Source organism: Cetorhinus maximus, chromosome 6, assembly GCF_964194155.1.
Source record: "Cetorhinus maximus chromosome 6, sCetMax3.hap1.1, whole genome shotgun sequence".
Lineage (NCBI taxonomy): Eukaryota > Metazoa > Chordata > Chondrichthyes > Lamniformes > Cetorhinidae > Cetorhinus > Cetorhinus maximus.
In genome coordinates this window covers 3,857,105-3,929,193 of record NC_135884.1, presented here as the reverse complement: position 1 = coordinate 3,929,193, position 72,089 = coordinate 3,857,105, and the positions used below count along the sequence as shown (strand labels likewise).

The following is a 72,089-nucleotide window of genomic DNA, read 5'->3' as shown; positions in this document are numbered from 1 at the left end:
TAATCCTGGGTGGGTTTGAAACAAGAGGGATGGAATTTCAGTTGAAATCCACGTGGGGTAAGTCAGAGACGGAGACAGTCACTGAGAAAGGAAATATGGCTGTGAAAGCGAGTTTTAGTAAACACCTTGTCAAACACCAGGAGAGAAATGGAAAGCAATGAAGGTGAACAAGGCAGAAGAGAGATACGGAAATCCTGTCGGAGAGCAGAGCAGTACTTCTTCAAGGTAGGCATTTCTTGAAGAGGAGTGGCAGTCAATTAAACACAGAGATAAAAACAAAAAAAAAATGTTTGTGTGGGACTGGAGAGAGATTTGGTCCTGTTCAGGTAAGGACAGCAGGTTTCATCCCTGAAGGGACATGAATCAATCAGCTGGGCTTTTAAACAACAATCGGACAGTTTTAAACAACAATTGGTCCAGTTTTATGGTCACTTCAAGTGACACTAGCTTTGTAATAAAACTAAACTAAAATGATCAAAGTCTGATTTGACTTCACATTCTCCAGAGTTGCAGATTTCTGGCCCATAATGATTAGACAGGAAATGATAAGTCAGTTGGATAAATTGACTAAATGATAGATCATTCATTGTAACGTGCTGAGATTAAAAAACTGACTGTTTGAAAATTCCTGGAGGTCACTGAGATAGGGTTTGAACTTTAATATCAGGCTGCTGAGCAAGAAAGAGAAACAAAGCAAAGAGCAGTTTCTTCTCTCTGGAGATAATAGTGACCTTGAGGCAGCTTCATAGGCAACATGATGTAAGATTCTGTAACCAGCAACAGACTGCACAAGTCAGGAACTCAGAGATAAAGTGAACATGAGGTTACAATTGCTCTGATGTGTTGCTAAGAGTTTGAATAAAGAAAGACAGACTTGCATCTTTATTATCAGATCTCCAGCATCAGCAGTATTTTGCTTTTATATTATTGCATTTCTATAGCGCCTTTCACACATTTGCACAAAGCAAACACCCACAAATAGCAATTAAAATAAAAATCAGATAATCTATTTCAATGATGTTGGCTGAGGATAAATATTAACCAGAAAGTTGGAGAATTCCCCTGCTCTTCTCTCAAGTAGCAGCCGTGGGAGCTTTTACCTTCAACTGAGTGAACAAGCTGGACTTTAGCTTGATGTCTCATCTGAAAGATGGCACCTCTGACATTGCAGTGCTCCTTCAGTACTGCCCCTTAGACAGTGCATTGCTTCCTCGGTACTGATCCTCCGACAGTGCAGCGCTCCCTCAGTACTGACCCTCTGATAGTGCAGCGCTCCCTCAGTGCTGACCCTCTGACAGTGCAGCACTCCCTCAGTACTGACCCTCTGACAGTGTAGCACTCCCTCAGTACTGACCCTCTGACAGTGTAGCGCTCCCTCAGTACTGACCCTCTGACAGTGCAGCACTCCCTTAGTACTGACCCTTCTAGAGTGAAGTGCTCCCTCAGGACAGATCCTCTGACAGTGCAGCGCTTCATCCGTACTGACCCTCTGACAATGTAGCGCTCCCTCAGTATTGCCCCTTCAACACCACAGCACTCCCTGAATACTGAAGTTCCAACAGCGCAGCACTCCCTCAGTACTGACCCTCCGACAGTGCAGTGCTCCCTTAGTAGTGACCCTCCGACAGTGCAGCACTCCCTCAATATTGACCTTCCAACAGTGCAGCACTCCCTCAGTACTGACCCTCCGACAGTGCAGTGCTCCCTTAGTAGTGACCCTCCGACAGTGCAGCACTCCCTCAATATTGACCTTCCAACAGTGCAGCACTCCCTCGGTACTGACCCTCCGGCAATGCAGCGCTTCCTCAGTTCTGACCCTCCTATTCTTTGGTGTTTAGAAGATTGAGGGATGAACTTTTGAAACATTTAAGATTTTAAGGTGGCTCAACAAGGTAAATGCTGAGAGGATGTTTCCCCTCCTGGGGGAATCTAGAACTGGAGGGCACAGTTTCAAAATAAGGGATCTCCCATTTAAGATAGAGGTGAGGAGGAATGTCTTCTCATGGAGGGTCCTCACTCTTGGGTATTCCCTTCCCCAGAGAGCAGTGGAGGCTGGGTCACTTAATATATTCAAAGCTGAGTTGGACAGATTTTTAATAGGGAAGGCAGTCAAGGGTTATGGGGAACAGGCAGGAAAGTGGAGTTAAGGCCACAATCAGATCAGCCATGATTTTATTGAATAATGTAGCAGGCTTGACGGACTGAATGGCCTACTGCTGTTCCTATATCTTATTATCTTATAGTGCAGTGCTCCCTTAGTATTGACCCTCTGACAATGCAACACTCCTTCAGTACTTTTTTTATTCTTTCACGGGATGTGGGTGACTGGCGAGGCCAGAATTTGTTGTCCGTTCCTGTAGTATAATAGTATCTGGAATAGCAAGATTTAATATAGGACTGGGAAACAGTACCACCCACAGTATGATGTAAAGAGGCACAACTAGGGTCAGTTGTGGACTGGATAGAGACCTGTGTAGAAGCAAGCATGGAGTTAGCTCATAGTTTGGGCTATACCTTGTTTATATGTGTACATAGTTATGTGTTATCAATAAACATTTAATGTTCCACCACACAAGACTCAGAACCTCTTCATGAGACCTAGAACATACAACACACAGCAATCCCTAATTGTCCTTGAGAAGGTGGGGGTGAGCTGCCTTCTTGAACCGCTGCAGTCCCTGTGGTGTAGGTACACCCACAGTGCTGTTACAGAGGGAGTTCCAGGATTTTGACTCATCGACAGTGAAGGAACGGTGATATATTTCCAAGTCAGGATGGTGAGTGGCTTGGAGCGTTACTTCCAGGCGGTGGTGTTCCCATCAATCTGCTGCCCTGCCCTGTCCTTGTAGATGGTCGAGGTCGCGGGTTTGGAAGGTGCTGTCGAAAGAGCCTTGGTGAGTTGCTTGTAGATGGTACACACACTGCTGTCACTGTGCGTCGGTGGTGGAGGGAGTGAATTTTGAAAGTGGTGGATGGGGTGTCGATCAAGCGGGCTGCTTTGTCCCAACCCTCCGACAATGCAACACTGCCTCCGTGTTGATTCTCTGAGGATCCAACACTCCTTTGGTACTGACCCTCTGACAGTGCAGCACTCCCTCAGTGCTGACCCTCTGACAGTGCAGCACTCCCTCAGTACTGACCCTCTGACAGTGCAGCACTCCCTCAGTGCTGACCCTCTGACAGTGCAGCACTCCCTCAGTGCTGACCCGCTGACAGTGCAGCACTCCCTCAGTGCTGACCCTCTGACAGTGCAGCATTCCCTCAGTACTGACCCTCTGACAGTGCAGCATTCCCTCAGTACTGACCCTCTGACAGTGCAGCATTCCCTCAGTACTGACCCTCTGACAGTGCAGCACTCCCTCAGTACTGACCCTCTGACAGTGCAGCATTCCCTCAGTACTGACCCTCTGACAGTGCAGCATTCCCTCAGTACTGACCCTCTGACAATGCAGCACTCCCTCAGTACTGACCCTCTGACAGTGCAGCACTCCCTCAGTGCTGACCCTCCGATGGTGCAGCACTCCCTCAGCGCTGACCCCTCTGATGGTGCAGCACTCCCTCAGCACTGACCCCTCCGATGGTGCAGCACTCCCTCAGCGCTGACCCCTCCGATGGTGCAGCACTCCCTCAGCGCTGACCCCTCCGATGGTGCAGCACTCCCTCAGTGCTGTGGTGGGAGTGTCAGCCTGAATAATAACAAAAAGAACCACTTGCATTCATATGGCAACTCCAAAGATGCTTTACAGGGATGATTATCAAACCAAATTTGACACTAAACTGCTGGAGGAGCTATTTGAGCAATGTGCTCTGAAATAAAAACAGAAAATGATGAAAATCTATGTTACTGTTTCTGGTCGATGACTTATCGTCAGGGCTGTAAAAGTTGGAGATGTAACAGATTTCAAGCAATAACAGTGGCAGGGGAAGGAGGCAGATTAGTGTAAGAAGAAAAAGCTCTCCGGGAGAGAATTCCAGAGATTAGGGCTCGTGCAGCTGAAGGCACGGCCACCAATAGCGGAGCGGAGCAAGTCAGGGATTCTTAACAGGCCAGAATTAGGAGACTGCAGAGATCTCGGAGGATTGTGGGGCTGGAGGTAGTTTCAGAGATAGGAAAAGACGAGACTATGGAAGGAAAGGTTGGACAGCTTGGGTCTGAATCCATCGGAGTTTTGAAGAATGAGAGGCGATCTTATCAAAACATATAACATCCTGAGAGGACTTGACAGGGTGGAGGCTGAAAGGATGTTTCCCCTTGTGGGAGAGACTAGAAATAGGGGGACACAGTTTAAAAATAAGGGGTCTCCCATTTAAGACTGAGATGAGGAGAAGTTCGTTCTCTCAGAGGGTTGGGAGTCTGTGGAATTCTCTCCCCCAGAGAGCGGTGGAACCAAGGTTATTGAATATTTTTAAGGCAGAGGTAGATAAATTCTTGACCAACAAGGGAGTCAAAGGTTATGGGGGTAGGCGGAATGTGGAGTTGAGGCCATGATATTATTGAATGGTGGAGCAGGCTCGAGGGGCAGAGTGGCCTCCTCCTGCTCCTAATTCACATGTTCGTGTGATTTGAAAACAAGGATGTGAATTTTAAAATTGAAGTGTTGTCAAGTGTCCGGCAGTGAATGTCAGCTAGCAAGCACAGGGGTTAGACTCTTTTTAAAAAGGCTAAAGCTATGTCTGTCTATGACCCTGGAACAATAAGAGCTAATAGGGCACTTTCCTAGAAACTGATGTCTTGTTATCTCTGAAGAGACCCTGATGACCCCCCACCGTGGGCTGCAAAGACCAAATTCAAAGGGGACTATGCAAACGGCATCTACATTTCATAAGCCAGGCCTGGCCAACTGGAGATGATTTGTCTGCTATGACAAAGAACCAAGCAACCTCCCTTTAAGACTTAATAGTTGGAACATTAACAATCTCAGGGACCCAGACAAGGGGATACACACTTTTTGTCAAAGCCAGAGTGGAGAGGCGGGGGTCATGTGACAGGAATTCCTAGCTGGTAAAACCAGAAATATTGCCGTGTGGTGCTGCAAAGCTCAGTCTGCTATTTTTTCATGTAACAAGCAGCAGCGCAGAAAAGGGGCTCTCTCCAGGTTTGATGACTGGCCCCATCTACATTGTTTTGGCTGTAACTTCTTTATTAGAGCCTACAAGACTGATTCATCTCTGCCTGCCTATCTCACTGTGGAAGTCAACTCTACTAGAAAAGTGAATTATCCAGCATCAGTTCAGCCCGCCGATCTCTGTGAAGGAATATCCCAACACTCTCCTCACTACACCATTGGGCATTGATCCTAGACTCTGGACACATGTGAAACAATTATTCTTTTCTCCATGGTTTTTTCCCTGTAAATCTTTCTTTCTCTATCTCTCTTTTACTGTATAAGTGCACAGGGGCTATGTAGTGACACCCCTCCCATGTTTTGAGTGTGTGCGAATAAACTAACCCCCATAGTTCATCCTATCTTGGGTTTGTTGTGGGATTATTTATAGAAAATTGGATTGTAGCAAAACTGAGGGGTTGGGAAACACGCCACCACTTATAAAGGGGGAAGCAAATCAAAACACCTTTCTGTTTACAGACAGTTAGTGAGGGGAGAAATCAGAGCTGTTTAGATTAACCGCCCCCCTCCTGTCCATAACAATGACTTCAAGATTATGGAGGGTAGCATGTGTGAGGCTAGTCGGGAGGGTGTTGGAATACTCAAGTCTAGAGTAATAAAGCCATGGATGAGCAGATGAGCTGAGGCAGGGGTGATGCTATGGAGGTGGAAATAGGCGGTCTTAATGATGGTGCAGATATAAAGTTGAAAGTTCATCTTGGGGTCAAATATGACACCAACTTGTGAGCAGTCTGGTTCAGCCTGAGACAGTTGCCAGGGAGATGGTTGGAGTGGTGACTAGGGAGCTTGTGGTGAGGGTTGAAGACAATGGCTTTGGGGGTTTGCAAAATTTAATTGGAGAAAACATCTAGTCATCTAGCGAAAGGACATTGGACAAGCAGTGCGAGAAATCAGAGAGAGCGAAGGGGTCGAGGGAAGTGGTGGTGAGGTAGATCCGGCTATTGAAGGCATACATGTGAAACCTGGGGCTGAATTTTGACCCCCGTCCGGGAGGGGGGGTGGGTGCAGGGGCAGGCGGGAATGAGTGTGAACCCGTTCGAGCGCATGCCGCCATTTTACATGGGCGGGCTGTGCGGGCGGAGGGGGGCGGTGTGGGATTCCCTGAGTCAGGAGTGTGCTCTTTTGCAAATGCACAGAAGTGCCTCAGGGAGATTTGTTTAAAGTTTAAAATGTCTAAATAAAGTATTTGAAAACTTTTAAAACATGTCCCCTCATGTGACAGAAACATTTTAATTGAATTTTTAAACACTTCATGAAACCTCATCCCGCCCGTGGATGAGGTTCCATGAAAAATGCGAAGGTCGCCTGTGCTCTTTGCCTGCCCCCCGCCAATCTTAAGGTTGGACGGGCAGCTCAGTTAATTGTTTAAATTAGTTTTTAACAGGCCTCAATAGGCCTTTGACAGTTTGGCAGGGGTGCAGCTGACTTGGCTGTGCACCCACCGAACTGAAAATCTAAATGACACGCGGTGGTGTTGGGACGCCCGCCCGATGTCACCGCGCGTCATTTTATGCGTCGGTGAGCGGGCTCCACCCCTGCTCGCCAACTGGAGAATTCAGCCCCTGATGTGCTGTGGATGATATCGCTGAGGGGGCGGCGTGTGGATGAGAAATAGGAGAGAAGGTCAAGGATGGATCCTTGGGGTCACCAGAAATAATAGTGCAAGAACAGGAAGTAGCCATTGCAGGTGTTTTTCTGACCAAGACCACTCAAATCTTTGTACAGGGAGTTGAACTCACAACCTGCTAACTCAGAGGTGAAAATGCTCCCTACTGAGGTATAGCCAACACAACAAAGGGGAAGGGGCTGGACGGGACAGGGGATCGATGCCCATCTTCTCCCCTCAAAAGGGGCAACAATCTCTCTTCCCATAACTTCATCAGGGTCTGTGGAAGTGGTGACATAAGTGGAAGGCCAAGAAATGGGCCCCAACCTCCCCCCACCCCGTCATCAGTTACGGCAGGTAAGGGAGGGATAAAGGGGTATTGGTTGTCTCTGAGGGAGAGTGGTTGGGGTGGTGAAAAATGGGAATTAAGGACAAGATGGAGAACTGTCCTGAGAATTAAAGCCTAGAGACAGTACAGCAAAGAGGCATGAGGCCGATCCGGAGTGGAGAGACTCAGAACTGCAGAGCCTTAAAGGAGATCATTATCAGGGCTCTTATTAAAGGTATTTTAGTTAGTAACTAGTACAGAAAAGGTAAATCTGGAATAATATTTCAAGCTAACCCTTGGGATTGAGCTGTAGCTCAGTTGGTATCGCTCCTCTTACCTATAAGTCATGAAGGTTGTGGGTACAAGGCCCACTCAAAAGGAAAAGGGAGGTTTGCATTTATATAGCACCTTTCACAATCACAGCGTGTCTCAACATACTTTATAGCCAGTGAACAACTTTTGAAGCGTAGTCACTATTATAATTTAGGAATTGGGGCAGCCAATTTGCACATAGCAATCTCCCACAAACAGTAACTTGACAATGACCAGATCATCTATCTTTGGGATGCTGATTAGGGATGAATGTTGGCCAGGGTAACTTTCCTGTTCTTCTCTGAAATAGAGCCTGGGGACACAGGTGGGGCTTGGCTTTTAAACTTCTCAACTGAAAGAATGCAACAATTCATTCATATATTAGCTCTAATGTAGAAAAAAATCCCCAAGGCTGAAAATCGTAAACTTGATGAACTGGGAGCTGATAAGAACATAAGAAATAGGAGCAGTAGGCCATTCAGCCCCTCAAGCCTGCCCCGCAATTCAATAAGATCACAGCTCACCTGCCCCAGGACTCAATTCCTCTTTTGTGCCAGCTCCTCATAGCCCTCAACTCCCCAATATTTCAAAAACCTATCTACCTCCTCTTTAAATAGAGGATTCAGCTTATATTTCACCCCTCTCCTAACTTTACTCAGTTCTGCTGAAGGGTCATGAGGACTCGAAACGTCAACTCTTTTCTTCTCCGCCGATGCTGCCAGACTTGCTGAGTTTTTCCAGGTAATTCTGTTTTTGTCCTCTTTAAATACTTTCATTGATTTAGCCTCCCACAGCTCTCTGGGGTAGAGAATTCCAGACATTCACTGCCCTCAGAGAAGAAGTTCCTTTGCATCTCAGTTTTAAATGAGTGTCCCCTTATTCTGTAACAACGTCCCTTAGTTCGAGATTCCCCCACTAGTGGAAACATCTTCTCAACATCTACCCTGTCAAGCCCCTTCAGAATCTTGTACGTTTCAATAAGATCACCCCTCATTCTTCTAAAGTCTAATGAATAAAGGCCTAACCTGTTTAGCCGTTCTTGCTAAGTCAACCCCTTCATCCCAGGAATCCCTGGTGCCAGGGTCTGGGATGTCACTGAACGGCTGCAGGGCATCCTGAAGGTGATAAGGCAGAGGTCATGGTACATGTTGGTATCAATGACATAGGTAGAAAGAGGGATGAGGTCTTGCATCAAGAATTCAGGGAGTTAGGCAGTTGACTAAAAAGCAGGACCTCTTGGGTTGTAATCTCCCAGTGCCACGTGCTAGCGAGCACAGAAATAGGAGAATATTGCAGATGAATACGTGGATTAAGAATTGGTGCAGGAGGGAGGGTTTTAGATTCTTGGATCACTGGGACCGTTTCTGGGGAAGGTGGGACCTGTACAAGTGGGATGGTCTACATCTGAACCAGAGCGGGACTGACATCCTTGCGGGTGGGTTTGCTAGTGCTGTTGGGAGGAGTTTAAACTAATTTGGCACGGGGAGGGGACACAGAATGTTAGCAGAATAGGGACACATCATAATACAGTAAAACAATCGAGTCAGAAGGAGTATAGCTGCATTAAGTTTTAAGGGAGTAAGGCAAGGCTGGATGACCTCTACTTTAACGCCAGGAGTATTACAGATAAAATGGATGAGTTAAGGGTGAGGATTGACACGTGGAATTGTGATATAGTAGCCATCACAGAGATGTGGTTGAGGGAGGGGCAGGATTGGCAGCTCAACATTCCGGGATATAGAATCTACAGGCGAGGCAGGGGAGGGGGTAAAAGAGGAGGAGGCATTGCATTATTAGTTAAGGAGTCAGTTATTGCAGTAAGGAGAGATGATATCTTGGAGGGGGCATCGAATGAAGCTTTGCGGGTAGAGCTTAGGAATAAAAAAGGGGCAGCCACATTGTTAGGTGTTTATTATAGACCCCCAGATAGTCAGCGGGAAATTGAGGAGCAAATATGTGCACAATTTGCGGAGGTGCGTAAAAACAATAACGATGGGTAATTATATTAGATGATTTCAATTTTCCCAACATTAATTGGGATAGACATAGTGTTAAGAGCTTGGATGGAGTGGATTTCTTGAAATGTGTACAGGAGAACTTTTAGGTCAACATGTAGAAGGTCCAACAAGGGACGGCGCAGTGCTGGACCTAATTTTGGGGAATGAAGCCAGACAGGTGGCTGAGGTGGTGGTGGGGGAGCATTTTAGTGATAGCGACCACAACATGGTACAATTTAAGCTTGTTATGGACAAAGAAATAGACACGTTGCAAAAAAATGTTTTGGATTGGGGGAGAGCAGATTTTAGTAAAATAAGGCAGAATCTGGCCAAGGTAGACTGGGAACAGCTACTTGTGGGGAAATCTACAGAAAAGCAGTGGGGGGCATTCAAAAACGAAATGGGGAGGATACAGGCTTAACATGTTCCCTCTCGGTTGATAGGAAGGAATAACAAGCCCAGAGAACCATGGATGACCAGAGATATTCAGGATATGATGAGAAGGAAAAGAGAGGCTTTTAGCAGGTACAAGGGGAGCAAATCAGCAGAGGCATTAGTGGAGTACAGAAAGTGCAGGGTGGAACTTAAGAAAGCAATTAGGAGAGCAAAGAGGGCATATGAGAAAGCTCTGGCTGGTAAAAGTAGGGAAAATCCCAAGATATTCCAGAAGTATATCAATGGGAAGAGGATAACCAGGGAAAGAGTAGGGCCCATTACGGACCAAGGGGGCAATCTATGGGTGGAGCCAGAGGATATCGGTAGAGTGTTGAAAGAATACTTCTCATCCGTCTTCACCCAAGAGAATGAGAATGAAGGTATGGAACTCGGGGAGAGAGACTGCGAGGTTCTTGAGCAAATTAATATAAGGAGTGACAAGGTATTGGAGGTGTTGGCAGGCTGTCCCAGACTGCTGAGAGAGGTAAGGGAGGAGATCGCAGCGGCTTTGACCCAAATTTTTAATTCCTCTCTGGCCACGGGGAGGTGCCAGAGGACTAGAGAAAGCTAATCTGGTTCCGCTATTTAAGAAAGGTTGTAGAGATAAGCCAGGGAACTACAGGCCAGTGAATCTCACGTCAGTGGTAGGGAAACTATTGGAGAAAATTCTGAAGGAGAGAATCTATCTCCACTTGGAGAGGCAAGGTTTGATCAGGGATAGTAAGCATGGTTTTGTCAGAGGGAGGTCATGCCTAACAAATTTGATTGAATTTTTTGAGGTGACCAGGTGTGTAGATGAGGGTAGTGTAGTTAATGTAGTTTATATGGATTTCAGCAAAGCCTTTGACAAGGTCCCACATGGGAGACTTATAAAGAAGGCAAATGCACATGGGATACAGGGTAATTTGATCTGATGGATTCAAAATTGGCTTAGTTGTAGGAGACAGAGGGTGATGACAGAAGGATGCTTTAGTGACTGGAAGCCAGTGTCCAGTGGCGTACCACAGGGATCTGTGCTGGGTCCCCTATTATTTGCCATTAATATAAACGACATAGACAACTATGTGGGGGTAGGATTAGTAAGTTTGCGGATGACACAAAAATTGGCTGGGTGGTTAACAGTGAGGTTGAGTGTCTTGGGCTACAGGAAGATATAGACGGGATGGTCAAGTGGGCAGATAAGTGGCAGATGGAATTTAACCCTGAAAAGTGTGAGGTGATACACTTTGGAAGGAGTAATTTGACAAGGAAGTATTCAATGAATGGCATGACACTAGGAAGTTCTGAGGAACAAAGGGACCTTGGCGTGTGTGTCCATAGATCTCTGAAGGCGGAGGGGCATGTTAGTGGGGTGCTGAAAAAGGCATATGGGACACTTGCCTTTACCAGTCGAGGAATAGATTACAAAAGTAGGGAGGTCATGTTGGAGTTGTATAGAACCTTGGTGAGGCCACAGCCGGAGTACTGTGTGCAGTTCTGGTCGCCACATTATAGGAAGGATGTGATTGCACTGGAGGGGGTGCAGAGGAGATTCACCAGGATGTTGCCTGGAATGAAACATTTAAGTTATGAAGAGAGGTTGGATAGACTTGGATTGTTTTTGTTGGAGCAGAGAAGACTGAGGGGCGACCTGATCGAGGTGTACAAGATTATGAGGGGCATGGACAGGGTGGATAGGGAGCAGCTGTTCCCCTTAGTTGAAGGGTCAGTCACGAGGGGACACAAGTTCAAGGTGAGGGGTAGGAGGTTTAGGGAGGATGTGAGGAAAAACCTTTTTACCCAGAGGGTGGTGATGGTCTGGAATGCGCTGCCTGGGAGGGTGGTGGAGGCGGGTTGCCTCACATCCTTTAAAAAGTACCTGGATGAGCACTTGGCATATCATAACATTCAAGGCTATGGGCCAAGTGCTGGTAAATGGGATTAGGTAGGTAGGTCAGGTGTTTCTCACGTGTTGGGGTGCAGACTTGATGGGCCAAAGGCCCTCTTCTGCACTGTGAAATTCTGTGATTCTGAATCAGCCTAGTGAATCTCTTTGGAATTGCCTCCAGTGCCAGTATATCCTTTCTTAAATATGGGGACCAAAACTGTACACAGTACTCCAGGTGCAGCCTCACCAACACCCTGTACAGTTGTAACAGGACTTGCCTTTTTAAACTCCAACCCCCTAGCAATACAGGACAAAATTCCATTTGCCTTCTTAATTACTTGCTGCACCTGTATGCTAACTTTTTGTGTTTCATGCACAAGAACACCCATATCCCTCTGTGCTGCACTTTTTTGTTGTCTCGCTCAATTAAAGTAAAAGCTTTTAGCTTTTTGTTTTTATCTAAAGCAATAGTCTGCCTTTTGATTCTTCCTACCAAAGTGCATGACCTCACACTTTTCTACATTAAACTCCATCTGCCAAGTTTTCGCCCACTCACTCAACCTATCTATATCCCCTTGCAGATTCCTTATGTCCTCATCACAACACGTCCTCCCACCTATTTTTGTATCGTCAGCAAATTTGGATACATTACACTCTGCCCCCTCCTCCAAGTCATTAATATAGATAGCAAATAACTGAGGCCCTAGGGCTGATCCTGGTGGCACTCTACTAGTTACGTCTTTCCAACCTGATAAAGACCCATTAATCCTGACTCTCTATCTTCTGTGTGTTAACAATTCTCAATCCATGCTAATACATTACCCCTACTACCGTGAGGTCCTACCTTGTGCAGTAACCTTTTATGTGGCACCTTATCAAATGCCTTCTGGAAATTCAAATACACTACATCTACTGGTTCCCCTTTATCAACTTTGCTTGTTATATCCTCAAAGAACTCTAGCAAATTTGTCAAACAGGATGTAGTATAAGGAGGATGGAGAAAATGAGTTGGATCCATTTAGTATATGGGGCTACTGCCTTGGAGTTATGGATGAGTTGAAGTTTATGGCAGATGGAGGATGTGGAGCCAGCCAGGAGAACAATGGGGTAAACATCTCTGGAGGTGACAAAAAGCATGGGTGAGAGTTTGATCGCTAGAACAGGAGGAGGCCATTCAGCCACTCAAGCCTGCAGCACCAGTTATTAAATCATGCCTGGTCCCTAAACTCCACCTGCTCAGCTTGATTCCAGAACTGTTCATACCCTCAGGGTGGGGCAGGGGTGGAGGTGGAATTTAGCAGCTACTTTGTCATAGAAAAACATCTTGGTTTGGATGCTCATCTGGGAATGGAACAGGGATGCTGAGATGATGAATGATGTGTGGTTGAACCCCAGCCAGTGGCTGAGGTGAGACAGGGAGTCAGTCAGTGATGAGGATGGTGGTGATGCTCTTGCCCCAAGTTGCCCTGGAAACAGACTTCAGAGCTTGCCAGTTGCGTCTTCCGCAGTGCCCGAGGGGTCCTGCAGCATCTTTCAGAGACAAAATATAATTAAATTTTCCCATTGAGGACAGTTAATGGTTTTGTTTAGCTGCAGGAGGGTAGGGGAGGGGAGGAGCGGGGCGGGGGGCGGCAGAATGGGGAACCGTGTGCCCATCAGCCAAAGGACCCCTTCGGGCGAATGCCGGAGTCGGCTCAGGAAGGAGGGAGGGAGGGAGGGAGGGAAAGCGGAGCATGCGCAGTGGCTCGGAGTCGGTCGCGGGCGGTGTTTGTGTGGCGCGCGCGCGGGGCTGCGGAGCGGACAGCGAGAGAGAGAGAGAGAGAGAGAAGCTTCGGGAACCTTTCTCGGCCGCCGTCACTTCACCGGCCCCCCCGCCCCCCCCATTGCCCGATAATCGGTTGCCGTTTTCTGTTGTTGAATTGATGCTTTTGGTGAGGTAAAAAGTAGGTCGGCGGAGGTGATTTTATTTACGTGTGTCTCCTCCTCCCGGTCCCGGTCACCATGGCTCCGACCGGCTCCACCGCCTCTCCCGAGGAGCTCAAACTCCGAATCCAGCGCCTCATCGACTCGCACCGGGTCTTGGTGTTCAGCAAAACTTTCTGTCCGTTCTGCAAGAAGGTGAGTCCCCCGGGGGCCCGCGGCCTTTGGAGAGGGAAGGGAAGGGAAAGGGTTAAAAACACCCAGAGTGTGCGCTGCCGAGTCACAACCTCCCACCCTCTACCCCTCTGTTTATTATAAAGGCAAAAAACACAAACAAAAAGTGCTGGAAAAACTCGAAGCAGGTCTGACTAGCATCTGCGGAGAGACAGAGTCAACGTTTCGAGTCCCTGTGACTCTTCTCCAGAACATGTTTATTATGTATTCCTGCCTGTGCTGCTATCATTGGAGTTGCCTATGTAAACATGTCACGCTGCTGCTGCTGCAGCCCCCCCCCCCGGCTGGAGGGTGTAATTCCGTTCTGTCATCCGGCCCCCCCCCCCGCCTCTGATAACCGTTGGCCAAGTGAAGGACTTCCTATTTCTATAGATCCTTTCACAAGCTCAGGATGTCTCAAAGCGCTTCGCAGCCATTGAAGCATTTTTTTTCTTTGAAGCGTTGTCACTGTGGGAATGTGGGAGGCACGACTGCCAATTTGCACAGCAAGATCCCACAAACAAGACTGGTGGTGGTGGTTATCACTAACATGATCCGTTTGGGTGATGTTGGTTGAAGGGTAGATAGTGGCCCTGGAACACTGGGGAGAACCACCCTGCGCTTTGAATAGTGGCATCTTTTATGCTCACCTGAGAGAGAGAGCATGGGGTGGCGGTGGTGGTGGTGGTGGGGGGGGGCTTTGTCTCATCTGAAAGACAGTGTAGCACTCGCTCAGCACTGCACTAGGAGTGATAGCCGAGATTTTGTGCTCAGGGTCTCGGAGTAGGACCTCTGGACTCCTAGGTGAATGTGGTAGGATGGTAATGTGTCGCATGTAGCAATTGGCAACATGTTCTAAGTCATTTCCTTGTTTTAATTACTTCCAAGAAAAACCTCCTGAAATATTAATTTGCAGACATGGGTAATCATACTGGAGCAGTGGCAGCAGGGTCATTGAATATTCTTAAGGCTGAGTTAGATTCTTGATTGACAAGGGAGTCAGGTTATCAGGGGTAGACAGGAAAGTAGAGTTGAGACCACTATCCGATTAGTTATGATCTTATTGAATGGCAGACCAGGCTCAGGGGGGCTGAATGGCTCATTCCTGCTCTTTGTATGTACAACTTTGCACTATCAAACATCCATTATCTTGCCCAAGTATGTATCTGTGAATTTAGATTTTTCAGGCTATGTGATTGTGTAGAGCATCACAGCAAAGCTTAACTCTATTCACAAATGCATGAGATAGGCTACTGCATATTCAAATGCTTTAAATGCATAAAGGTGAATGTGACAATTTCTCATGATCAAAGATTAGCTTGCATCCCTGAATTGGTTCAAGCACACTCCAGGATTTGTATTAACATAATACTGAGGGAAAGAGTGTGCAATTGTTCAAAGTGCTGTCTTTGAGATGAGATTTTTAAATTGAGGACTTGTATGTTTGTTCACAATGTACAAGATCTATCTCGTGGTGCTGTTTGAACAAAAGTGTTGCTCCCTCAATGAGCACAACCAAAACAAATTAACTGGTCATTTATGTCAATCACTGTTTGTAGAATGCAAGCATATCAGCTATTGTATTTGCCTACATATAGAGGTTGCACTTTAGAAGTAATTCACTCAATGCAAGGATCATCTGACATCCTGATGATGTGATAAGCTACAATGTAAATAAAGTTGTTATTTCTGCCTTATCCCCTTTAACTGTTTGCTTTGTGTGCGGCACTTTGCAATATCCTGAGGCTATTCCCTGCTATAGAGTGCAGAATAGATCCACTAAAATAATAATGCCTGAAAAGGTTTGTATTTATATAGAGACTATCACACCCGCTGGACGTTTCAAAGCGCTTTGGAGGCATTGGTGTACTTTTTAAAGTGTAATATTGTTATAATGTAGGAAACGTACTGGCATGTAATGTTTTAGTTATGAAACTGCTTGAGAAATTAGCGTGCTCAATTACAAGATTAGAAGAGCTAATCAGGGCACTCGATATTGAGGCAAATTTTGGGAGAGGGTTTCTTCCACACTTCTTTCTCTCTTTAACTCTGAAGAAGTCATATGGACTTGAAACTTTGACTCTGTTTCTCCCTCCACAGATGCTGCCAGAGCTGCTGAGTTTTTCCAGATTTTCTGTTTTTGTTTCAGATTTCCAGCATCCGCAGTATTTTGCTTTTATTTGGAAGAGGGTATGTGGGTGGAGAACTTTCGAGTCTAACTGGAGTGCAAACATTTATCAAAACATGAAGGGAGGTGTAAGTTTATGGAATTCCCTCCCAGAAATAGCAGTGGAACTGAATTCATAATATCTTTTAAAATAGGAGGTAAATATTTGGGTAGGTGGGAGTTAAGTGGTATAGGGAAAGGGATCAGCTTTCAAAGGAGGTATAGGAATAATCTCTAGTTTATAGTTGCACTCACTTCTGCTGTTGTGAACAGTGCCAACAGAGAAAGTTACCATTGGCAGAAATTCTGGTTCAGTTGCCTTTCTCATGCTGAACTTACAGTGACTGAAATGCCCTTCCACTTTTAGATCAGTGTAGAACAAGTTGAGGATTCTCAGTCTGCCCGTCTCTGCTCATTGGTTAAACTTGCTGAATCATTTGGAGCAGACCCCATTTTAAGCGCTTGTGAAGTGTGGTAAATTGTACTGTATTTATAAAATTAATCTTGGTTCTATAAAATTGGTATAAGTGATTAATTTGGGCATCTTGCTGGAGATCAATTTTCTATGTTCTAAAAACATGGAATTATAAAATTGAATTTAGATTGGTCAGAATCTTTGAGCTTTGCTTATCAAGGTTCAAATCATTTGTAGTCATTTCATGAATAATCATGTCTTAACATGCATGTTCAGTAATGAATGCTCCGAACACTGTCCTTTTCGATTATCTTAAGTTTCCTGGTGGTTTCGTTTATCAAGTTTTTACTACTTGACCTTTTCGTGTTTCAATGTAATTAATACATTTACTTTTTTCTGGTCAATTATCTTGTGTAAGGACAACTGAGAGAAAATAAACATGGGTTGAGAGAACACTATCGTAAACAAGTGCACCACAAGTTCCTCCTTTCCCAAACAAAACCACAGTTTTCATTGCAGAATTGGTTGGCATGAACAGGGGAGTTCTCCCCGGTCTCTTGACCAGGATGTATCCCTCAATCCACATCACTTAAAAACAGATTATCTTTCCATTATCACATTTTTGTTTGTGAAAGCTTGCTGTGCACGAATTGGCTTGCTGTCACATTTCAACAGTGACTACCTGTCAGAAAAGTATTTCATTGGCTGTAAATAAATGCAAGTCATTTTTTCTTCAAGTAGGGTGGAGGGGAATGCAAAGCTAAATATATAACAAGCAAGTGTTACTATTTTTCTTTTAAGCTGGGTAAATGTGAAAGGTTAATTTATGCTGTCACTTCACTCACAATGTGGACAAATGTAAGAGTAGTCTGGCTAATATTTGCCTCTATAGCGCTGGTGCACAGGCACAGACGTGCGCACAGACACACAAAGGCGCTGTGGGCAATAAGCAGCAACAGAATTGTATTCAGCCACAATCTGTAATCTCATGGCCCAGCATATCCCCCTCTTTACCATTGCCTATCAAACCGGAGGTCAACCCTGGGTCAATGAAAAGTGCAAGAGGGTGTGCTAGGAGCAGCACCAGGCATACCTAGAAATGAGATGTCAGCCTGGCAAAGCTACAGCACAGGACTACTTGCGTGCCAAACAGCATAAGCAGCAAGTGATAGACAGAGCTAAGTGATTCCACAACCAATGGAACAGATCTAACGCTGCAGTCCTGCCACATCCAGTCATGAATTGTGGCGGACAATTAAAACAACTAACTGGAGGAGGAGGCACCACAAATATCCTCATACACAATGATGGGGGAGCCCTGCAATCAGTGCAAAAGACAAGACTGAAGCATTTGCATTAATCTTCAGCCAGAAGTGTCGAGTGGATGATCCATCACAGCTTCCTCCTGAGGACCCCAGCATCATAGATACCAGTCTTCAGCCAATTCGATTCACTCCCATGAGAGATCAAGAAATGGCTGAAGGCACTGGATACTGCAAAGGCTATGGGCCCTGACAATACCCCGGTAATAGTGCTGAAAACTTGTGCTCCAGAACTAGCTGTGTCCTTAGCCAAGCTGTTCCAGTACAGTTACAACACTGGCATCTACTTGGTAGTATAGAAAACTGCCCAGGTATGATCTGTCCACAAAAAGTAGGATCCCAACCCAGCCACTTACTGCCCCATCAGTCTACTCTCGATCATCAGTAAAGTGATGGAAGGGACCATTGATAGTGCTATCAAGCGGCACTTAGTAATAACCTGCCCACTGATGCTCAGTTTGGGTTCTGCCAGAGCCACTTGGCTCCTGACCCCATTATAGTCTTAGTCCAAACATGGACAAAAAATCTGAACTCTTGTGGTGAGTGACTGCCCTTGACATTAAGGAGCCCTAGAAAAATTGCAGTCGGTGGGAATTGGGGAAAACTTTTCACCAGTTGGAGTCATACCTGGCACAAAGGAAATTGTTGTGGTTGTTGGAGGTCGATCATCTCAGTCCCAGGACATCAGTGCAGGGGAGGCAATGACGAAGTGGTATTGTTGCTGGACTAGTAATCCAGAGACCCATGGTAATGCTTTGGGGACCTGGATTTGAATCCTTCCACGGCAGATGGTGGAATTTGAATTCAATAAAAATCTGGAATTAAAAGTCTAATGGTGACCATGAAACCATTGTCATTTGTTGTAAAAACCCACCTGGTTCACTAATGTCCTTTAGGGAAGAAAATCTGCTGTCCTTACCTGGTCTGGCCTACATGTGACTCCAGACCCACAGCAAAGTGGTTGACTTAAATGCCCTTAAATTGCCCATCTTAAGGATGGGCAACAAATGCTGGCCTAGCCAGTGAAGCCCACATCTCATGAATAAAAATAGTTCCTCAGGTTAGTGTCCTATGCCCAACCTTCTTCAGCTGCTTCATCAATGACCATCCCTCCATCATAATGTCAAAAGTGGGGATGTTCACTGATAATTGCACCATTTGCAATTATTGAAACATTGAAAGCAGTTGATGCCCAAATGCAGCAAGACCTGGACAATATCTAGGCTTGGACTGACAAGGGGCAAGTAATATTTGCGCCACACAAGTGCTGGGCAATGACCACCTCCAACAAGAGAGAATCTAATAATCTCCCCATGACATTCAATGGCATTACCATCGCTGAATCTCCCACTATCAACATCCTGGGGGTTACCATTGACATGAAACTCAACTGAACTAGCCATATAAATGCTGTGGATACGAGAGCAGGTCAGAGGCTAGAAATTCTGCAGAGAGTAACTCGTTTCCTGATTCCCCAAAGCCTGTCCATCTAGTTTGTAACCGCCTGTAACCTGGTTACAGTGACTCTGTAACCACGTGTAAAAACGGACACCCGGTGCGGAAGGGGGTCGGGAAGGAGGAGGACCTCCTCGTGAACCTGCTCCTGGGCCTGGCCAGGTCGGCCATTAACAGGTCCAGGCAGCGGGCGATCGAGGGGGGAGTCCCGCCTGATTGTTTGTCCCTCTTCCGCGGCTACGTTCGCTGCCGGGTGTCCCTGGAGAGGGAGCACGCGGTGTCTGCCGGCACCATCGAGGCCTTCCGTGCCCGGTGGGTGCCGGGGGGACTGGGGTGTTTTGTTGACCCCTTTAATCACATTTTGGTTTAATGTTTGTAAGTTTCCTTTAAACTTTGTCCTTGGTTTTACAGCTGACCTGAATTAGGGGCTGTGCTTGATTTATCCCTTGTTATTGTTAATTTAGTTAATTGTTTTGACTCGAAAAGAGTTACAAGGCACAAGTCAGGAGTGTGATGGAATACTCTCCCCTTGTCTGGATGAGTGCAGCTCCATCAATACTCAAGAAGCTTGGCACTATCCAGGATAAAGCAGCCCGCTTGATTGGCACCCTATTCACCACATTCAACATCCACTCACTTCACCACTGATGCAGAGCAGAGTGGCAGCAGTGTGTGCCATCTACAAGATGCACTGCAGCAACTAATCAAGGCTCCTTGGAGAGCACCTACAAAACCTGTGTCCTCAGCCACTTAGAAGGACACGGGCTGCAGATGCTTGGGAATATCGCCACCTGCAAGTTCCCCTCCAAGCCACTCACCACCCTGACTTGGAAATATATGACCGTTCCTTGACTGTCGCAGGGTCAAAATCCTGGAGCTCCCTCCTTAACAGCACTGTGGGCGTACTTGGACTATAGCGGTTCAAGAATGTAGCCCACCACCACCACCTTGAGTCCAATTAGTAATGGGCAATGAAAATGCTGGCCTAGCCAGCGAGACCCACAACCCTTGAAAGAATGTTAAAAAAGACTCAATTTCTACTAAATTGCTTACTACCAAACTTTCCTCTTTGCTCCCATGCTAGCTGATGTTGTAATTAGATCCCCCTCATTGAGCTGATTTTCACTGTTGGTTGAATCTCTGCACGATTTTATCTTCCCCTATCTTTATAAACTCCCCCAGCTGTACACCTCATCTTGAAACAAGTACTTAAATCTTTTTAACACAGTTAAGAGTCATTGGCGTAACCTTTCTCCGTTCTTTATTGTCAGTATTTTTGTTGCCATCAGGAGTTAATAGCATAATTAAGGTTTTAATTTAATTAATCATTCTGAAGTAAACCTGCATCACTCAAACAATTGAGTCTAAGGCCCTAGGATCCATTACTGTCCTATAGTGAGTTTTGTTATCTCATCAGGGGAAAAGATTATACACACAGTCTGGCCTTTTGTCTTTGGTCTGGAGTGTGTGGATATATTTGTCCAGGGGTCTCAGCCCTGAAAGCTATTACTCCTGGAAAATGTGACTGGCAGGATCGGCTTGGCTGTGGGATGCAGTCCAAGGCCAAATAGGCTTCCTTATTTCTCAGTTTGCATAAACGATTCTTTCATGGTTGAGGTCCTGGAACACTGCTACTGCTTGTGGAAGCATATCCCAGCTGGAGTTCGTACCTTCTGGATGAGGGGATAATGTATAAGCCCAGTGTTTTTCTACATTGATTTGTGGTGCAGAGTACTGTACATTGTAGTGTTCCTCCAAACGTGATGAATGTGGAAATCTTCAGTTCTTTTAGCCCTGGCTTCTTTTCATAATGTGTTGTATTTTGTTTTATATAGGTTAAAGAACTGTTTAGTGCCCTGGACGTTGATGTACATGTTGTGGAACTTGATTTACTAGGTAACATTCTTTAAGCTTTTAAGTTTTGTCAGTAAGAGTTTGTTATCCTATTTCATTTCAAGATACTATTTAATATTTAACATGCTGTCACATGTTATCAGTGTATATTTGACCTTCAGTAGAGCTTCAGTTTGAAAGGGGAAAAGTGCAGAGTCATGCAGAGCAAGGGAAAAATATTCAAATTCCAGTCCAAACTTTTGTTTTGCAGATAGCTAATATGACTAAAGTACACAATAAAGAATTAAACTGTATCATATTTATGCCTCCCTTATTCCTTAATTTTATTTCCTCTTGTGAAAGCACTAACAGTGTGTATACTGTCTAAGGAGAATGGAAATACTCCAGTATGCCTGAGTGGTTATTTTGTCAGCAGGATGATCCGGCCATCAGAAATATTTGCTTTTCAGGATGAGGCACCAGTAGTGATCAGGAACCTTATTTAGTTTAAGCTGAATTGTACACACACTGCCTCGTTTTTTTTTAAATGGTAGACATCAAATACTTTCTAGTCTGGATGGTCGAAGTAAATTGGTTGTTCTCAAGTGTAGATCTGAAATAACTTTACTAATCTACCCCCTTTGTCAGAGAATGGTGTATAGCATAGGGCAAAATAATATGGGTAGATTCATTGATACAGCATAGAAGGAGGCTATTTGGCCTATCCACTTCCCTGCTTTTTCACCATTGCCCCACAATATTTTTCCCTTCAAGTATCTATCCAATTCCCTTTGAAAGGGTGGTGGATGGAAATTCAGTAGTAACAAGCAGTGCATTCCAGATCACAACTAGCTAAGCTGATTTAAAAAAAAAAATCCTCATATATATTGGAGTATTTTGACCACTTTTCATCCCTTTTTTAATTTAAACAAAAATCCTGCCATTTAGAGATGTTGAGTGAGCTACAGAATTCAGAGAACTGAGCTATTGAATGATTATCTTTTGAAGAAGTAGGAGAGACTTGCACATATGACTGAATTTGATAGTTTGTATAGCAAAGCAAACTTGTTTTAAAGACTGTATATACTGGTGTAGAAGTTGGATTTTGAGACCAATTTTTTTAGGCTAAAAGTTAAGGGGTCGACATTTACATTGGTAATATTATGAATAATGTTGTCGAGGGGCTAATTTTCAACTAAAACACACCTTCCTGGCACATCTAACATCAATCTCAAAAGAATCCGCAAACAATGGAGAAAGCAGCGTCCATGCCAGCCGTTTATTCTTTTCTTTTTCTTTCTTTCCCACTCTTATCCACCGGAAACGTTAACTCTGCTCATCTCCAAAGATGTTGCCCAAACTGAATATTTCCAGCATTTTTTGTTTTTATTATTATATGAAAAATTATTTTTTTAAAGCCAGAAATCAGGGGTCAACTCTTACATGTGGTCGACTTTTACACAGGTATATATTACAATTCTAGAACCAGGGGCCTGGTTTAACATATGGAAACTAAATATAAATGGACAATTCAGTTGTATTTTTCTTAATACTTCATCAATGACAGCTTGTCAAACAGGAGATGGGTTTAGAAAGGCAAAAGTACCTTTTGTGTCATCCAGATGTCCCAGAGCACTTTACAGCTGATTACCTACAGTTAAAAGTATAGTCACTTGAAATATTTTGAAATGTGGGCAGATATTTATGCACGGTAAGGCCCCTCAAACATTGAGATAAGAGATTCCATGAATAATATTCCATGAGTGGATAATTGGCAGACTAAATGAACTGAGGGTTCTCTCCTGTGATTGTTTAAACAACTTTCAGATCGCACCCTTGATAGCTACATGATGTGTAGAGCAGTGGGGTTTTTATCTTTCTGAAGTTGCTTTTGAACGATCAAGATCACCAACCCAATACCTCAAATTTGAAAACTTAAGAATGGAAAGAGTAGGCCATCCGGCCTCTTCTTCCTGCTTGGCCATTCAATAAGATCATGGCTGATCTGATGTGGCCTTAACTCTGCTTTCCTATCTATTCCTCCATAACCCTTGACTCCCTTGTCAATCAAAAATCTATCTTAACTCAGCCTTGAATTCAATGACCCAGTTTCCACTGCTTGCTGGACAAGAGAATTCTAAACGCTAGTGACCCTCTGATAGAAGAAATTCCTCCTCATCTCCATCTTAAATGGGAGACCCCTTTAATTTAAACTCTGCCCCACCCAGCTCTAGGTTCCTCCACGAGAGGAAATATCCTCTCAGCATCTACCATTTTCGATCACCTCTCATTCTTCTAAACATCAATGGGTCTCGGCCCAACCTGCTCAACCTTTCTGAATAAGACAAACCCATCATCCCAGGAATTAGCCTAGTGAACCTGCTCTGAATGGCTTCCAATGTAAGTATGTCCCTGCTTAAGTAAGGTGACCAAAACTCTAGTCCAGTTGTGAACATATGAATTAGGAGCTTAGCAGGCTACTCTGTCTCTTGAGCCTGCTTTGCCATTCAATAAGAGCATGGCTGACCTGATTGTAACCTCTCGCCTACCCCGATAACCTTTCACCCCCTTGCTTATGAAGAATCTATCTACCTTTGCTTTAAAAATATTCAAAGACTCTGCTTCCACTGCCTTTTGAGGAAGAGAGTTCCAAAGACTCATGACCCTCTGAGGGGAAAAAAAATTCTCCTCATCTCTCTATTAAATGAGGGACCCCTTTATTTTTAAACAGTGACCCTTAGTTCTAGATTCTCCCACAAGAGGAAACACCCTCTCCACATTCACCCTGTCAAGACCCCTCAGGATCTTAAAGGTTTCAATTAGGTCGCATCTTACTGTTCTAAATTCCAGTGGATACATGCCTAACCTGTCCAACCTTTCCTCATAAGACAACCCGCCCATTCCCAGTATTAGTCTAGTAGAGCTTCTCTGCACAGCTTCTAACACATTTACATCTTTCTTTAAATAAGGAGACCTGCACAGTACTCCAGATGTGGTCTCATCAGTATCCTGTACAACTGAAGCATAACCTCCCTACATTTGTAGTCCATTTACCTTGCAATTAGTGATAATATTCTATTAGTTTTCCTAATTACTTGCTGTATCTGTATACTAGCCTTTTGTGATTCATGTACTAGGACACCCAGATCCCTCTGAATCTCAGGGCTCTACAATCTCTCACCATTTAGATAATATGCTTATTTTTTATTCTTCCTGCCAAAATAGACACCTTCACATTATACTTCACTTGCCAGATCTTTGCCCACTCACTTAACCTACCTATGTCCTATTGTAGCCTCCTTATGTCCTCTTCACAGCTTACTTTTCCACCTATCTTTGTGTCATCAGAAAATTTAGCAACCATACCTTCGGCCCCTTCATCCAAGTCATTTGTATAAATTGTAAAAAGTTGAGGCCCCAGCACTGAAGCCTGTGGCACACCACTCGTCACACCCTGTCAACCAGTAAAGGATCCATTTAACACAAAAACAGAATTACCTGGAAAAACTCAACAGGTCTGGCAACATCGGCGGAGAAGAAAGGAGTTGACGTTTCAAGTCCTCATGACCCTTCAACAGAACTTAGCAATATCAGGAGAAGGGTGAAATAGGATGAAGGATCCATTTATGCCAACTCTGTTTTCTGTTAGCTAGCCAATCTCCTATCCATGCCAGAATGCTAACCCCTACACCATGAGCTTTTATTTTCTGTAACTTGTGATGTGGCACCTTATCAAATACCTTCTGGAAATCTAAGTGCAGTGCATCCACCGGCTGCCCGTTATCCACAGCACGTAAGACCATAAGATGTAGGAGCAGAAGTAGGCCATTTGGCCCATCGGGTCTGCTTTGCCATTCAATAAGATCATGGCTGATCTGATAATCCTCAACTCCACTTTCCTGCCTTTTCCCCATAACCCTTGATTCCCTCACTGATTAAAAATCGGCCAATCTCAGCCTTGACACCTTCAAAGAACTCCAATGAATTGGTTAAACATGATTCCCCTTGCATAAAACCATGTTGCCTCTGCCTGATTGCCTTGAATTTTTCTAAGTGTCCTGCTATAACATCTTTAATAATAGCTTCTAACATTTTCCCTGTGACAGATGTTAAGCTAACTGGCTTGTAGTTTCTTGCTTTCAGTCTCCCCACTTTTTGAATAAAGAGTTACATTTGATATTTTCCAATCTAATGGAACCTTTCCTGAATCTAGGAAATTTTGGAAAATTAAAACCAACGCATCAACTACCTCACTAGCCACTTTTTAATGCCCTAGGATGAAGTCTATCAGGACCTTGGGACTTGTCAACCTGCAGCTCCAACAGTTTGCTCAATACCACTTTCCTGGTGATTCCACTAGTGTGGCCTCATCAATACCCTGTACAGTTGTAGCAAGACTCCCCTACTTCTTTACTCCATCCTCCTTGCAATAAAGGCCAAGAGTCTGTTTGGCTTCCTAATTCTTGCTGTACTTGCATGCTAATTTTTTGTGACTCGTGTACAGGGGCAACCAAATCCCCCGGTACTGCAGCATTCTGCAGTCTCTCTCAATTTAAATAATATTCTGTTTTTCTATTCTTCCTACCAAAGTGGGCAACTTAACAGTTTCCCACATTTACTGAAGTTTTTCCCACTCACTTAACCTATCTATATCCCTTTGCAAACTTTGTATCCTCCTTACAACTTGTTTTCATAGAATATGCCGGCTCTTTGAAAGGGTTCTCTAATGTAGCCCCATGCTGAGATGTTTTGCCCCATATCCCTGAAAATGATTCCTCTAAGTAAATGTTCAATGTTGTTTTTGAATTGCTTCTATCACCCTTTCAGGTAGTGCCTTCCAGATCTTAACCCTCTGCATTGAAATGTTTCCCACCCAGTTCTCTTACCAGTTACTTTAAATCATAATCTCTGGTTACTGACCTGTTTGTTAAAGGAAACAGTTTCCTCCCTATGTTCCTATGTCAAAACCTCTCAATTCCTGAATATCTATATGTCCCTCTCTGCTCCAACAACAGTTCCAGGTTTTCCAATCCTTCTCATAACTGAAGTCATTCATTAAAATCACTTCACAATTACCCTCATTAAATTGTATCTGTTATGTCTGCTCATTTCACCAGCCTGTGTCCCTGCTCTTTCTCAGACAGTTTGGACTGCATCACCAATTGCCATATATATGATTCAGCACAGAGAAGCCCACACCTACAAGTCCTTTCTTGTTTGGTGCAGGTCAGTTTATATGATGCTTCATCTGCTCTTCCTTTACCAGCATTCTAAAGCTGTCTCTAGCCACTTTTTAAATTCAGGTGCTGATCAAATTAGGGCATTTGAGTAGGCTGCACTTTATCAACACACCAGTCTTGTGTATTACAAATTGACATTATAGATTGTGTGTTTGGTCATCTTGCTATCATGATACAAAGTTGTACTTTTTTGCGTGTGGCTTTTTTTCTTACAGAAGAGGGAACTAATATGCAGAATGTGTTGCAAGAAATGACTGGCCAGAAGACTGTTCCCAGTGTATTTGTTAACAAGGCTCATGTGGGTGGGTGTGACAAAACTGTGCAGGTAATGACTTATTGGTGAAAATGTATACACCTGACCACTAATAAAAAATATACACCTGAAATTAATAAATTTGTAAAGGAAATAACTGCAATCGTCTAGCTCTGTTATGTGTTTATTATTTCTGCTTTATTTGTCATTATTTATAAATGCATTCCAACTTCAAGTTTTCAGAAACCGTGGTCTGAACTGTTCTTTAAATTTGCATGTTTGGCTATGGAGTTCGCTTCAAATAGGTATTTGAACTTCCTTGGTAAATGTCTGGTGTGGTATTGGAACAATATAGACCAAGAAAGTTGAGTTTTATTCCTTTGTCTGTCCCAGATTAATTCATAGCACCTAATGCTGTGTTGGGGGTGTACGTTTGGGCTCTACCAGGGATAGGAAGAGAAAGCAGCCAGGGGTTCTATTTTTCTTTTGGAGGTGTAGACAGGTTGGGGTAAATAAAGTAGTAATCAATGATGCAGTGTTTTTCTATTATCCAAATTGCACTTGACCAGCAGGGTGGGTTAAAGGAAGAAACAAAAATGAAGGAAGTTTTAATCTTGCTGGGCGTGGCTGTGTTTTTCTCAGAGGCCCTCAAAATTAAGGGGGATGGAGAAGAGAGAAAACACATTTCTTTATATAATGGGAGACATTACGTAAGCTGGTTAAAAAAAATCTATTTTGTAACATTAACATGAAAATTATGACAACCAATTGCTGAGGTAGGTAGAGGGTACTTGCATTTGGGAAGAAGAGTCCATTTCAGTTTTATTCCAGCAGCCTATTACACAGCCACAGCACTTTTTAAAATGAAGCATGTGGAATACAAATTTAATTTTCAAATGTGTTCTGTTGTTGGTTGTGATGGGTCACAATTTTGTCATTGTCCTCCCCAACCTGATATTTTTGAGGGAGAAAGAGCAGAGGTAACTTGGTGAAAATTACAAGCCCAACTGTACAATCAAAGTGGCAATTTAAGACATATTTGGCAAAAGCTTGGGGAAATAGTTCATTTTCCCCATTCCCTGAAGAGGGCTGAAAAATAAATGAGAGCCTAATACAATATTTAAGTTTGGTACCCAACAATCTGCAAGTGACTTGACGAATGGAGCACTATCCATTCCTATAGCAAGTTTGAGATTAATTAAAAATCCCTCTTCTGTCATCATTGGGGAAGCATAAGAAATGGGTGCAGCAATAGGCTATTTGGCTTCTTAAGTCTGTTCTGCCATTCAATAAGAGCATGGCTGATCTGATTGTGGCCTTAACTCCACTTCCCTGCCTGCCCCCATGCCTGATGTGGCAGCCAAAGAAAGCAGCCACCAAGAAATGTGCCAAAGGTGAGAAGAAGCGCAAGAAAAGCAGGAAGGAGAGCTACAGCATCTACATCTACAAGGTGCTGAAGCAGGTCCACCCCAACAGCGGCATCTTCTCTTCAGCCACGAGTGTCATTAACTCATTCGTCAATTACACCTTCGAGTGCATTTCCTGTGAGGCTTCCCGCCTGATCCACTACAGCAAACGGCAGACCATCTCCTCCTGCGAGATCCAGACCACTGCCTCCTGCTGCCTGGGGAACTGGCCAAACACCCCATCTCTGAGGGCACTAAGGCAGTCGCTAAATATATCAGCTGCAAATAGAGCTTCTCGGCAGACCATGTTAAAATAACCCTTGACTCCCTTGTAGATCAAAAATCTGTCTAACTTAATCCTTGAATATATTCACTAATTCAACCTCCATTACTCTCTGTGAAAGAGAATTCCAAAGATTAATGATCCTCTAAGAGAAGAAATTCCTTCTCCTTTCCATAAAAATGGGAGATCTCTTATTTTGAAACTGTGCCTCTGAGTTCTATGATTCCCCAACGGGAAACATCCTCTCAGAATCTACTGAGAAGCCCTCAAAATCTTATTTTCATTAAGATCACCTCTTATTCTTCCAAACTCCGATGAGTATAGGCCCAATTTGCTCAACCTTTCCTCGTAAAGACAACCTCATTATCCCAGAAATCAAGCCAGTGAGCAGCCTCCTTCCCCCACTGTGCAAGTGCGATCCTTGCGTTTTTTATATCGGGCTGTCTTTGATACCTTTGCCTCTGCTGTTTAATGGCGTTGCCGTGGAGTTTAAGCAAAATAAACCATGTGAAGTATGCTTCAGTAATTGTGTTTTTCCTGCAGGCTTATGAAGATGGCTTGTTGAAGAAACTTTTGGAGGGAGGTGAACTGTATGAGTATGACCTCATAGTTATCGGCGGTGGTTCTGGAGGACTTGCAGCTTCAAAGGTATAGTGTACACAGCAGGCTTTTATACAGGTGGTGAAAGCAAATACTGGAAAATAGAAGCTGATAGTAGCCGTCCATGGAATTGCTACAATTGGAGTACATTACATGTGAAACTTGGCAGAGGCTGCTTTGTGACCCAGCCCACCCTATCCAATTGATGTCAGACCTTGTTGACAAGTTAAGAGTTTTGAATTTATGCTACATGATCTTGAGTTTGATTGTTCCTGATCACTTGAAAGTGGACCTGTGTGCCCTACAAATCAATGCACCTTTTCTTGCCCAGCGTACAGCCAGATGGTGACAAAAGGTTGAACTGAATCATTTACTCTTTCTCCATAGATATTGTCTACCCTGCTCAATGCCAGCATTTTCTGTCTCTTTATTTCAGATTTACAGAACCTGTAATATTTAGCTTTTTCTGTGGGATCTCCTCTGCCTATCTCAGGGCAGACGACCTCAGTTTAACACCTCATCCAAAAGACAGCGTCTCTGACAGTGCTCATGAAGATGGGGTTTGAGTTGGGTTTAAACTCATGTAAGGCTAAAGTGCTACCATGGCTGATTGCTTGATTGTATAATGATACCATCAGAATGCCAGGCTGAAATGTATATTCTCTGCAGTTGATGGTAACAGCTGGCAATAACTTTTTAATTCTTTACCACTGACTATCAAAGAAACCAATAGCCAGGCTTCCATCACTAAGATTACCGACTTCCACCTCCATGAAATTGCCTATCTCTGCCTCTGCCACAGGCCATTTGCAGAAACCCTCATCCATGCTTGCCTCCTCTAGATGTAACTATTCTAATGTCCTCCTGGCCACCCTCCCATTTGCACCCTCCGTAAACTTGAGCTCATCCAAACTGCTCTATGTATCCTAACTTGCACCAGGGCCTGCTTTCTGATCCACATTGGTTCCTGGCCCAGAAACGTCTCAATTTTTAAAAGTTCCCATCCTTGTTTTCAAATTCCCCCATGGTGTCGCTTCTCCCAATTCTGACTTTTTGTGCATTCCAGATTTTTCGTTGCTCTCATCGTTGGTGGCTGTGCCTTCAGCTAACTATACCATAAGCTTTATAACTCCCTTGCTAAAATGCTCTATCTCTTTGCACCTCTCTCCTCCATTAACCTAGTTTTGGTCAACTGTTCCATTATCCTGTTGGGTATCTGTGTCAAATTTTGTTAATATTCCTGTGACGTGCTTTGGGACATTTTAGTATGTTAAAGGCACTATATAAATGCAAGCTGTTGTATTTGCTACTTTAGCCTCTGTATGTTGAAGCAAGGCGAGGCTCTAAAACCAAGCATAAACAGGTGTATGGTGGATTTTAAAAAATTCATTCATGCGATGTGAGCTTTGCTGGCTGGGCCAGCATTTATTGCCCATCCCTAGTTGCCCTTGAGAAGGTGGTGGTGAGCTGCCGCTTTGAGCTGCTGCAGTCCATGTGAAGGAACGGCGATATATTTCCAAGTCAGGATGGTGTGTGACTTGGAGGGGAACCACCAGGTGGAGGTGTTCTCATCTATCTGCTGCCCTTGTCCTTCTAAGTGGTAGTGGTCGTGGATTTGGAAGGTGCTGTCTAAGGAGCCTTGGTGAATTTCTGCAGTGCATCTTGTAGATGGTACACACTGTTGCTACTGTGCCTCGGTGGTGGTATGTTATATGTTTGGATTTCATGTCTAGCTTAGTATATTGGTATAGCAGTGAAGGATGCCACTCTGCACAATTTTATTGAAAAGATGAAGAGGTTCCTGTGCATGTGTGATACAAAAAGAGAATTCTAAAGACTCATGGAGTAGTAGTATGGAATGAAAGGGCTCATTCTTTAGATTATGAAGAGTATCAATATTTAATGTGACCCTGAATTTGGTGACAGCTTTGGCAAATTCCTACCTTTTTTTTGGTTTTATAAAGCATATGTTACAATTGTTGCACCTTTTGAAAATATAAAGTACCTTGGGACATTTTTCTAGGGGTGTGATGTGGAAAGGAGAGAGTAGGCACTGATCCATAGAGGGACAATCATCTTTGATAAAGAGATGGACTTTTGCGACAGGGGACAGACCTTGCTCTTCACTAGGACTATATAATCTAGTACAATATTGAATCAAATGGCTTCAGGATATTTTGCAAGGGTGAATAGCTTTTATTGGATGCTTGCATGACCAGTGTGATTTTGAGGTCAATGTGGGGGAGAAAAGCTAATTCGGTGCCACGTTTTGAGAGTTATGCAGGACTACTCTGAACCAGCTCCATTCACTCAGCGCAAGTAAAATATTTCATTTGGCAGTTACCAGCATTCTTGATATAACTGAACTGTCTTGAAGACTTTTAGATACTTATTAACTGCAGATTTTAACCCTTTTCTGTGCTTGAATATTGAGATTTTTGTGCTGGCAATTTTAGACAGATTGTGTCCAATATATTGGATTTGACTGAATTGCCTATTGAATTTAATGGAATAAATCTTGACTCATATTTTTGGTTAAAAATGAATAAAATGTGTGTTTACTGTTTAAGGAAGCTGCAAACCTTGGAAGAAAAGTCTTGGTGCTTGACTATGTTGTGCCGACACCTATGGGAACTTCATGGGGTAGGTTTTTTTGCCTGCCCTTATTTTAGCTGATATTTTTTCATACGTTTCTACATATATTTAAGTGTAATCACTGATTTAGAGAGAACTTTCACTACCTAACCAGGCTGTAGATTGGTTTTAAGATCTTATTTTGCTATATATATGCAGTCCATGTCCAAATACAGCAAGACCTGGATAATATCCAGGCCTGGGCTGACAAGTGGCAAGTAACATTTGTGCTAGATAAGTGCCAGGCAATGAGCATCTCCAACATGAGAGAATCTAACCATTGCCCCATGACATTCAATGGCATTATTATTGCTGAATCCCAACTATCAACATCCAGGGAAGTTACCATTGACCAGAAACTGAACTAGACTAGCCATATAAATACTGTGGCAACATGAGCAGGCCAGAGGCTAGGAATCCTACAGTGAGTAACTCACCCCCTGACTCCGCAAAGCCTGTCCACCATCTACAAAGCGCAAGTCAGGCACGTGGGGAGTCAGGTGGTGTAATGGTATTGTCACTGGACTGGTATTCCAGAGACCCAGGGTAATGCTTTGGGGACCCGGCACCATGGCAGATGGTGGAATTTGAAATCAATAAAAATGTGGAATTAAAAGTCTAATCAGGATCACGAAACCATTGTCGTTTAAAAAAAAAAACCCACCTGGTTCACTAATACCCTTTAGGGAAGGAAATATGCTGTCCTTAGCTGACTCTGGCCTACATGTGACTCCAGTCCCATGACAATGTGGTTGACTCTTAAATGCCCTCTGAACAAGGGCAATTAGGGATGGGCAAAAAATGCTGGCCTAGCCAGCAACATCCACATCCCATAAAAAAGAATAAAGTGTGATGGAATACTCCCCACTTGCCTGGATGAGTGCAGCTCCAACAACGCTCAAGACATCACCCAGAACAAAGCAGCGCGCTTGATTGGCACCCCATCCACATGTCTGCCCAAGCGTGAATGTTGTCCAGGTCTTGCTACATATGGGCACGGACTCCTTCAGTATCTGAGGAGTTGTGAATGGTACTGAATACTTGCAATTATCAGCGAGCACCCCCACTTCTGACATTATGATGGAAGGAGAGTTATTGATGAAGTAGCTGAAGATGATTGGGACTACGACACAAGTCTAAGGAACTGCTTCGTCGATGTCCTGGGATTGAGATGATTGGCTTCCATGTTCGCTATCGTTTTCCTTTTTTGCTAGATTATGACTCCCAACTAATGGAGAGTTTACCCCTAATTCTCATTGACTTCAATTTTGCTACACTCTGTCAAATGCTGCCTTGATATCTAGGGCAGTCACTCTCACCTCATCACTTTAATTCGGCTGTTTTATCCTTGTTTGGATCAAGGCTGTGATGAGGTCTGGAGCTGGATGACCTTGTCTTGTCTTTCATCCGTCCTCATTCCGAGGGTTGGCCGCACTATGAACAATCTTTCTCGACTGATTTCTATTCTCCACTGCCCTCGCTGCTTGCCCCATTGAGAGGCCAATCCATGTTCTGACATTATTTATCCATCCATGCCATCCTGGGTCTACCTTGTGCATGTTTTCCAGATGTTCTGCCTTGCATTACCTCTTTTTTTCCCCAAGCACTCCCCTCCTGTTTGCACCATGTGTTCAAAATATGTGAGCTTCCCTGCTATCACTGCCTCAAACAAGTTCCTTTTAACACCAACTTTCCCGAGCACCCACTCGTTTGTCTGCTTTGACTGTCCATTGGCACAATGTAATATCCTTCTGAGTCTTTTCAGTACACTTACTCTTATTTGAGCCTCATCACTCTTCTTTATGGACCAACTTTCACAGCCATACGTTGTCACCAGCCAGTGACCTTGGCAGAAGCCAAACTAAGCGTCAGTGAGCAGGTTATTGCTGAGTAAATACCGCTTGATAACACTGTTGATGACCCCTTCCATCACTTTGCTGATGATCGAGGGTAGACTGATGGGGTGGTAATTGGCCTGTTGGATTTGTCATGCTTTTTGTGGACAGGACATACATAGGCAATTTTCCACATTGCCAGGTAGATGCCAGTGTTGTGGCTGTACTGGAACAGCTTAGCTAGGGACGTGGATAGCTATGGAGAACAAGCCTTCAGTATCCAGAATGTTGTCAGGGCCCATAACCTTTGCAGTATTCAGTGTATTCAGCCATTTCTTGATATCATGTGGAGTGAATCGAATTGGCTGAAGACTGGCATCTGTGATGCTGGGCACCTCAGGAGGAGGCCTAGATGGATCATCCACTCAACACTTCTGGCTGAAGATGATTGCAAATGATGTCTTTTGCCTCGGCCCTTTGCCAGACTCCACCATTGAGGTTGGGGAGTGTTTGTGGAGCTGCTTCTTCTGGTTGTTTAAATGTCCACTGCCATTGAAGACTGGATGTGGCAGGACAGCAGAGCCTAGATCTGATTGATCTGTTGGTTGTGGGATTCCTTAGCTCCATCTATCAGATTTATTATGCTGCTTCCACTGTTTAGCATGCTTGTGGCCCTGTGTTGTAACTTCAGCAGGTTGACAACTCATTTTTAGATATGCTTGGTTCTGCTCCTGGCTTGCATTCTTCCTTGAACCAGTGTTGATCCCTTGGTTTGATAGTAATGGTAGCATGAGGGATATACTGAGTCATAAGGTCACAGGTTGTGAATATGATTCTGCTGCTGCTGATGGTCCACAGCATCTCATGGATACTTAAATTTTGAGCTGCTAGTTTGGTTCTCATCCATTCCATTTAGCATGGTGGTAGTGCCACACAACATGATGGAGAATTTCCTCAGTATGAAGCCAGGGCATTGTCTCCAGAAGGGCTATGCGGTGGTCACTGTGGCCAATATTGTCATGGACAAATGCATTTGTGGCAGGTAGGTTGATGAGAGTAATATCAAGTGAGTTTTTCCCTCTTGTTGGTTCCCTCACCACCTTCTGCCGGTCTAGTCTGGTAGATATGTTCTTCAGGGCTCAGTCAGTAGTGGTGTTATCAAGCCTCTCTTATTGAAGTATCGAACCCAGAGTATATCCTGTACCATTTGGACCTATACTGTAGATTTCAGGAAGTAATTTTTATTTTCTAAATACATTTGTAATTGATTGTACAATTAATGTTTTGATATGTTTTAGCCAATTTCTTCCCCACCTACTCTTATTGCTTGCAGGACTTGGAGGTACTTGTGTAAATGTTGGTTGCATTCCAAAGAAGCTGATGCATCAGGCTGCTATCCTAGGCCAGGGCCTCTCGGATTCCCGTAAATTTGGCTGGGAGTTTGGTGAGAAAGGTAAGACTTGAAGTAATTTAGCTGTTTTGAATATTTTGGAAGCTGCTTTCTCCGCATAACAAGCAACTCAGGGATCCAACAGCGTGAAGGTATCTAAAATGGTTGGGGCTATTTTGTATGGTGTGAAAATTGAGTGAAATAAATCTGTAACTGGGATAGCAGCAGCAGATCACCAACAGCTGCTGAATGTGAAAATCCGAGTGGTCCACTAATGACCTTTGGGGAAGGGAACCTGCCACCTCTTCCTGTTCTACTGTGTGTGACTCCATTCCCAAAGTTGATGGTTGACTCAGTCTCTGAGTAAGCAACTTGATTGTATAAGCCCCCTGGAGATGTGTAATAAACATGATTGCTAGCATTGCCAGCACCCAAGAACAATTTTTAAATGAACAATTCTTCCTCTCATCCTTCCAAGTCCTCTGCTCAGCCACTGCTGGTTTAAACTGGACTTCTCTATCGAGAATTTGCATTAGAGCTACATGAAAACATGCCATTCAGCCCAATCAGTCAACGTTTACCCTCCACTCAGGGAAATGGCTCTAATTGCCTTTACTCATCCTGTTCTTGTGTCCCTTTATTTTTGCTTCCATCTTCTGCCTATTCGAACTAAGCTTGACTGTCAATGTAATGGGAATTATTTTCACTTTCACTGCAAAGGCTATATTTGGATTTAGAATTTGCTGCTGCTGTTTGTCCTGTTTTACTTTATTTGGACGAGTTTGGTAACTGTATTGGGAGCTTCTTCAATAATGGAAATCTTGAGCTTTATTGCTAGCAACATTCTACATGAGACTGTTAAAGCTAAAGGCTTGTATGAATTACAGTTAACCACAACTGGGGCAAGATGAAAGAAGCCATCCAGAACTACATTGGCTCTCTGAACTGGGGCTACAGGGTGGCATTACGGGACAAGAAAGTAACTTACAACAACAGCCTCGCAGAGTTTGTGGAACCACATAAGATAAAGGTACTTAATGTCAAGCTTTTGTTTGTAATGTTACTTTGAATGGTTTTCTGGAATTACTGTCATCTCTTGCACTACTCTGCCTACCAAACAACACACTAATTTAAAAAAGAGCTCTTCTATGTGGAAAGCAGTGTGGGTCCCCTTGTTTACAATTACGATTCCTATGTTTTACAGCAGGACAGGTGTTTGATTCCAGTAAGGTGATGCTAAGTTGCAAGATGTGGAATTTGTTCAGGTTCCAGTTATGCACTTCACTCTGTTATGACGCGGCAGATGATGTGTGCCAGGCGGATCAAATCCATGAGGGAAACTTGATCACATGGTCACAACGATTTTGCAATTTGTATTTTATTTTGAATTCAGTAGTAATTAGTGCACCAAGACTCGAGATTTTTACAAAGCTAAATTAAACTCATCAGCCAGGGGAAACATTCTATCTGCATCCACCCTGTCACACCCTGTAAGAATTTTGCAAGTTTCAATGAGATCACCTCTCATTCTTCGAAACTCTAGAGAATACAGGCCCAGTCTCAATCTCTCCTCATAAGGCAATCCTGCCATCCCAGGGATTAGTCTGGTGAACCTATGTTGCACTCCCTCTATGCCAAGTATATCCTTCCTTAGATAAGGAGACCAAACTACACAATGCTCCAGGTGCAGCCTCACCAAGGCTCTATACAACTGCAGCAAGGCATCTTTACTCCTGTACTGAAATCCCCTTGCGATGAAGGTCAACATACCATTTGCCTTCCTAATTGCTTCCTGCACCTGCATGCTAACATTTACTGACTGATGAACAAGGACACCCAGGACCCTTTGGACATCAATACTTCCCAACCTCTCACTATTTAAGAAATACTCTGCGTTTCTGTTTTTTCTCCTCGTACAGACAGTACCCAACCAGCCCGTACTTGCAAAACTCAAAACAGTGTCCAACATTAGCTGTGATTCCACGATTGGAAAGCATTTGCTAAATAATCCTCAGCGTGCTAAGAATTACGCTGACAACCAATTTAGGATTGTCAGTCGGGTTCTGTGTGGCGCATTTGCGTGTACTGGAAGCTACATGTATTAATACACAAGGCACTGTTCTTTTTAGACAGGAAGAACATGTGCACACATTGCACCTGCTTCAGCTAAACAAAATAAGAGACAACCATTTGCTGGTTCATTCCTCAGGGCAATGCCTTGACCAATCAGAGTCGAGCTGTCTGGTTTAAATTTCAAACAATTGTCAGGAAATAGATATAGTTCAAACTAAGTTATATTCTTTCTTGTAGGTGTTAGGAATTAGTTTTAGCTTTAAAGTTTAAGTTTGATTTGTGTGTTAAGAAAAGGTCAAGGTGAGATTTAGTTTCACTTTAAAAGCTTTTATGACTGTTGAAGCTAAGTTAAACAAACGAGTAGAGAAACTGGGCTGTTGCCTAGCAATAGGGGCCCAGGGAGGCAGGTCACTCCCACAGACATACACACACAGGAAACTGGAAACAGCAGTTTGATTTGGAAGCTGTTTGAGTTCAGTTGGTTTTGAAGAGAGCTGCCAGGAGAGATTGGAGCAAAAGGGGATAGATAGCCAGTCCCAAGCTAAAGAAAAGACTCCAAAATCCAGGGGAGTGGAATAGGAGAATGTCCCAAGCAGATCTTCTAGTCAAAGGAAGGACAAGGGCCTGGAAAAGATACTCTTAAGAGTGAGGGGCATAGAGAAAAGCTCTAAGCTTCAGATTTAAAGAGACAAAAGCTGCAGAAAGCAGATTTAAAGCGAGAACGGCTTGCAAGAGTCCAGAAGGTCCAAAGAGAATTAAAGGTCTGTAACTCTTTGCTATGGGCATGTGAAGCAGTGGTACTGTTGATGGGTTGGTGAGAGTGAGTGCGTGGAAGACAACTTGAATGCATGTGGTGACCCAGGGAAGAGAAACATCAGAAGGAGAGTCAGAAACCCCAGTGGTGAACCCTTGCAGAAGGCGTCAGAGAAAGCATCGGCTTGGGAGAAGATTCCAAAGTGAGTTCTTGGAGAGTGGAGATTGGAAACCCTTGTGAAAGACGGAGTTCAGTGAGATTGATTGGCTCATGGTGTGACAAGCATCTGGGGGCAGTTGAAGAGAGATCCATAGCATTTGGATGAGGTGGCATCCGTCACTTGGTTTCAAAGTGTGCTGTGCCTGACTACAGATCGCCAATTGGTTTACATGGACTGTGTACTTACTGTGAACATTGGAGTATAAGATAGTTTTTGTAACTTGTGCTATCCTTAAGAATCTATATATCTCTGTAAAGGTATAGTTGTGAGTATTGTAAGGAACATATCTTTTATTTCTGGTGGACTGTTGTAAAGAACATATATTTTTATTTTCTCTTGAACTGTAGTAGAATTACAATGGCTGCAGGTTGAAAGACATGTCCAATGGGACAGGATGAGATATATACAATATTTCAGCCCTGGATCAGTGTGTGCCATGAAAAACAGGATGGTGCCGGAAAGGAGCATTTTAATTGGCTCCTGACCAGGTGATCAGGGTTTTGTGTGGTAACAGTGCAGCAGAAAACTCGTAGCCTGAAAGGAACAAGACCTAAAACCTCTTTTAGGCCCTGTGTGGAAGATTCTCGTAATTCCACAATAATAGCTAGCTGTTTTTTTTTCTCTTCGTATCTCTATAACCTGTCTCTCTCTGAAAACCCCTGTCAAGAAGCAAAGGGGAAAACCACTGTTAGAGTATTGAAAGGCAAGTACACAACTAACGAACTACAGACTGAAAGTGCTGGAAGACCACCTCGTGTCATCAACAAGAACTGAAAGGAATTTGGAAGACATCGACCAAAATCAACCCATCGAATCCTGTATTCCGGATTGGTGCTATTGACCTGTTTTATCCCACCCTTAAAATCCATGTTTTATGTGTGTGTGTATAGGGATTTAAGAAGGGGGTAGAGTTTAAGTTATGGTGTTAGAAGTTAGCAGCTCATATTGCTTTCTTTTGCCACTAGTTAAAGACAATTTACTCAATAAACAGTTATTTACTTATTAAGTTTACAAACCTGGTGCTCGTATTCTGTTAACCTAAATTAAACAGTTAGGTAGAATTGGGGCAATCTGGTAGTTTGGTCAAACTTTTCACATTTGTCGCGGCTCAGGGGACAGTGGGGCTGATATTACAGCACACTATCCCCAGTGAGTCGTGACAGTATTGTAATATAGTTCATCTTTTCTTGTTTAATAAATGTCTTATGCTTTTGTTTAAAGTTCATTGGCTGATTCCGGTGATTCTGTTCAGTAGCCCCTCTCCACGTATCTAAACAAACATATAAAAGTTAGGATCTATCAAGCTGGGTTCCACCCTGGGATCAGGCTTATCCAATGGTAACCTCAGCTGGGGAACATAAACACAGTGCTTGGCAGTTAACCGTTAGTCACCATCAATTGGTGCATTCTCCATGGAAATGCTTCTACCAATCAGAGTTCACTTGCCAACCAAGCGGCACTCCCTTCTCATACAGTATAAATTATTGTTCGCCTTTCATTTGGTATTCTTGCAAATTGTCCTGATAAGTGCAAGGCGCAAAGTTTCGACAAAACATCTATTTTTCGGCAATACTTTTTATTGCTACCACAATAGATAATGATGCTCAATTGCACTTTCCAGACATGACAAAAACTAGGGCATATCAAGATCTTTGTTCTGGCATTATATTTTACTATATTAAGTCCTAGTGACGGGCACCATAATGACTGATTAGGGTGTAATGAATAGGTACAGTAACATACTGGACTAGTAATTCAGAGGCAGGGACATGCAAGCTTAAATCCCGCAATGCAGCTGGGGAATTCAAATTCAGTTAGCTTTTTATTCCAGATTTGCTTAACTAGTATCTATAATGGTGATTGTGAAATTACTGGGTTGACGTAAAAACCTATCTGGCTTTCTGATATACTTTAGGGAAAGAAATATGTCCTTACCTGGTCTGACTTATATGTGACTGCAGACCTGACTCTTAATTGCTCTTTTAGTGCCTTGCTAGGCCATTCCAGTTATCAAAACAGCTGCAAGAAACTAATCCACGCACTACAGCAGCTCAAGGATGTGGCTTATCAGCATCACCTTGAGCGCAGTTAGGAATGGGAAATGAATGCTGGCTCTGCCTGTGGGGCACACATCCCATGAATGAATGTTAGATTCTCATGTTGGAGATGGTCATTGCCTGGCATTTATGTGGTGTGAATGTCACTTGCCACTTGTCAGTCCAAGCCTGGATATTGTCCAGGTCTTGGTGCATTTGGGCATGGAATGCTTCAGTATCTGACGAGTCAAGAATGATGCTGAACATTGTGTAATCATCAGTGAACATTCCCACTTCTGACCTTATAATGGAAGGAAGGTCATTGATGAAGTAGCTGAAGATGGTTGGCCCCAGGACACTACCCTGAGGACCTCCTGCACTGATGCCCTGGAGCTGAGATGGCTGACCTCCAATAACCACAACCATCTTTCTTTGTGCTAGGTATGACTCCAACCAGTGGAGAATTTCCCCCTAATTCCCATTGACTCCAGTTTTACTTGGGCTCTTTGATGTCACATTCGGTCAAATGCAACCTCGATGTCAAGGGAAGTCACTCATCTCACCTCACCTCGGGAGTTCAGCTTTTTTGTCCACGTTTGAACCAAGGCTGTAATGAGGTTAGGAGCAGAGTGGCTCTGGCAGAACCCAAACTGGGTGTCAGTGAGCAGGCTATTGCAAAGCAAGTGCCGCGTGATAGCCTTGTTGATGACTCCTTCCATTACTTTACTGATGATCGCGAGTAGGCTGGGGTGGTAATTGCTCAGGTTGGATTTGTTCTGCTTTTTGTGTACAGGACATACCTAGGCAATTTTCCACAAAGCCGGGTAGCTGCCAGTGTTGTAGCTGTACGGGTACAGCTTGGCTAGGGGCGTGGCAAATTCTGGAGCACAAGTCTTCAGGATGATTGCCGGAATATTGTTAGGGCCTATAGCCTTTGCAGTATCCGGTGCATTCAGCTATTTCTTGATATCATGTGGAGTGAATCGAATTGGCTGAAGTCTGGCAATTGTGGTGCTGGAGACCTTTGGAGGAGGCTGAGGTGGATCTTCCGCTCGGCACTTCTGGCTGAAGATGTAACAAATGCTTCAGCCTTATCTTTTGCACTGATGTGCTGGGCTCCCCCATCATTGAGGATGGGGATATTTGTGGAGCCTCCTCCTCCGGTGAGTTGTTTAATTGTCCACCACCATTCACAACTGGATGTAGCAGCACTGCAGAGCTTAGATCTGATCCGTTGGTTGTGAGACCATAAGACATAGGAGCAGAAATTAGGCTAATCGGCCCATCGAGTCTGCTCCGCCATTCAATCATGGCTGATAAGTTTCTCAACCCCATTCTCCCACCTTCTCCCTGTAACCTTTGATCCCCTTACCAATCAAGGACCTATCTATCTCGGGCTTAAATACACTCAATGACCTGGCCTCCACAGCCTTCTGTGGCGATGAATTCCATAGATTCATCACTCTCTGGCTAAAGAAGTTTCTCCTCATCTCTGTTCTAAAAGGTCTTCCCTTTACTCTGAGGCTGTGCCCTCGGGTCCTAGCCTCTCCTACTAATGGAAACATCTTCCTCACTTCCACTCTATCTAGGCCTGTGAGATCGCTTAGCTCTGTCTATCACTTGCAGCTTATGTTGTTTGGCACACAATTAGTCCTGTGTTATAGCATCACTGGGTTGACACCTCATTTTTAGGTATGCCTGGCATGGTCTCAACCCTGGTTCAATGAAGAGTGCAGGAGGGCACCCCCTCTAATGGTAGAGTGGCGGATATGCCAGCCATGAGGCTACAGATTTGTGTTCAAGTATGATTCTGCTGCTGATGGTCCACTGCACCTCATAGATGCCCAGTCTTGAGTTGCTAGATTTGTTCGAAATCTATCCCAATTAGCACGGTGGTAGTGCCAAACAACATGATGGAGGGTATCCTCAGTGTGAAGGCAGGACTTCGTCTCCACAAGGACTGTGCGGTGGTCACTCCTACCGATATTGTCATGGACAGATGCATCCACGGCAGGCAGATTGGTGAGGATGTTTTTCCTTCTTGGTTCCCTCACCACCTAATGAAGACTCAGTCTAGCAGCTATGTTCTTTGGGACTCGGCCATAGCAGCTATGTCCTTTGGGACTCGGCCAGTTGGTCAGTAGTGGAGCTACCGAGCCACTCTTGATGATGGATATTGAAGTCCCCCACCCAGAGTACATTCTGCACCCTTGCCAGCCTCAGTGCTTCCTCCAAGTGGTGTTTAACATGGAGGTGCATTGATTGATTGATCAGCTGAGTGAGGGTGGTACGTGGTAATCAGCAGGAGGTTTCCTTACCCATGTTTGGCCTGATGCCATGAGACTTCATGGGATCCAGAATTGATGTTGAGGATTGCCAAGACAACTCCCTCCTGACTGTATAGTACTGTCCATGTCACAGGACAGGACATACAACTGAGTTTCAGAGGGCATTTTAAGAGCCAACTACATTGCTGTGGGTCTGGAGTCACATGTAGGCCAGACTAGGTAAGGATGGGCAGATTTCCTTCCCTAAAGGGCATTAGTGAGCCAGATGCGTTGTTACAACAATCATGGTCATCAATAGACTTTTAATTCCAGATTTTTTAATTGGCTGGATTCGAACCCAGGTCTCTGGTTTACTAGTCTAGTGACAATATCACTACACCACCGCCACCTTATCCACCTTCAGGGACCTGTGGACATGTACTCCAAGGTGTCTCACCTCCTCAAGCCCTTTCAATATCCTCCCATTTATTGAGTATTCCCTTACTTTGTTTGCCCTCCCCAAATGCATTATCTCACACTTTTCCAGATTGAATTTAATTTGCCACTTTTCCACCCCCTTAACCAAACCATTGATGTCATTTTGGAGACAGCAGCTATCCACTATCAACCACATGGCCAGTTTTTGTCATCTGCAAATTTCCTGCTCATGCCTCCCACATTTAAGTTCAAATCATTAATATATATGACAAATAGCAACACTGAGCCCTGTGAAACACCACTGGAAACTGCTTTCCATTCGCAAAAACATCCATCAGCTTTAAGTGTTTGTTTCCTGTCACTGAGCCAATTTTGGATCCAGCTCACCACTTTCCCATATATCCCATGGGATCTCACTTTTTTTTGACCAGTGTGCCATGTGGGACCTTGTCAAATGCCTTACTGAAATCCATGTAGACAACATCCATTGCACTACCCTCATCAATCCTCCTTGTTACTTCATTAAAAAATTGTATTAAGTTAGTAAGACATGACCTTCCCCTAACAAAACCATGCTGACCACCCCTGACCAATCCGAGCCTTTCTAAATGACAGTTTATCCTGTCTCTTAGAATTGATTCCAATAATTTGCCCACCACCGAAGTCAGACTGACTGGTCTGTAATTTTCTGGTCTACCCCTCGCATTCTTTTTAAATATTGGTACAATGTCTGCAGACCTCCAATCCTCTGGTACCCCATCTGTATCTAATGAGGATTGGAAAATGATCCTCGGAGCATCTTCTATTTCCTCCTTGGCTCCCTTTAACAACCTGGGACACAATTCATCCGGTCCTCGTGATTTATCCGCCTTCAAGAATGTCAGTCCCTCCAGTGCTTCCTCTCTCATTATGCTTATTGTATCTAATACTTCACACTCCTCCTCTTTAACTAGAATGTCAGCATCATCCCCCTCAGAGAAGACAGAGACAAAGTACTCATTGAGAACCCTGCCCACATCTTCAACATCAACCCACAGTTTACCACGTACTTTGATAAGCCCTACCCTTTCCTTAGTTATTCTCTTGCTCTTAATGTACTGGTAAAGCATCTTTGGATTTTCTTTGATTTTACTTGCCAATATTTTTTGTATCCTCTCTTACTTTCCTCATTTCCATTTTTTTAAAACTTCATCCCTGTACTTTCTGTACTCCTCTAGGCTTTCTACAGTATTAAGCTTATTTGTGCCTGTCATAAGGTTTCTTTTTTCTGCTTTATCTTACCCTGTATGCTTCTGGATAACCAGGGGGCTCTAGATTTGGCTGAATCGCCCTTTCTTTTGTGGGGACACGTCCATACTGTGCCCGTAGAATCTCACTTTTAAATGCCTCCCACTGATTTGACATCCTTTTTCCTTCTAGTAGCTTTATCCAGTCCACTTTCGCCAATTCACCTCTCAGCTTTGTAAAATTTGTCTTCCCCCAATTTAGAACCTATTGTAATGGCAATATACTTCAGGGTTTCACAGCTGGTGAATCATAGGAAAGGAAGAGAGTGCTGATAAATAGAACATCTGAGGGTTTTTTCTTGTTAGCATTAACTTTGACGTGAGTATATAACAGGTTCCCCTCCTTTAATACAATACTTGCACCAATTTTACTAATGGTTAATGGAGAAAAATCCACTCTCAATCATCTGGATTTTAGCAGCAAGCTGTGGGGGAATAGATTAAACCTGCTTTGTTCAATTTGTCTTGGTTTCTGTGAGATGTGCTAAATACTCCCAAGTGAATTTTTCTTTGCTGCTCTAAATTTGCGCGATGTCGCTGAACAGCCATGCTTTAAAAGGTTTTTGTCTTTTTGCACCCAAAGGCAACCAGCAAGCGGGGTAAAGAGACCTTTCACTCAGGAGAAAAATTCATTATCGCAACAGGCGAAAGACCTCGTTATTTAAATATACCAGGAGATAAAGAATATTGCATTACCAGGTATGTTTCCTTCCTCAGCAACTGAGTGCTTGCTTGCTTTAGCATTCTCCTTTTCACCTGTTTTTAATATAGCTGAGGGCAAGGACACATGACATTTGAAGCTTGTCATTTTGCTCCTTCAAGTGGCATGCCATCGGTGATCTTGACAGCTTAGTGAGTAAAGGCAACAGCTGCTCTGTTGTAGAGCCATAAAGATTAAAGTCCCAGGTTTGATCTTGCGCTTGTGCTGAGGGAGTATGAAAAGAGACTGGCAACTAACTTAAAAGGGAATCCCAAAGTCTTCTATAGACATATAAATTGTCAAAGGGTGGTAAAAGGAGTGCGGCCGATTAGGGACCAAAAATAAGATTTACACTTGGAGGCAGAAGGCATAGCTGAGGCATTAAGTGAATACTTTGCATCTATCTTTACCAAGGAAGAAGATGCTACCCAGGCCATGGTGAAAGAAGAGTTAATTCAGACACTAGAAGACTTACAATTGATAAGGAGGAGGAATCAGATAGGCTGTCTGTACTTAAAATTGATAAGGCACCAGACTGAATGAGATGCATCCAGGGATACTGAGGGAAGTGCGAGTGGAAATTGCGGAGACACTGGCCGTAATCTTTCAGTCTTCCTTAGACTTTGGGTGGTGCCAATTCGCCAGAGGACTGGAGAATTGCAAAGGTTACACCCTTGTTCAAAAAAGTGGTAAAGGTAGGCCCAGCAGCTACAGGCCTGTCAATTTGATTTCTCTGGTGGGGAAACCTCTAGAAATGATGTTGGGACAAAATTTAATAGTCACATGGACGAATGCAGGTTAAAAAGCCAGCATGGATTTCTTCAGGAAAAATTGTGCTTAACTAGCTTGCCTGGAGTTTTTTGAAGAGGTATTCAAAAGGGAACTGAATTATTATTTGAAAAGGAAGAAAGTGCAGGGTTATGGGGAGAAGGCAGGAGAATGGCACAAAGTGAATTGTTCATTCGGAAAGCTGGTGCCAAATGGCTGCCTCTTGCACTACTCTGGGATTATGTGGCAGGACCTTATTCCAGATTGCTCTCAAGTAACTTTTGCTGGATTTGTTTCTCGTATGCGGACTACATCTAGCTCATCTGTGGTATTCCACTCTTGCGATCTCCCACCCGCGCCCCCTTCCCCCCTCTCTTGTAGGAGGGCAAGTTCCTCCATTATGGAGCCGAAATATGTGAGCAGTACCTATTGAGTTGTTCTGTTTCCCCCTTTTCCTTAAAAGTGATGAGCTATGTGTGATGTTGGCTTTGCCATTTTTTGATAGTATTTGCTTTTTTACCATTTACTGTTGTACTCTGCACCAGAGGGAAGGTATGTTTCTTTTCATGAAGCCTACATTGAAGACTTGCTAATGGGGAGATAAATCAGTCCATTGAATTATGACTTGGACAGAGGAGAGGCAGAAGATATATTGCTAAGTTAGTAAAACAATCAATTTTTGATGCTCATTTGCTTTTTTCAATTTGTTTCTGCAGTGATGATCTCTTTTCTCTGCCTTATTGCCCAAAGAAGACACTGGTTGTGGGTGCTTCCTATGTGGCACTGGAATGTGCAGGGTTCCTTTGTAGCTTGGGATTGGACGTTACTGTGATGGTGCGCTCCATTCTTCTGCGTGGATTTGATCAGGAGATGGCAGAGAAAGTTGGAGCATATATGGAATCTCATGGGGTGAAATTTCTGAAAAAATATGTGCCAACTAAGGTAATGAAGCACATTCTTATCTGCATAAATTTTAAATTTTTCAGCTTTAACTGTATAGATACAAGGGCTGTTAGCAGATATTGGGCAATGCATTGTTCTATTCCAGAATGTCAGTTGGTGAAGGATAGAACTAAAACAATCCTTACACACTTTATATTTATTTAGAGTTGCATGTTAAAACCATGCACCTCTTAACCCCAGCAACCACAGCTTAGTTCTGTATCTGTTTTTTAAAGGGGCATGAGTGAATCTCCAGTTATGCCCGTCACCTGCACGCAAGTAACATACATTTAAAATCTTATGAGTGGTCATTCTGTATAAAGGGGGGAGGAGAGGAGGCAGCAAAAGTCTTAAATGGCAAGTTGTTCAGTTAATATTTATCAGGACAAATGTTAGTTCAACCTAATATTGGGAGCGTTGGGGACGATGGCCTGAAACACTGGGTCTGTTCAGTGATGTGAAAATGTGGTCTGGAGGCTTAATTAGACAGGCAGCTAGAGGGTGTGTAGAAAGCCTGAAGAGGGATTGTAGGGTCCTGCTAATGTGGTTTCCGCCCCCCCCGCCACTGCCACTGCCAAACCTCCAATTCCCCATTGTCAGTTAGCTTTTGTATTTACTGCTAAAAATTAATTGGCAGAAATTAATAGATCAAGAGTGTGACATTTGTTTGTGCTTCCTGTTTGCAGCTCATAAGTATTAGTGAGTTTGTCAACTTTTATAAATTTCCAGAAGTCATCAAATTAGCTTAAAGCTCCAATTCATTTTCATGCATTTTCCAAGTTTTATATGCAACTTCTTTAAGCCTCAGGTTTGTTACCTAATTGTTTTTGTAGATTGAGCAGCTGGAGGCTGGAACACCTGGCAGACTTAAAGTGACTGCAAAGTCCACAATAAGTACAGAGGTTATTGATCACGAGTACAACACTGTGAGTACAATGCTCTTTGTTGCCCATCTGTTTTGATAGACGAGGTGTTGCAGAAACAAATGTGCAAAATGGTGCACGGACAAAAATGACAAAAATATCAAAACACCACTCCAAATTTCCTCAACATTTAAGGAATTCATTTTTGTGTAAATATATTTGGCAAAGTACCTTTGAAATTTTTTTTTAAGAATACTGATTTTCTGTTTGGAAGTTCCATGGGCACAAGCAGCTAATATCTGTGCATTCTTTGTGTGAGCCTACTCTGAATGTATCAGACTATCTGATTGTGGAAGGGCATCTGAGTTGAGATGAATGTCTTGTCCCCATGGCACAAACACAGGAGAGCAGTGGGAGAAGTTCTTGTTTCTTGCCACAGTTCAGGCTCCAGAGTCCAATCGTATATCACCTGGCCCCCTGACTGGGATTGATTAACTACAAATTGACCAGTGATCTAATGGGGACAAAAGGGTGTTGCAGAGGGGGATGGGATTCAGCACACAGATTTGCCCCATCCTTGTAAATAACACAAGCTGTACTGCTGCTGCTTCTCAAACTACATGTGTGTAAAGACAATTTTTTGATAAAAATGCAAAAATCACCTAGTTTAGAAGCCATTTAATTGAACGTACAAAACGGGGAGAGGGTTAATGTAATTTAAAAGAACTATAGCTGCTTCTGATCTAGTTAATTGCAAATTCGCTGCATTTTAAAAATTCGTTCTTGGGATGTGGGCATCGCTGGCTAGGCCCACATTTATTGCCCATTCCTAAGTGCCCGTGAAAAGTTGAAGGCAGTGGATCATTTCTGATCTATGAATACCTATGGTAATTTGGCACTTCTCATAATCTAAATTTACACTGTAGGGAAGATGGTATGTGGCAGCTAGAATGCAAGTGTTCAATTTATCAGAATTCCTTTTAAGTAGTGGTTTAATTTTAGATTGGAAAAGTAGCCTAGTTTGAATCTGAATGTATGGTAAATTTACAAAAAAAAAACTTCTGTTTGTCATTTAATGGCTTCAAGAGAGGTATGGGAAGTGCCTTTAATAATTACTAGGAAACGTGTTACTGGCTTCTTTAGGTGTTAATCGCTGTTGGACGTGATGCTTGCACCAAGCACATTGGCCTAGAAAAGATTGGCGTTCATCTCAATGGAAAGTAAGTTGTTTTTTTTTTTGCAAAATTTAAAGTTTGTGGAAAAATACTTGAAATCAACTTGAGTCTGGTCTGCAAATTTCAAGCATAGTGTGATGGTACTGGATCACTAGTATGTGGCAACAGGGTGAGCAAGCTGGCTTTACTTCCTACTATTCTGTTCATTGGACGTTTTGATAATCTTGCTTATGAGCTGCACGATGTTTGCAACCAGGTTCTTGCATGAATAATGGCCACAAGAATGACTTTACTGAATGATACTCTTGCAACTATATTCAGAAAAGCGCACTGATGTAGAAATATTGAAGTTGAATTGGGAAAGAGCTGGAATTCAGGTGGGGAAGATGGTGGGGTAGTAGGGAAGAAACCTCCATAATTACTTAATTCAAATTTCCTGTCAAATGTAAATTTGCTTCTATGAATGGCACAAGATTGGCATGCATAAACATGGACCCAAAGTCCTTTCAACACTTCAGTTCTGTGCTGCGAGGTTTCCAAGCAGCAGAGCTCAATCCTGTCTCTGCAGCATCTTTATTGATCCTGTACCTCTTTGGGGTGCTATTTGCAAGCCTGTAACAGAGGAAGTGCCTGCATCTGAATCAGATCTCTATTTATGCAAGGTTTTTTTTCCTTCCTCCTTGCTAAATCTGACTTCAGACAGCAACCAAATTTGGATGTACTGTGTAGTTGGCAAAACATGGAGGGTTGAAGTGTAAAATTAGTTTACTGATCGCTTGCTCTCTCTTTCCGCAGGCTCCCCCCCACACCCCAAACTCCCACATCACCTTTTGCCTTGTTTCTCCATAGTAAGGGGCCTACAGGTTCTAAATTTTGTGCATTTGAGAATATGATCTCACAGTGCTATAGTTCAAATTATATAACTAGCATACATTAAGCATATACAGTTGATATATTGTCATTAATCACTGGAGAAACCTGTACAGTAAGGATTACATTTATACAGAACATTTTTATACAAAATAAGCTATTTACTTTAGAATAATGACTTGTATGATGTTATGACTGGGTGAGGAGGAGTGAAGTGGCTCCCCTTTATTCAGCCCCCTCGGTAGGTCGCAACAAAGGTTTTTAAAAAATTTCTTTTGCCCGTCTGATCCAAATGTATTTACTTTTTAATAAGGAGCCAATCAAACAAAGTTTTCTTGAGTCAAAGAAAGTAATAAGATAAGTTTATTCATTATTAAACCTGAGGAAAAAATAATAAAAGATGCAGTGACAACCACAAACAGATCTTAGAAGTAAGAGAAGAGTCCAAATAAAAATTAAAAGAGCATAAGATTTAAGTCCCTTGCTTGTCCTTGAGGGGTAGATTGTTGAACATTGCGGCTGTTTGAAGTTAGCTGGTTTCCTTTAAAATCCTGGAATTGAATTAAGTTCAGGTAATTGCACTTTGCTGGAGACCATCTTTTCTTCAGAGAAAGAGCTTTCTTACTGCTTCAGTTTTTTTCCAGATGACTTTGATGATTTCTCTCTCTCTGGCTTGGCAAAACCAGTTCTTAAACCTCCTGTCTGTATATTCCATGAAAGGAATTCAGTTAACATGTCTTGCAGTCATTGTTGTAGAACAAGTAATCACATTTTTGATCTTTCATCTCAGAAACATTTAAAGATAGTAGAAACCAACAGAAGATGAGTTATTTTGCCCTCCAAAGGGGGTTTTGAGTGTCTGTTGGGTGTATCTGACTGGTTAGCAGTTCCCATTGCCTTTACTGTTGATTAAAGTTCAGCACTTTGCATTTTTAATGCCTTCCTTTCAAGAGTCCCTTTTTGAAGTGGACCTTGACAGCCCCTGGGTGTGAAATTCCATGCAACATGTTGGGGTAGGTCTGCAGTGCAATCCATATAGGAACTTCCCAGAAAAGTGGTCAACTTACAATACCGGACATTAGGTGACTATGGTAGCCATCTTTGGTCAGTGTCTTTTCTTGTATTTTGTTTCAAAAACAAGTTCTCTTTAAACAGTTCAGTATGTTTTTGGTTAGCTGGTGAAGTTATAGGTAGATCTCACTCAGTCATGACAATGAGCAGACAGGGTTTTTTTTGCATACCACAATGAGATGTGACCAATTGCTCGATAAACATTACTGAGAAAGTAAATTGGGCACTTTTTAACATTCCCTCTGAAAGATATCCCTCCCACTGCAGTACCGAGTGAGTTCTGCATTGTTGAAATGTCAGCCTGGATCATGTTCAGGTCGTGGAGTGTTGGCTGAGCCCAGAATCTCCTGAACCTATGAACTAAATCAGGCTGATAGTCTTTGCACTTCAAAAAAAAAGAACATTATACAATAAGTTATGTTGGGGTACAGTTAATGCGCTCTGACAGTCCTCCAGTACTTCACTCAAATGGCCATTGTCATTGTTTATTTGTCAGTGATTTGCAGGATGTTTGAGGAGGAAGTGAGGGTTTATAGAGTTGATCCGTCCTTCCCGGTGTTCCAGCAAGGATAACAGTTGGAATTGAAAACTTATTCTGATAGGGCACTGTTATTAATTGTGGTTCCCATCACCCTATCACACATCTGACTTTGCTGTCACAGCTGTAATCGAGCTGACTTAATTCCTAATTTTTATTTGTTTGAGAATCGGAAATGTGAATATTCGCCCTTGCAACTAATGAATCAGATGCATGTAAACAGTGACTTGTGCCAAAACAAAACAAAAAAAAATTGTGTTGACCTTGAATTGCTCGTGACTAGATTTGGATTTCATTAGATAAATATCCTCCTGTTTTTGGCATAGGTAGGAAGGGGGAATGACTTGGCAGTTTTTAATTTGACTGCAATCCAATTTGAATTGGGGAATGCCCAATAATAAAGCTGAAATCAGTTGTTTGTGAAACTTACAAGGAGATGACACTCTCTCTTCTGGTGTTGAGGCTCTTGCTCCGAAACAAGTCACCCCTGAAAGCTGCTTGAGATTCCACATGTCACATGCTGCTGACGGTGGTTTGTCAGGTGTACATGTTCTGCTTAGTTAATCATTACTGAAACCCTAGCTATATGACACTGGCATTGCAGAAGGCTTACAAAGTTTTCATGTAACTTGTAACTTAATTCACTAGGGAAAATGCTCAGAAGTGCAACTTTACACTAGTGTCCTCAAATATGGTTGTGCTACATTTTCTTTATTTCAGTTTAATATAATGCTAATAGTTATAGATCTGTTACTGACTGAACAAGAAAAACTTGCATTAATATAGCACATTTCATGTCTTTACGAGCAATAAGGTACTTTTGAAGTGTAGCCACTGCTGTGTAGGAAACAGCAGCTAATTTGCACACAGCAAACCCCCACAAACAGCAATGTGATAATGACCACATAATTTGTTTTGTGTAATATTGAATGAGGAATAAATATTGTCCAGCCTTAACATTAAAAGTGTTGCTGTGAATGCAATTTGTTTTTTTCTGAAAATATTGCTGCTAGAAAACTAACCCGAGTGACAATACCCATATCATTTGCTTTCATTTATTACCTGGCAGTCTAACATCCATGTGTATTGATGTGCAACTTCAGTAATGCAGACCCAACAGTATTACCTACAGTGAAAACATCTTTTTACTTGAATTCTTTACTTGCTGCCTGCCATCAACTAGCAAAAACAATTCATAAGGCACTAAGGCACTATCCTATGATAACCAGCTATTTCTGGAGCATTGCATGACCTCATGAAGCCTCATGGCATCAGGTCAAACATGGGCAAGGAAACCTCCTGCTTATTACCAGATACCACGCCCCTAAGCTGATGAATCAGTATTCCTGTATGTTGAACACTACTTGGAGGAAGCACTGAGGGTGGCAAGGATGCAGAATGTACTTTGGGTGGGGCACTCTTTATTGAACCAGGGCTGATCCCCTTACTTGGTAGTGATGATAGAGTGGGGATATACCAGGCATTAGGTTACAGATTGTGGTCGAGTACAATTCTGCTGCTGTTGATGGCCCACAGCGCCTTATGGACGCCCAGTCTCGAGTTGCTGGATCTGTTTGAAATCTATCCTGTTTAGCACAGTGGTAATGCCACATAACATGATAGAGGGTATCCTCAATGTGAAGTCAGAACTTCGTCTCCATAGGGACATTTTCCATCACCAAGAGTGGCTCGGTAGCACCACTACCTACCTAGCTGGCCGAGTCCTAAAGGGACATAGCTGCTAGACTGCTAATTGCTCATTTAAATTGCTAATTTTGCCTTAAATTGCAAATGTGCTGTTAAAATTATTTTGTTCAAGCAGCCCTCTATGAAGGAGCGGAAGAAAGTTTGTACATGCACGTGTTACGAAACTGACCCTTTGAAGATGATAGCTTAAATTGTCAGACTAAAAGTTGTTCAGTTATGTTTGATCTTTGAATATCTGATGTATGGAAGATTGTGGATTAGTAAATATGCCTGGAGCTAGATTAGGCAGTTGTTCCTGTTGGGAGTGATGTGGCTTTTGTGGGGAAATTGGCCTGCTCTAAGCCTATGAGGTTTATTTCAGTATAATCTATGCCTAGTGCAAATAAAAGTGTATACATAATGTTGCTTATAAGTGGAATCAAAACAGTAAAACCAGCAAAAAGATGTTTTAGTGAGGTGCAATATTAACGTATTGGCTGCAAAACATTTAGGGTGCACTCAACACAAACTGAATTTTTGGGGGTGTAGCTTATCAGTTAATACAGTAAATATTCTGTTCTAGATACTGCATTCATGTTTAATTCATCAATTTGGCATCTGTATAGTAAGCATAGCTTGTCTAAACTAGTGAGTGGAACAGCACCATATCTGGCTTATGGGTATCACTTCAAAACTGCTTGTCCTTTTCCTGAAATGCATGTTGTAAAGAAATAATCAGAAAATCTAAACACCTATTCCCTTCTTCAGTTGTAAAGTGCTAATAACTGCATTAGGATTGAACACTGATGTGAATTCCTTATTCACAGTGATTAAATTGATGTGTAATGAAGGCTGATATTTTTAAATAGCAATGGACGTGTGATATTTTGATTAGGAATATTTTCTTTTGATGTATGAAAATTCCATTTTAACTTCAGAATTTTAAGAACTGGGCCTGCCTTGCCCTGTGTACGTGTTCTGTCTCTGCAGTACCATTTAACTTCCTTGGAAACATGGTCTTAGACTTTTGTCAAAACTGCAAGAAGCATGTGGCATCCTAAAGAAAGGAGGGAGACAGGAAGCAGGATACTACAGGCCAGTTAGCCTAACATCTGTCATAGGGGAAATTGCTAGAATCCATTATCAAGGAGGATACTTAAAAAAAAAATTATAATTTGATCAGGCAGAGTCAACATGCTTTTTTAAAAATTCGTTCATGGGTTGTGGTGTCGCTGGCTAGGCCACCAATTATTGCTCATCCCTAATTGCCCTTGTTCAGAGGACATTTTAATAGTCAACCACATTCCTGTGGGTCTGGAGTCACATGTAGGACAGACCAAGTGAGCTCAGCAGATTTCCTACCCTAAAGGACATTAGTGAACCAGATGGCTTTTTATGACAATCGACAATGGTTTCATGGCCATCACTAGACTTATAATTCCAGATTTTTTAAAAATTGAATCAAATTCCACCATCTGCTATGGTGGGATTTGAACCTGGATCCCCAGAGCATTACCCTGGGTCTCTGGAATATCAGCCCAGTGAAAGGGAAATCATGCTTTACTAATTTATTAGAGTTCTTTGAGAAAGTAACAAGCAAGATGGATAAAAGGGAACCTGTAGTGTACTTGGATTTCCAGAAGGCATTTAATAAGATGCCACATCAAATGTTACTACACAAGATGAGATTACATGATGTAGAGGGTAACATATCAGCATGGATAAAGGATTGATTAGCTACCAGGAAGCAGAGAGTAGGGATAAATGGGTCTTTTTTGGATTATCAAGCTGTGAGAAGTGGAGTGCCACAGGGATCAGTGCTGGCACTTCAACTATTTACAATCTACATCAATGATTTAAAGAAGAGACCAAATGTGTAATGGTTAAATTTGCTGATGACACCAAGCTAGGTAGGAAAGTAAGTTGTCAAGAGGAGGTAGAGAGTCTGCAAGGGGATATAGACAGGTTAAGTGAGTGGGCAAAAATTTGGCAGATGGAGCATAATGTGGGAAAATGTGAACATTTTGGCAGAAAGAACATAGAAGCTGTATACTATTTAAATGGAGAGAGAATGCAGAACTTGATGGTACAGAGGGACCTGGGTGTCCTGGTACATGCAGGTACTGCAAGTGATTAGGAAGGCAAGTGGAATATTGGCATTTATTGCAAGGGGAATGAAATGTTAAAGTAAGGAAGTTTTACTGCAGTTGTACAGGGCATTGATGAAATCACATCTGGAATACTGTGTACAGATTCGGCCTCCTTATTTTAAAAAGGATATAATTGCGTTAGAAGCAGTTCAGAGAAAGTTCACTCAACTCATTCCGGGGGTGAAGGTCTTATCCTATGAGGAAAGATTGAACAAGTGGGCCTATATCCATTGGAGTTTAGAAGAATGAAAGGTGACCTTATATGTTTCAATAAGATCCTGACAGGATTTGATAGGGTAGATACCAGGAGGATGTTTCCACTTGTGGGAGAGACTGGAACCAAGGGACACAGTTTTAAGAATGAGACCTACCATTTAAGATGGGGATGAGAAGTACTTTTTTCCCTCAAAAGGTCGTTAGTAAGTGGAATTCTCTTCTCCAGAAATCAGTGGAGGCTTGGTCTTTGAGTTTATTCAAGGCAGAGTTAGACAGATTTTTGATAGGCAAGGTGGTAGAGGGTTATGGGGCAGACGGCAAAGTGGAGTTAAAACCACAACTAGATCAGCCATGATCTTTATTGAATGGCAGAGCAGCCTCGAAGAGCTTGAATGGCCTACGTGTGTTCCTTTGTTTTAAGCTTCCACTCAAACAGCTGCCAAAACACCTTGGATAAAAGCAAAATACTGTGGATGCTGGAAATCTGAAACAAAAACAAAATGCTGGAGAAACTCAGCAGGTCTGACAGCATTTGTGGAGAGAGACACAGTTAACGTTTCGAGTCCATATGACCCTTCTTCAGATCATTCAGGTCATATGGACTCAGTGTTAACTCTGTTTCTCTCTCCTCAGACGTTGTTAGACCTGCTGAGCTTTTCCAGCATTTTCTTGTTGCATTTGTTTTTTTTAAAGTGATTTACAAGCCACATGTCCCTTTTCCCGATCTCTATTTTTCTTTGTTCTTTCACGGGATGTGGGTGTCGTTGAAAGGCCAGCATTTGTTGCCCGTTCTTAATTGTCCCTTGACCTGATTGACTTGCAAGGCCATTTCAGAGGGTAGTTAAGAATCAACCACATTGCTGTGGGCCTGGAGTCACATGCAGGCCAGACTGGGTAAGGATGGCAGATTTCCATCCGTAAAGGATATTAGTGAACCAGATGGGTTTTTATAACGATCAACAATGGTTTCATGGTCACCATTACTGAGATTAGCCTTATGTTCCAGATTTCTTATTTGAATTTAAATTCCACAGCTGCCACAGTGGGATTTGAACCCATGTCCCAGAGCCTGGGCCTTTGGATTGCTAGTTCAGTGACATTACCTCTATCCCACCGTCTTCCCTAAAAAAATGAAATGATTGATCGTAGCAAGGATTTTTTCAAATCTGTAAATGAAGTTCTATATCTGTAATGGGCCTCTGACCTTGAAATTAGTAAAAGGATAGAGTTTTTTTTCTGATTGGGTTGGGGTATCTCAGTAGTACATTTGTAGGCGGTTGGTTTTCAAGTGTCTAAGCTTAGAAATCAAAAGATTTTGTTGCAATGGTTTACTTTCAATGTATTCTTAGAAATGGGAAGATCTTGGTAGATAATGAAGAAAGGAGCAATGTACCTTACATCTTCGCTATTGGAGATGTAATTGATGGCAAGCCGGAGCTCACACCCGTTGCTATTCAGGCTGGGAAGTTGCTAGCGCGCAGACTCTACACGGCTTCGACTGTGAAGGTAAGATGTTATGTTCTTAAGATTATAAATAGGAGCAGGAGCAGACTTTTTGACTCCTCAAATGGCTCCTCCATTCAATAAGATCATGGCTGATCTGATTGTGGCCTTAACTCCATTTTCCTGCTTGCCCCAAATAATTTTTAACTCCCTTGTTGATCCCTTGTTATGCACAAAATCTGCATGCTTTGTGTGGCTGTCCCAATGGTTCATTTGGTAAAGCTAAATAAACCGGAAAATCTCTGAATCAGGCTGAACATACCTGACCTCAGGAAGATCAGTGGTAAGGGGCTCCTCTTTGGTAGAAGAAGGAGACCAATCATGGTTCTTGCTCCTGATCTGTTATCTGGTGATCTGTGGCAGGAAGTACCATTATTGGATCTTGGGTGACATTTTAAAAAATTCATTCATGGAATGTGGGCTTCGCTGGCTGGGCCAGCAGTTATTTATTGCCCTTGAGAAGGTGGTGGTGAGCTGCCCTCTTGAATCGCTGCAGTCCATGTGGTGTAGGTACATCCACAGTGCTGTTAGGAAGGGAGTTCCAGGATTTTGACTCAACAACAGTGAAGGAACGGCGAGTCAGGATCAGGCTGTGCTGAAGTAACCTGTCGATGCCTTGTCTTAACTGACAAAGAATGGCAATGGGTAAGACACCAGAGTTCATGTGGAGCTGCAGCTCATGACTTACTGCCTATGGAGGATAGTGAAAATTGTCATAAGTATCTTGGTCATAGCCTGGGAGTATTTTTTAGCTACTTTTATTTTACATAATTAACCTTTGTCAGTTTGTATTTCCCTTGTAATCATGGTATAAACCACTAGCACTGTAACTTGTAATATGTTGCAATATTTGCCTTCAGTTCACTAAAATAAGACTAAATAGTGGAAAGTACTGTCAATTTTATTGATAGCAATTTATTTTTCAGTGTGACTATGTCAATGTATGCACGACAGTTTTTACACCTTTGGAGTATGGATGTTGCGGACTGTCTGAAGAAAATGCAATAGCACTTTATGGAGAAGAACATATAGAGGTAGGAACCTGTTTTTTTTTGTATTGAGTTAAATGGACCCTTTTTGTTTTGAGTGGCAAGCTGAGTGGAATTGTTGCTTCCATAAGAGCCTTGCTCTTGAAGGGTCAGTCATAGAGTTTGTTTATTAAAAAACTTGGCAGATTCGGAATCAATGGTTTGGATACCATTGGCTATTGTGTAAGCTCCTTGCTGTGTAATCATTGATGCTTGAGCTTACTCGGGGGTATATTTAATTAATCTTTAGTTTGCTTGGCTTACTTCCAGCTTTGGTAACTTGATAATTTCTTGATCAGTGTTGACATTTTGACTGCTCATGAAAGCGGTTGTTTACTGGTGAATCTCTCATTCTGTGTGTTTGCCCAAAGTATTGGACATATAAGGACATTATGAATAAACAGAGCATCGCTTTTACACATGTAGTAAATGTCAGTTGCTGCTGGAGTACTTAAAGCAAGATAACTCAAAGGAACTGGGTGCCTTAGAACTCTTCATCATTCTAGTTCAAACTATAGATATAATCTGTTCAACCTAAACTTGCTTTCAGTTGATCAAATCCTGGGAATGGGGCTAGAAGTTCACAGACCGGTGGGTTTCCAATAGACCAGTGGTGTGAATGTGGATATACTGCAATATATATCTTGCTATGTACAGTTTGTACAGAAAGCTTTTAGTGTTATGTTGGCTTCACATGATGTGACATTTAGTTCTGGGCCTGTTGCTGCTGTGACAATGTGCTCTGTGTTATTGTTACTGTAAATAAAGAAATGGCTGGTTAATTACTTTGACCTACTGTTGTTAAACAAAACATATGTTTTGAAGGCCTACATGGAGGAATCAAGTACATGGTGTCTATTCAATTGGTCTCTGTGCTAGAGCAAGGTTCCTTCTGATCGTCCAGGGACTCCTATTGAAAATCACTTGTGGATATAGATTGAAAGCAAGATGGTATTTGGTAGTCATGCTTCCAATGGCTGAATAGCCCAATGAGTTTTGTGGTCTAGGCTCTCATGATAAATGCTCCAAGAGCAGAGAGGCACTTTTAGATGGGGTTGCAGAGATTTCCTATTATGTTTTGAGCTCCAGTATGGTGCTGACTGGAATTTGTTCTGTTGACGTCCATGTTCTGAACTTCAATTCCTTCACACCAGAAACTGGAGCATATAATGTACTGTAAGTAGACCCTTCCCCTTAAACAAAAACAGAATTACCTGGAAAAACTCAGCAGGTCTGGCAGCATCGGTGGAGAAGAAAAGAGTTGACGTTTCGAGTCCTCACGACCCTTGAACAGAACTGAGTAATATTAGGAGAGGGGTGAAATATAAGCTGGTTTAAGGTTGGGGGGGTGGAGAGAAGTTGTGGCGGGGGAGGTTGGTTGTAGGGACAAGCAAGCAGTGATAGGAGCAGATAATCAAAAGATGTCACAGATAAAGGAACAAAGAGGTGTTGAAGGTGGTGATATTATCTAAATGAATGTGCTAATTAAGAATGGATGGCAGGACACTCAAGGTACAGCTCTAGTGGGGGTGGGTAGAAAGACTGACAGGGCATTACAGGTATAGATTTAAAAATAATGGAAATAGGTGGGAAAAGAACTGTTTGTGGATTTTGGGTGGGAGGTAGAAGCGGGCCGTCCGGGGTTGGGCGACTATCAGGTTGGAAGCTCCCTCGTCCATCCCCACCCCCTTTCCATTTCTTCCCCCTCCCTTTTGTTTTTTCCAATAATTTATATAGATTTTTCTTTTCCCACATATTGCCATTATTTTTAAATCTATACCTTTAATGCCTTGTCAGTCTTTCCACCCCACCCTGCCATCCATTCTTAATTAGCACATTCTCTTAGATAATATCACCACCTTCAACACCTCTTTGTTCCTTTATCTGTGACATCTTTTGATTATCTGCTCCTATCACTGCTTGCTTGTCCCTACAACCAACCCCCCCGCCCCAACTTCTCTCCCCAGCTTAAACCAGCTTATATTTCACCCCTCTCCTAATATTACTCAGTTCTGTTGAAGGGTCATGAGGACTCGAAACGTCAACTCTTTTCTTCTCCGCCGATGCTGCCAGACCTGCTGAGTTTTTCCAGGTAATTCTGTTTTTGTTTTGGACTTCCAGCATCCGCAGTAGTTTTTTGTTTTTGTTCCTTCTCCTTAAAAGTGGGCTGACTGTAATCATGCATGAGGGTTATTGTGTGAAAGGGAAGCAAATGTATGATTTACTGAATTTCTCCTGTCATTCACCAAGATACAGAATAACTTTAATGATATGCTAATATCCATTGCCATGCTTGGGGCCCTCAATTTGCTCGTCAAATGCTTGTTTAAATAGTTGGCTAATACTATATTACTCTGGTCTGTCACTGAGAGTATGGTTGGGGACAGAATTGGCAACGTTGTGTGTTTGATAACTCTTCAGTACTGCATTTCCTCCAATTTTCTCTGCCCTGCTAAAAACTTTGTGCCATGCATTGCCTCTAGCTAAGGAGGCCAAGCTAGGACCTAAAATTTGACTATTTCTGCTAAACAGCTACTGATTTGCAGCTCTGCTAGAGTAGCTTCATAAAAGATTGGGAGGATGCAAATAAGTCAATTTGTTTTATTAGTTTCAGTTTATCTATCCTGGTATGGCTGAAGTCAGCTATGCAAAATATAATGCAAGCCTGAATGTTGTCTTTCTGGCAAAGAAGGTTTCAACCCTAGTACTGGCTAGCTTGCTACTCCTGGTTCCTATGGACACAAGTGATACCAAGCTTTTTGTAACTAAGTGCTCCTTATCTACAGACAGCAGGAAATTTAGGTGGGTTAAGAATCTGAGCCTTAAGTGTTTGGTTTGCTTATTTTTCTTGCTATTAGCTTTCAGCAGGAGGGCAGAAGGCTTAATGACTTATTTGGATTAATTTCATAAGAGAATTATCTGGCAGAGAGGGCAAGTGACATTAGAGGGGTAAGTAGTGGTGTTTATGTTGGAGTGGCTATGGAATAAAATTTGGCTTAGATTCTGCCAGAATATTTGCAATCTTGCTGCCTTGTTAACATACGAACAAGGAGCAGGAGTAGGCCATTCGGCTCTTTGAGCCTGCTCCGCCAGCATGACTGGGGAAGGGATTGAATTTTGCGCAGTGGTTGGAGACAATGGTTTTGGACTTCATCATATTTAGCTGGAGGAGAAAATTGCAACTTATCCAAGATTGGATGTCATACAAGTATTTTGAGGGTACACAGGATTGGAAAGGTCAAGTGAGGTGGAGCTGGTTGTCATCAATTTATGTGAAAGCTGACCTCCTTTGGATGTCACCAAGGCAGTATGGAAATGAAGTGAGGAGTGCAAGAATTGATGCTTTGGGAAGTCCCAGGGTACTGATACTGGGTGGAAAGGGGAAAGCAATTGGCCATGACTGCATAGATAAGAGTGGAACCAAGAAAGAGCAGTCCCAGAGCAGCTGAACAGATCTTGTTAGAAGTTCATAAGCTACTTGCTTTTGCTTGATATTGAAGGGGGCAAGGCAGAGAGGTTAGAGTCAGCAGCAAGAGTGGAGTTTATGCTGAAGGCCAAACAAGTCTTTGTTTTAGCCAGGGCTGTTAGAGGAAGCAATTGTGCAATAGAATTTGATGTGTGAACCTTCTGATGGGGTGCAGCCAGCCATTAGAAGCGGTGACAAGAAGAATGATATCATCAGCATACATGTAGAAGCTAAATTTGTCTGTAGATAATGCTACCAAGGACTGTTGGGATGTTGTGGCTGGAGTTATAATGTGACAAGGCAAATGCAGTGCGTGTCTAACTTAAATGTATCAGTTCAAAACATTGCATTTTTCCAATTTTTGGCAAACTTTGCCACAGTTTACTTTTGCCACATCTTTCAAGCTGCTTATTGAACCTTTCAACTTAGTGAGCAACACCATGGACAATTCACTACTTAAATGCCATCATTGAGTTTGCTTATGTTGCTGAGCTCTAGGATTGACAGGGAGCTACCTATCTTTTAAGAATGCCTAACTTTGAATCTGCACGTTTTTAAAAGTAAACTATTTCTGGAGGCTTGTGTTTGGTTTGCTTTCTGGAGCATTTGCTCTCGGTTAAACATTTTTATTTTGGAAGTTTTGTGCTGAATATTCATCTTGTACATTTCAGGTGTACCACAGCATGTTCTGGCCGCTGGAGTGGGCAGTACCAGGGAGGAATAAGAATGGCTGTTATGGCAAGGTGATTTGCATGAAGCTGGATCATGTAAGTTTTTGTTTGTCAAATATTTTCTCTAGAATTAATAGAAGTGTGAAACAAAAACAGAAAATGCTGGAAAAACTCAGCAGGTCTAGCAGCATCGGTGGAGAGAGAAACAGTTAACGTTTTGAGTCCATATAACCCTTCCGGTCATACAGACTTGAAATGTTAACTCTGTTTCCCTCTCCACAGATGCTGCTAGACCTGCTGAGTTTTTCCAGCATTTTCTGTTTTTGTTGCAGATTTCCAGCATCCGCAGTATTTTGCTTTAATAGGAGTATGGCTGTATGATATTCACTTTAGGCACTTGAAGTAGTTTCTTCCCTGCTCAAATTGCATGAGCAGATTCTGCATTAACTGTTGTGACTTGGAGCAGAGCTTCACAGGAATATTGTAGGAGTTGGACTTGTACAAAATTTTTACTTCCAGTTTCCCTCCTGAGATTGGCACCTGTGACCTGATGTTTAGGAATAGTAGTTGCATCTCCAGTACCTTGCTCAGCAGTATAGTCAAGTCATAGCCAACAGCCTTTCACTAGGCTTTTTACTCATCGAATTACAACTGAACCCAAATCTGTTCCTCCACACAACCCTTCCTTCCGGTTCTCTGCTCCCTTTCATAATAACATGTTAATTTTGAAATTCAGTGGAAGAACTTTAAATACTTCCTAACCTGCTTTTCATTTGTCAATGTATGACTAGATCATAAGTCATCAAAACAATTTTGTATGATTGGAATACTTCTTTCGGAGAAGAGAAATATTCGTTTTTTTGAAAGGGTCCTTGTCTGAGCTCATCAGGAGTGGAAGTATTTACCTTTCATATTCCAGATGATGGGTTGCAACTTCAGAACTTTAGCTGAACTTTTGACTTGGTGCTCATGAATAATTCTGACTACTCCACTACGTTCTTTTAAGCATTAGATCAGGGTGTAAAGTGAGCATTGACACAGGACTTGATAGAGTAGATGCTGAGAGAATGTCTCCTTTCATTTGGTTGGGGGGGCGGGGGAGGAATTAATCTAGAACTGGAGCACATCGTTTCATCATAAAAGGAGTCTCCCATTTAAGACAGAGAAAAGAAGGGATTTCTTAGGGTCATTCATCTTTGGAGTTCTCTACCCCAGAGAGCAGGGCCATTGAATATATTCAAGACTGAGTTAGATAGGTATTGAATTGACAAGGGAGTCAAGGGTATTGAGGGGACAGGGGTGGGGGTTGGGTGGGTGGGCAGGCAGAAAAGTGGAGTTAAGGCCACAGACCTGCCATGATATTGAATGGTGGAGCAGGCTTGAGGGACCAAATGGCCTACTCCTACTCCTCTTTCTTAGGTTATAACATAACAAACCTATTTCTTGAAAGCAAGTATAGTCTCAATTTTTTTTCAAACCTTAGTTAAAAGAAAACTAGTTGTGCAAGTAACAAATCTATCTGCAGCCCTGTTTTAAATTAACTTTGCTTCTGGTTCTAGTATAGAGTGGTGGGATTCCATGTGCTTGGTCCGAATGCTGGAGAAATCACTCAAGGTTTTGGTGCAGCAATGAAATGTGGCATGACCAAAGATCAGCTGAACAGTGTCATTGGCATCCATCCAACTTGTGCAGAAGTAAGGCTTGGATTTTTGTCCATTCTCATTCTCTATCGTAACTCCTATCAGCTACTGTATTGCAAAAAAAAATGCATTGGAAGCACAAGACCCGTTTGTGGTTTTTCTTGCACTTTCTAGTTTGTTTTTCCTTTTCCAGTTAGTGGCACCTTCTCCAAATTGCTTCTTTATGGCTGGCCTGTTTGCTCTTTAATCTTTGGGGAGAAGCACCAACACAGCGTGACCTCCCTGTCAGCACTTGGCATTCATATGCTTTGCTTCCTCCAACAGGAGTCTCTAGAGAGATATCAATCAGAGTCTGCTTTACCAGCTAAATGGCACCTAGTCCCAACTGTGTTCCCCATAGCTACTCGGCACTAACTAGAGATTGACCATGTAACCTTCTGGTGTATGCTCAGCACTGCTATATGGCCCTGTTTTATTCACCAAACCTCTGAAGAAACAACCCCCTTGTACCTTGCTGCTGATGATGTGTTTCAGTGGTGAAAGGGCAGGATGTTGGTACATATTTTGGGTATCATTCAATGTGGTAACTTCACTTAGAGCAGAGACTGTAAGTAGAAATATTTTTTTCTGGTGGTGACTTGAATCGGCATCTTATGATGGGTCATTCATCTTATTGTGTAAGTATGAAGTTATTGATCTGCTTCCCTCTCCTCTTCATGCAGTTTATTATTTTTTTTTCATGTAGGTGTTCACCACTATGGAAACAACGAAACGATCAGGTGTGGACATTTCCAAGAAGGGAGGTTGCTGAGGTTAAACCCTGCTGTTGTAATGCTGCTGCCTTCTGCATGCACTTCCTCTGTTCTGTGGTTGGCTCAACCTGCATCGTTCTCCACTCAGGTAAAACTAACACAAGCCACAGCAGGAATGTTAAACAAAATCTGCCTTGAAACAATATTGAATTTTGCAGTGCCTTGAGTTGCACTCAGTGCCTGTTGCAGCAGAGGATCATGGTGTGCATGGGGCACGCAGATCAACAGTGGGGTAAACCTCAAGTTTGAACTTTGACCCAAACCTGCTTGGAAGGGCATTGAAGAAAATAATGCCTCCTTGAAGTTTTGGCCTGGAACCTGATTTGAGGTGGGCCATGACAGATGACTAACAAGCAAGGTCTGGAACTTCTACATCCAATCAAATGACTGCGCTTCCTTTCTGTGGTGAGGCTTTAGTCTTGTGGAACAGTTTGAAGTCTCACCGGGTAATACTTACTATTCCTTGATTCTTAAATGTATGTTAGGCTGCTGATGGGGGCGGCGGGTGAGATTAATTTTTTTTTCCTCTGTACAGTTTAGGTAACCAGCATCATTGTATTCAATGTTTATAAGTTTTAAAAAAATCAAGAACTTATCTGTAAAAGAACATGTCATGTTTGATTCAATTTAAACTCTGTACAATATCAATCTTAAATCTTTTTCACCAAAAAAAGCACACTGATTATGTTTCAGGAAGCATGGGCCTGAATGTTTTACTGTTTTGACCGAGGATCTGCCTTACGTGTAACTATCTACACTTTGCTATCCTCTCCCTTTTTTTAAAGCTTAGCAGTCTATAATGGGAGTAACCAACTACTGCTGACCAAACTTGATAGGTGTGGGTGTTCTGTTTTTAAGAAGAAAATGAATGGGAATCGGTGAATCTGCTTTTTTGCAGATACTTATAAGCAAAATTTGCATAAACGTGATATAGTGAATTGAGTTTTTGTCTTGTATAGCTCTGGCTATCTAAATGAGAGCTGGATTGTTAGTCCAAAGTTGTTCAAAGCAATTTATTTTTAAGGAGTTCTAACTAAGAAGTTTAGTACACTGCATTGTTGTACTCCCTTTCACATACCTGTTTAAGCTAAATCTAAGTGGATTGTGTTTATCCAGCATCATTCCCGTTGCTTTCATTCCTCTTGTTCTTCACCCTCTTCTTTTTAATTTGGAACACTAACATACCAAGCTCAGTTTGGATACATATACTGTCACATTTTGTGGCTTTGTGCAGTTTGTTTGAAGGCAACCATGTGGTGCTTTCTATTTAATTGGGATGATTTTTATCTTTTTTTGCATTTGTTCATCATTGGTACCCATCTGACTAGAACTTTCAGTCACATTTGATTGTATTCAGCCTCTGAGCAGCAGTAACTTGAGCAATTCCATTGTGAACAAAGTTTGTTGTCCAAAATGTATTTAATAAAAAAATAAAATCTGCATAGAACGCAAAATGGTGTGCAAGGAGTGTATTTCTGTTCAGGCAACAGGACTTGGTTGGTTTGTAAATATATCTGGCATTTGGGTGCTGCGGTTCGGTTGTTGCTGTTGTAGCAAATGGATTGGGAAAGTCTTATTATCATTGCTGCTGAAGTGCAAATCATTTTCATACGAACTGGATTTTGATACTGGCTATAAAGGCAAAATGAGCTGTAGATGTTCACCAGAGACACTGTTTGCCCCATTGCCTCTGCCAGCCCTTTGCTAGAGCATTTTGCTAAAACCAGATGATAACTCTTCATTCCTCACTGCATATACTGAAATACCACAAAGTTTATTTTATATCCAGGAGTTGATAAAATGCTGGATTGACTCTTTTCTGAATTCAACTAAATGTAGAATGAGTTGAGAGCTGGAATAATGCAAGGAAGCCATCTGGAAACTCTTTCAGTTAAAGTTGCTGAAGGGCTTTTTGTGGTTACAAGTGTGAAACGGCCCAGGGATCTTAGCTACTTTTTCCCTCCATTTTACATCAATTAAAATTCTACTTTAACCTAAGTTGCTCTCTTTGTTCTGACTTCACTGGCTCCCCTTCCCCATTGATATTCAAAATCTTCACCTATGAATTCCACTTGCTCCATTCTATCTTTCTGTGATCACCAATTCTCTACATGTTTCGTTCCAATCTCCACTCCCTTCACTAGCACAGTGATGAAATGCCCAGCTGCCTTGTTCCTGTCCTCTGGACATCAGCCCTTAAATTATCAACATTCATCCCTAACATAATGTAATATGGCACAGATGGAGACTGTTTGGCCATTGTGCCTGTGTTGACTTTGAAAGAGCTTACAAATTGGTCCGACCTTCCCCGTTGCCCTAAAATTTTTCATTTTCACATATTTATCCAATCACTTCTGAACGTTAAATCTGCTTCCACCTAATTAGCCAGTGTATCCCAGATCATAACTCCTGAAGTATATTTAAAAACTAGTTCTTCATCCTGCCTCTGGTTCTTTTGACAGTTATCTTAAACCTCTGACCTTTGGTTAGCAACTCATCTGCCACTGGAAAGTTCTTCCTTCTCTACTCTTAAACCCCCTCCATAATTTTGAATGCCTATTAAATCTCTCTCAGCCTTCTATGTTCCCCTTTATAGCAATCTCAACTTCTCTAGATTCTCAGTATAGCTGATGTCCCTTAGCCTTGGTACCATTTTATTGAGTTTTAAGTCATCCTGCAGAAGATACAGAGGACACTTAAGTGAAGAGTCTAGAGAAGTTGAGGTGTTTTCCTTTAGAGCAGAGAAGGTTAAGGGGAGACTTGATAGAAGTGCAAAAGAATGTATTATAAAAGAATAAGGATAAAGGTTCCTAATGCTGTTATGACCGATGCAGTTGGTACAGCTGAGTTATTTAAAAATCCCAGAGGGAAACTTCAGACAACTGTCATAACCTATAATTTTAAGTGTTACGCCTGAGATGCGACTCTCCATTCAGGAATCAGTTCTCGAGGTTTTACATTAAACTAAATGAAACATTTTATTAATTTACACAGGTTAAAATATATATACACGGCTACAAATTACTACTATCACAACTTTTAACAAATTCCCAAACTAATCTCCATTAAGGCAACAGCAACCCATAGACTTAACCAAACACCAGGCAAAGCATTTTCACCTTACGAATTCAAAATGAGGTTCCTTTCACTTTGGTTCCTTGCAGACACCGTGGTAGGCTCACAGGCTTTGATTTTACAGAGCCCCTGCTCTGCGCGCACAACACTGCTGAAGTTATGCCTAACGCCACTCATTGAATGTAAATTCTGATTGTATCACCAACCTCTGCACTAAACCTCTCTAACAAAACCACTTTCATAGTACCAATTTTATTAGTAATATAAACTTATTGCTTGGTATCTGCTAGATAGGTGTCAGTTTTCATCCCACTTCTTGAATGCTCTATTCAAAAAATGTAAAAATGCTCCTCATATCCCTTGATTCCCCAAGTGACCTAAAGTCTGTCTCAGCCTTAAATATATTCAACGATAGAGCATCTACAATGTTTTAGCCTAGTGAATTTGAAAGATTCACAACCCTTGAGTGAAGAAATATCTCCTCACCTCAGTCCTGAGACCGTGCCCCCGTGTTCTAGATTCCTCAACACAAAGAAACAACCTGTGTCTACCCTGTCAAACTCCTTCAGGATCTTAGGTGTCACCTATCCCTGACCTCCACCTGCTCCACCCCCTCTCAAACAGTATAAAATCCATCACATTTCTACTTTAGCTCTGAAGGATCATATGAACTCGAACGTAATTCTGTTTCTCTCTCCATAGATGCTACCATATTTCCTGAGTTTTTCCAGCATTTTCTGTTTTTATCCCTTTCAGGATCTTGTATGTTTCAATAATATCACCTCTTATTTTGCTAAACTGCAGAGTATAAGCCCAGTTTACTTAGCCTCTCATCATAGGACAATCCTCTCGATGCAGGAACCAATCCAGTGAATCTCTGCTGTGCTGCTTCCAATGCAAGTATATCCTTTAACTATGGGGGAACAAAATTCAAAATTGCTCAGTGTTCCCAGATGTGGTCTCACGAAAGCCCTGTAGAATTGTGGCAAGACTTCTCTATTCTGTGCTCCAAGTTCCTTGTAATAAAGGCCAACATGCCATTACTGGGGAAGCAGTGGCATAGTGGTTCTGTCGCAGGATCAGTAATCCAGAGACCCAGGGTAAAATACCACCATGGTAGATGGTGAAATTGGAATTAAAAGTCTAATGATGACCACAAAAACCATTGTTGTAAAATGGCCTTTAGGGAAGAAAATCTGCTTTCCTTACCTGACCTACATCTGACTCCAGATCCTCAATGATGTGGTTGACTCTAGCAAACTGCTCAGTTGTATCAATCTGCTTAAAAAATCTGAAATGAATGGAACCGGACGGACCACCCGGCATCGATCTAGGCACCGGAAACAACGATGACAAACTCCGCACTGTCAACCCTGCAAAGTCATCCTTGCCAACATTTGGAAGCTTGTGCCAAAATTGGGAGAGCTGTCCCACAGACTAGTCAAGCAACAGCCTGATACAGTCATACTCATGGAAACATATCTTATAGACAATGTCCCAGACACCACCATCACCATCCCTGGGTATGTCCTGTCCCACTGGCATGACAGACCCAGCAGAGGAGATGGAGAGTTGGGATAAGGGGGGCATTTTCAGGATGGCAACCTGTAACTAGTGGAGTGCCACAGGGATCAGTGCTGGGGCCTCGACTATTTACAATCACAATCACACTGTAGTAGAGGCCTTTGGGCGGCTCATCGAGTCTGCACCGATACGTGAGAAACGCCTGGCAATATATATTAATAACTTGGATTAGGAAGAGCCAAATTTGCGGATGGTACAAAAATAAGTGGGCAGGCAAGTGGTGAGGATGACACATGGAGTCCACGGAGGAGTATAGTCAGGTTAAGTCAGTGGGCAAAAAAGTGACAGATGGAATATAATGTGGGAAAATGTAAGGTTATGCACTTTGGTAGGAAGAATAGAGGAGCTGAATATTATTTAAATGGCGAAAGACTGCAGAAAGCTGCAGCACAGAGAGATTGGGGAGTCCTTGTGCATGAATCCCAAAAAGCTAACACAAGTTCAGGTAATAGGGAAAGCAAATGGAATGTTGGCCTTTATTTCAAAGGGAATGGAGTATAAAAATAGGGAAGTCTTGCTAAACTATACAAGGTATAGACCACACCTAGAATGCTGTGAACAGTTTTGGTCCCCTTATCTAAGTAAAGATATACTGGCATTGGAGGCAGTCCAGAGAAGGTTCACTAGGTTGAGTCTGGGTATGGAGGGATTTTCTTATGAGCAGAGGTTGAGTAGGTTGGGCCTGTACTCATTGGGGTTTAGAAGAATGAGAGGCGACCTTATTGAATCATATAAAATTCTTAGGGGGCTTGACAGGGTAGATCTTGAGAGGTTGTTTCCCCTGGTGTCTGGAAGGTAATTCATTATTACATCTAAATTTTCAAGTATCCCATCATTATCCAATTTGATTAGAGGGAAATCAATTTCAGAATCCTGCATTTCTACCTCTTTCTCTTTATCTACCACCACTAACACCTCCTTTTGGTCCTCTTCCCTGTCAAAGTACTTTTTAAGCATATTTACATGACAAACCCTCTGCCTATTTCTTCTATCTGGAGTATTTATTAAATAATTTACTTCACTCAGCTTCTTTTCAATCCTGTAAACCCACTAAACCTGCCTTTAACAAGTCACCCAGGTACTAGTAACAGCTAACATTTTCTCCCCAGCAACAAAACTATGAGCTGTAGCTTTCCTGTCTGCCTTCACTTTCGTCACTTGCTGTGGTATCTTTAAATGTTCCCTAGCTAAATCACATGCTCTATCCAATCTCTCTCTGAAGTTTGATACATAATCCAGGAGACTAGTTTCTGAATTTTGACCCACCAATTTCTCATGAATTAATTTCAGTGGTCCCCTTACCTCATGATCATAAAGTAGTTCAAAAGGACTAAGACCAGGCGATGCTTTGGGAGCATCCCTAATAGTGAATAACAAGAATGGAATTCCCCTATCTTAATCCTGTGGATAATCCTGACCATATGCCCTCATTACAGTTTTTAGAGTTTGATGCCATCTTTCCAAAGCCCCTTGTGACTCAGGATGGTAAGCTGTTGACTTAAATTGTTTTACCCCCAGACTGTTCATTACTTCCTTAAACAGCTGAGCCATGAAATTTGAACCCTGATCTGATTGTATTTCTTTAGGGAAACCATATCTTGGTAAAAAATTTAGTTAACTCTTCCACAATTTCCTTTGTTGTAATATTTCTCAAAGGTATTGCTTCAGGAAAACTTGTAGACACATCCATTATTGTCAATAAGTACGGTTTTCCACTTTTAGTCTTAGGGAGGGGTCCTACACATTCAATCATGACCCTAGTAAAAGGTTCTTCAAAAGCTGGAATGGGAATTAAAGGTGCCAGCTTAATCACTGCTTGTGGTTTCCCTATTACCTGACATGTGTGACATGTTCTACAGAATTTGACTGCATCCCGATGCAATCCACGCCAATAAAAATGTTTTTGTATTTTTGCCTGTGACTTTCTAATTCCCAAATGTCCCCCCATTGGAATTTCCTGAGCAGTTCTCACAATCTCATTTCTATATCTAAATAGTATTACAATCTATTGCACTTCCCTCCAGCTCTCATTTGCTGCAACATGATAATGCCTCAATTTTCTCATTAAAACATTACTCTTAAGGTAATAACATTCTGGAATTCATTTGCCTCTGTTTCTGAGTAAGCTGTCTGATATAACTACTTTATTTGCAAATCCTTTTTCTACAACTACCAACTGCCTTGAGTTAAACACCTCAGCTGCATTTCTTCCAGTCTTTCTTCCTGAACAATGTTATCAAAAACAGTGCAAGCTAATTGGACTTTCACAGCTTCTCCCTGCCTTTGAACACCCTGTTGTTCTTGTTTCAATCTATGAGCCTGTGATCTTGTTATCACACAATCTGGAAACAATCCAAGATGATCTCTCTGCAACATTCCTGCTGAAAGCACTTCTACAGGCTGCTGAACTACCATAGGCATCACCCCCATCTGGGACCCAGTTATATCATTACCCAAAATTGAACCACTGCAATGGGCAATTTTCCACCACTGTAACAATCACCTCACCTGTTTTCCACTTACTCTTTAAATTCACCTCCCACAATGGAATAGGTTTAGCATCTCCATGACCCCCACTTATTATCTATCACCTGTTCCCTCTGAACAACAAATGTCACTATCCCACAACATTAAGGATTGACTAGTCCCTGTGTCTCTTAACATTTTAACATCTTTACCTACTCCACCCTGTACACATGGAAAGACTTCCCTTTCACATACAAAAGCTTTAAACATTTCTGCAACCTGCTCCTCAGAATTATCTTGGGTAAATTGTGAACACATTCCCACTCCTTTACCTACCACTGATTCTTCCTATTTTACCTGTACACAAACCATTGGTTTTTCCTGTGCCTGATCCTCAGAATCCACACTGCTTTTACTTCCAAAACTTTTCTCTACCCCAATAATTCCAACAGATTTTCCCTACAATTTCCAACACACTGACTTCGTATGTCCAACTTTATCACAATGAAAACACCTCAATTTTTGAGTGTCACTTCTACACTCAGCACCTTCCTTTTCATTCTGAGAAAAAACTTCCTGCGAATTTCCAGCTACTCCTCTTCCCTGACTACCCACCTCCCTTTCACCTTCCCATTTTCTATCCTTTTCTGATTTAAAAGAGTGATGAAAGAATGGTTTGGCTCTATGAACTAACTCATAATCATCTGCCACTTGTCTTATCGTTTGAACCCTCTGTTCCTCCACTTGAGTTCTCACTACCAAAGGAGTTGAATCTTTAAATTCTTCCAAAGTACTTACTTCTATAAGAGCTGCATATGTCATCTCTATCTTTAATGCCTGTATCCACCAGTCAAAATTATTTTGTTTTACTCTTTCAAACTCAATATAAGTTTGCCCAGGCTGTGTTCTCATATTTGTAAATTTCTACCTGTATGCCTCAGGAACCAACCCAAATGCACTCAAAATAGCCTTTTTTACCATATCATAGTTCACCGACATTTCTTCTGACAATGAAGCATAAACCTCATGTGCTCTATCCACCAACCTGAATTGTAACAATGTCCAGTTTTCCTGTGGCCATTTCATCTGCTTAGCTATCTTCTCAAATGAAATAAAGAATGCTTCAACATATCTTCCCTCAAACTTTGAAAGAG

The 72,089-nt window shown here is 42.5% G+C and overlaps 1 protein-coding gene across 1 annotated transcript; it reads left to right on the top strand.

The window, feature by feature from the left end:
- Positions 1-13,418: 13,418 nt before the first annotated feature.
- On the top strand, positions 13,419-65,264 carry txnrd3 (thioredoxin reductase 3). The gene is made up of 16 exons (XM_078543102.1): positions 13,419-13,789; positions 20,999-21,059; positions 26,452-26,561; positions 28,722-28,826; positions 31,349-31,421; positions 34,581-34,700; positions 35,525-35,667; positions 44,295-44,410; positions 45,896-46,121; positions 46,955-47,047; positions 48,128-48,204; positions 56,040-56,196; positions 57,120-57,227; positions 61,359-61,454; positions 62,918-63,052; positions 63,744-65,264. Exons 1-16 carry the CDS (start codon positions 13,673-13,675, stop codon positions 63,807-63,809), a joined length of 1,803 nt encoding a protein of 600 aa, XP_078399228.1. The 5' UTR covers positions 13,419-13,672; the 3' UTR covers positions 63,810-65,264.
- Positions 65,265-72,089: the final 6,825 nt, after the last annotated feature.

What these genes read in the sequence shown, in the direction of transcription:
- txnrd3 (XM_078543102.1), top strand. Translation starts at nt 13,673, where the DNA reads ATGGCTCCGACCGGCTCCACCGCCTCTCCCGAGGAGCTCAAACTCCGA. An exon ending in GAGGACTTGCAGCTTCAAAG is followed by an intron (nt 28,827 to 31,348) that starts GTATAGTGTACA and finishes TTACTGTTTAAG; the next exon opens with GAAGCTGCAAACCTTGGAAG. An exon ending in TTGATCACGAGTACAACACT is followed by an intron (nt 47,048 to 48,127) that starts GTGAGTACAATG and finishes TGGCTTCTTTAG; the next exon opens with GTGTTAATCGCTGTTGGACG.